The sequence below is a fragment of the Topomyia yanbarensis genome, chromosome 3 (assembly GCF_030247195.1).
Source record: "Topomyia yanbarensis strain Yona2022 chromosome 3, ASM3024719v1, whole genome shotgun sequence".
NCBI lineage: Eukaryota > Metazoa > Arthropoda > Insecta > Diptera > Culicidae > Topomyia > Topomyia yanbarensis.
This window is the reverse complement of record NC_080672.1, coordinates 74,692,710-74,764,798: the sequence shown is the minus strand read 5'-3', so window position 1 is coordinate 74,764,798 and position 72,089 is coordinate 74,692,710. Positions and strand designations below refer to the sequence as shown.

Genomic DNA, 72,089 nt, shown 5'->3' with positions numbered 1-72,089 from the left:
CGAGAGGATAATTTAAATTCTCTTTCTTTCTTTCCACACATCGTATTTCTTATATTGCTTTTGAAAATTATTTGTTATACACCATAAAATGTAAATTTCAGTTTAACTCTTATTAGAACACAATTAATTGGTCCTGTAAAGAACCGTTTATTGTTTTATTGCGGGAGCATAATTCAGACGCACTCCCCGCGGACACGGTGAGCTAGAAAGCACTATTTTGCATTCTCGAACAAACCGACCAAGTAGGCATCGTTGGCTTCTCGGGGCATCATTACGACTGAGCTTTGTAAGCGTAGCTCGACTTTGCAGTCCTGCACAATCTCACGACCCAGACGCTGGAACGATAGCCTACTCTGTTGCCCTTTAGTTGGGGCGAAATTCTTGCAGGGCGACAGTTCCGATGAGTCACCAGTAGCTGGGGCACTTTTTCCGTCCGTCGCTATTGCCAACTGCTTTCCTTCGGTGGACTGGCTGCTTGCTAGTGCTTGAACGAATACGAATGATGAGAAAAACCGAACGACCAATATTCATATACGAGAAAGCACTACTATTTCTCTCTCGCTCGTTTTCGTGCCATTCCTGCGCCTTTCCTTTCCATTCGGCTACCAATACTAACATAACCAAAACGAATATTCTGTCTTTCCATCGCCTTCAATCTAGTGGCCAGTGCTAGCAAACTTGCATGTTCAGTTTTTCAATAACAACATTCAAACAATATTTTCAAAGAATGTTGCAGATTTGAAAAGAAGGAAGGAAAAGATTTTCACAAATTTAAATTCTTTCGTGTTATTTGTTAGCGCTGATAAAGGCTATTTAGTTTGCTACTAGCAAGGAGCTGCACAAACAAATCGATTTATGCAGTTAATCAACGGAGGCTGCCAAAAAGTTCGAATAAAAGCATGCGACTAGTGTACTTTGCACGTTCTATATTTTATCAATACTAGAGAGGATCAATAAAATAATTCAAATTGTAATAGCGACATGCAATTGTGGCAACACTGGTCATGAGATGGTGGGGGAACACGCACATTCGTTTTAGTTATGATGGTTGTAGCAACAGAAAGGAATGGAAAAGCAGTGCACGAAAACGAGCGAGAGGATAATTTAAATTCTCTTTCTTTCTTTCCACACATCGTATTTCTTATATTGCTTTCTGAAAATTATTTGTTATACACCATAAAATGTAAATTTCAGTTTAACTCTTATTAGAACACAATTAATTGGTCCTGTAAAGAACCGTTTATTGTTTTATTGCGGGAGCATAATTCAGACGCACTCCCCGCGGACACGGTGAGCTAGAAAGCACTATTTTGCATTCTCGAACAAACCGACCAAGTAGGCATCGTTGGCTTCTCGGGGCATCATTACGACTGAGCTTTGTAAGCGTAGCTCGACTTTGCAGTTCTGCACAATCTCACGACCCAGACGCTGGAACGATAGCCTACTCTGTTGCCCTTTAGTTGGGGCGAAATTCTTGCAGGGCGACAGTTCCTGATCGGGTTGCGATGAGTCACCAGTAGCTGGGGCACTTTTTCCGCCGTCGTCATCGCCGACTGCTTTTCTTCGGTGGACTGGCTGCTTGCTAGTGCTTGAACGAATACGAATGATGAGAAAAACCGACCGACAGATATTTATATAATCGCGCTAATATGCACTACTATCGCTTTCTCCCTCGTTCTCGTGCCGTGCATGAGCCTTTCCTTTCCGTCCGGCTTCTAATGGCCTAACCAAAGGAATATGCCGTCTTTCCCCCACCAAGTGCTCTCGTCAAGCAACCCAATGCGAATAACCATACGAACAAACATATAGTGGACCTATATATAAACTTTTCATTATTTTATTGTTCGGTTGGTCTACCATAACGACGGCTCTGTGCGGGATGGGCTGAAAATTTTCACTTTTCCGAGTCGTTTTCGAAAGATTTTTCAAAACACATTTTTTTTGTTATTAGTACATGTTATACATACTTCAAATTTTAATACAGCATAGAGGAACATATTTGCAACAAATTGCCCTAAAAATCAAATCATTCTGTTAAGTATGATAAAAGTTATTAACGTTCAAAATCTGACGCGGCGCCGCGGCCGATATTTTGAAACGGGACCCCTATATTGAAACCTTAAATGTATTCTACATTAAAAATATAAATTTGATTTTGAAAATTTTTCATTTCAGTTTATATGGGAATTTGCTGTGTGATTGCACTCTTCAACTCGTAACTCCGGAACAGAAATCAATAAAAAAAATTCAATAGCAGCCGATGGGAAGGTTGTACCTTTCATTTGAGACTAACTTTGTGCAAATCGGTCTAGCCATCTCTGAGAAACAGAGGTCACATTCTTTCCACATACACACATACCCACACACAGACATTTTCCGATCTCGACGAACTGAGTCGATTGGCATATGACACTTGGCCCTCCCGGTCGGGATTAGATTGACGAATTTTAGGGTGAATGAAAAAGGCAAAGACATTTTTAGCAAATGTTGAAAGTTATGCATTTTTTTGATGAGCAGTTCTATGTTTCATAGACATTAAATCAATTTTAACTTAGCTTTCTATTAAATGAAGACCCTTATTACGGTACATCTCTACAAAAGCGAGCTCAATTTGAAAAGAAATCTGAGGATTATGATTGATTACAGAACTCTGGAATTTTCTATTGGAATGTTTTCAGGCAGGAATTGATATTGATGCAATTAGACAACTGTGAAATCAAAACCAATACATCAGTTACATATCAGGACCCCGACAATTTATCAAAAGTCCTCATGATGTTTACAACAACAAGTTATCAATCTACGGATCAGATAATTGTTATTATAATATTGAATTAAATCAGTCTGCATCAATAAATTTTCAACTTCAATCCAATATTTGTTTTTGGGTGGGGGGGGGGGGGGGTGTGTTGTATGGTGTTAAACCCCAAAACCTTCCCTAGGCTACGCCGTTGCTTGGAGTTATTTATTTCGCTTTTCATTTTCTGATATGTTTCAGATCGATCCGATGGTTATAAGTTAGAAAAATTGCAGTCAGAAGGTTCGTACAAATGAACATTTTTGTACTGATAAGTTATCAAGTTCCTTCCAGACAACTTGGAAGTGTTCGGTGATTATTTCTAGCGGTTGTAGATAGTAAAATGAAATACAAAATTCGTTTTATCGAAATAATGTTTAGCTCATTTCAATGGATTTTTACTATATTGAACAATAAATAGGCGACAAAGAGTAATTCACAAACAATAAGCCATAACTTTTAAAGTATTCAAAATAGATATTTAAAGTCTTTAGTAAAGTTATTCGCAAAAGTAAGAGCTACAAATTTGCTGAAGACATCATTTCGATATAATCACTTCCAAGAAAATTTGTGAAAATATCTCACTCATAGGGGGATTAATCAGCAAAAGCACAATACCAAAAGAAAGGGCATATTACCTTCATTAAATTCTCCGAAGATACTATTGACCTAAAATAAGCCGTTTTGGCGTTAATAATAGATTACATGTTTTTGGTCATATTTCTGGTAATGGGAAATGATAAAAATCTTTCGTCCGCATTTAATGTTAAATATCTCTTTTGATAATAGTCCGATTTCAACAATCTATAGCTTGTTCGAAAGGTATTCGTTGAAGCTGTTTAAAAACATATAAATTGTTAATCTATATTGTCGATTTCGGCAGATATTTTAAAAAAAACTGCGAAGAACGCCATTTTTACGCATTCAACCATTCATATCTTGGAAACTAAACACCAGAATCAAAAACAAATTAATAGCGTTCATACTGTTTTTTAGTTCTTTCATTTAAAATTGGTTGGGATAAGATCGGTTCAGCCATTGCTGAGAAACACGAATGAGAATTTGTCCGTTACATACACACACACAGACACACACAGACATTGTCCCAAATCGTCGAGCTGAGTCGATTGGTATATAAGACTCGGCCCTCCGGGCCTCAGAAAAAATCTTGAAAGTTTGAGCGAATTCTATACATTTCTTTTATAAGAAATGTAAAACTACGCAGATTATAATCATCTAGTATGATAACTCGTAGAACGGCGTCGCATCGAAGATATTTAGAGAAAACCGAGCTGTAGAGTGTTTCAGCTTACAGCTAAACTGTTCGTTGGAAACCGAGTTTCCCACATAATACGGGGCTAGATTTGGTGAAGAAATAATTTTTTTCCGGGACAAAGAGTGCTTCCAGGAAGCCATCAGTGCGCGAAAACTATCGGCGTCGGTACAGTACTCACGTTAGGTACGTTTGGTTCGAGTTGCTAGACAGCACACGGCTGCGATAGTGTACGTGTATTTTTTCGAGTTAAGTTTTTTTCGTTCTCGTGTGCTTCCTGTGTAATAGAAGAGCAAAAATTAGTGAGAAATTTCTTTTTACTCGCCTGAACAACCAGAACTTTCCTGTGTGGAGAACAGGTATGAAAATGTGTCTGAAGCGCGAAAAACTGTGGAAAGTGCTACTGGGTGTGACGCCCGATCCAGACGAGCTGGAGAAGCTAGATGAGAAAGTGCTGGCTACTATTGTTTTGTGCGTGGATGACAGTCAGGGCAGGAAAATTTCGAAAAATGAATTGATTGCTGTTCGAAGCTTCACGAAGCACCTTCTCAAGCATACCACATGCAATCGATGAGTTTGACACAATCGCTGCGAACATTTAGGGGTAAAACTTATCTCTGCTCGGACGAAGCGAGCTTCGCATCTAGTTCGCTCTTTACAATGTTCGAAAAAGTTCACATTAACCTTAGAAGCACACATCGTCGAACACGAGGTAAGCTCTTGGCTCGTGGTTTTTGCGTTTTCGGAACATTTCCACAGAGTTTCGAAGCGATATTCGGTGAACACATATAAAGCGAATGCCTCGTTTATTTGAGAATCGCGAACATCGAAGTTTTATATCGCTTCAAGCATCAGCATCATGAGGCCACCGCGAACATGTTCGCTACGTGACTATTTGTATTAACATCATAAACTGTAAATCTTATTTTGAGTATAAATAAAATGGATTATTTTAAGATTATAATTTAGGATTTAGGGATTAGGTGCGTCGCATACCTTACCAATTTATGAGCCACGAGTTTGAATGAGCGTAGTGGTAGTGAAATTCAAATTCTTTTTTTCGGAATACAATTATGTTTACTAGCTACTTTGATTGCAAACTCGTTTTTTCTTCTTCAATCGGAGTATATTTTCCCTGCCAAGGAGTTTAGGTGAAGATGTATAAAGTATGTTTAAGGGGGTAAGGGTTTCAGCGTGAAAAAATGTTTTTTGGATGAAATGATAACCATTACCCCTCTCTTAATAATCTCCCTATCTAAAACAAATTCTTCCTAAAAGGAACAATTTTCGGATGGAATCTCACTGCTGACGTCCGAGTTCAGTTAGACGGCGAACTTCAGTTATTTGCATCCACTGAGGGGTAGTTAGGCGTAGTCCGTTGGCCTTTGTTTTCAACTTGTTGCGGTTTCTAACGTTCTTGCGCAACATTCCTAAATCGGCTAGTCATATTCACTCAATAATATGCGATGATTTGTGTGTTAACGGTTATTTTTAATTTTACCAAATGAATTTATTAACAAATACCTACATACTTGAATCCATTATTATTGTCATTAATTGAATTATAATTTCTTGGCATCTGTACCAAACCAAGAGGAAAGCTTCCAAATGATTTTTATAATATTGTTTTATAAGTTTATTGGTTGATTACCTAATCACAAGAGACAAAATATTTATTTTCAAACATCTGTTCACTTAATAAATGAAGTGTCAAACTAATTACATGTTCCACTTTTATGAAATTTATTTCCTGACCCCTGTACATGTGTTTTGTGATAAATAATTAGAAGGATATTCCAACTTGTTTGTATTGTATTTGTTAACTAATTACTGATGGAGAAACGCAAAGAACTTACAAACAATGTTCTAGTGATTTTTTTTTGTTGGAAATCCAAAAACAATTCTGAAAAGGACAAAATTTGGTTTATCTTCTCCATGATGTAATCTTCCCTTATTTGACTTTTACTAATAAAAAATAAAAGAAATAAATCTTTTTTTTTTCTGTATTTTTTTTTTTAATCAGTTATAGCCGAAATGCTTTATGTAAGGGAAATCTCGGAAAATGAGAAGCGAAATAAATAACTCCAAGTAGAATGAAAGTCGTTCTAAACTCGAACTTTTTCGAATACTGTCTTTCCATTATTATTCGCTTTTTGTCCCATTCCATATTTTGATACATTATTTTGAAGACCCATATTTAAGATCAATACAATAGTAATTCTTCAAAAGGGCTTATGAGACTTTTGTAAACAAACTTATTTCGCTCATTTTTCCGCTACAGAGTTGAATTTTATGAAAAATACACATGAATCAACCCTTGGTAGAATCGATTTCAAATGTTTTCTGTGTTGAAATGATAACAAATTAAGAGAAATCAGCAAAACAAAAGTTTTATTAGCCCTATTCAAATGTTGATATGGAATAATAAAATCAATCAAGATCAATTTCGATTTTTTTTTAATTTTGCGGTGGTGTAATCCCTTAAGTGGTTGATTTAACGGCTTCTTTCAAAATTTATCGAACCTACTCCCAATCGTTCATTCGTTAGAGTAGTTTATGTTAAAGAGAGTGTACTAAATTAATAGGAACACTTAAATTTAGGAAGTTATGACCCTCGCTCCACAATGCAGTTTGCGACAGAATTGCTCAACTGAAAATTATTAAATGAAATGAATGAAAACAAACATTAGACTATATCATTTTGTACGCTGCACTTCAGAGGTCCAAGGGTTACAATTTCTGTTCTAGTTCTCGGATCGCCAACACATTTTTTTCGATTTTTTGGCCCAGTTCTCAAGGGAAATCCAGTTTTTAGCTTTTTGCATACATATTGCATTGAATGAAGAACTTAGATAATGTATTAGTAATAATTCGATTGTCCGTTCATTTTAAAAGGCTATTTTCTATAACTTTACAACTGATTTAATTTCACTTTCAAAATTTCTCGAAATATCATGTTCAAAAAGTTCTCAACCGATATAATATTCGAAAACAGTTATAAAAATGTCTCATCACACTGGTAGATGGATTCAAAGCGTTTTTTTAAATAAGTGCACGAAAAAACATGCGCCCTTCTAAAACATACTTCTGAATCAAAATGGTTTTACTGTTAGTCGAAAACAAGATTTACAAAACGACCAGAACTACCAAATATGAATGGTCGAGTTTATTGACATTCCCTATTTATTTCTAGGATTCATCATACACATCATGACGTTATTTATTTAACTGATAATCGATTTTTTCCTTTGAATGGATATCGATATCTTTATCCTCAAGAAACTGACATAACTGGATCCTCAAGAAACTGACATAGGAACATGACTAAGATAAGCGAGCCACTCAATACGTTGTGTACATTGTGTTTAACTTCATTTTCTAGCCCTAATTTATTTCATTTGAAAATTTATCTCCGCCCTGTCACGAAATCTTGATTTTATCCCTACTGGTAATATATCAGTAGGGTAACTTAAATAAACTTGTTACGTCACTTTTCAGTTAACCCCAGCATCCATAAGCTACACATTGTCACAATTATTTTTCACCTATTCCACCCTTAATACAAGGCCTCTGTCTAGAATATACTTTTTTTTGCATAACTAGTAGGTAGGTATTTGAATAAAGAAAACTAATATCGTCCGGCGAACATGTTAGCGATGGCCCTCGCGATGCTAAATTGATATAATCCTTCGGTGTTCGCGATTCTGAAATACTTCGAGGTAATCTTTTTTCTGTGTTCGCGAACATCGCTTCGAAGCTCCGTGTAACTGTTTCAAAAATATCGATCACACGAACCAAGAGCTTAGCTCGTGTTCGTCGAAAACTACGCAAAAGCTTTAACATATCTTTCCGAACATCAATGAAATGAACAAGAAGCTTCATTTGTCCTCGCCGAAGAGCATGCAAGAGTATCGCCCAAATGTCCGCAATTACGATGGTAAGCGATTGTGATGCGAAGCTTGTGAATACGAACCAGTAACGCAAAGCTTCGCGCTTTGAAAGTATTCGAACATAGGTTCGGTTCGAATATTTCCTGCCCTGATGACAGTCAGCTTAATCTCGTGCGCGATGCTGAGTCAGCGTTAGCGTAGTATTTGCAGTCTGAATATGACCGAAGGTGACGATATTGAGAAGCATTTGTTCGAGCTTGATGAAATCGTGATGATTTATTAGAGCTTGCCTGTCTTTTTTCACCAGTTTGGCCACCGGGATCCAGCGGCATTGGATGAGCTCTGAAAGAACGAGCTAACCGACGACTTCAAGATTCAAAACTGCGGGATCCGACAGGTTCAACCTTGCCATTAAAGTAAATCAGCTAGAATTCCATTTCCTAAAAGAGCGAGCAATCGAACCCAACGTGTTCTAGATGTTATCCACACTGATGTGTGCGGGCCGATGTCAAATGTAATACCCGGTATTTCATAACAATCATTCACGATTATATTAGATACACTGTCGTGTGTCTGCTGAAACGGAAAAGCGATAGAGCAGATTGCATTAAAAGATGTGTCGCGCATGTCAAGAAAATGTTTGGTCGGGTTGTTGTAAGATCAGATGGTGGAGGTGAGTACCCCGGTCATGACCTGAAGGTTTTATGAACAAGAAGGCATACATGCGCAGTATACTTCGGCCAGGTCCCCTCAGCAAAACGGACTGGCCACCGAAAGAATCGCTTCCTCCAAGAGATGGCCAGTTGTATGTTGCTGGATGCAAGGCGTGATAAAAAGTGGAGGTGGTGACTGTTGTGACTCTTTGTAGCCATATTAGATGGTTGACCACCAACTCACAAACACGTCCAGTCGTGCTAACTTTCGCCAATAGAATAACGCTCGAGATCCATCTCAGCGGCTGCAACCCTCCGCTCTAGCTCAGTTACGCTCTCATCGATTCGTATGATCTATACCCCGAAGCTCAATAACCGCTGCGACAGCAACTTTCTTCGTCTCTCGTACACTGGAACCGATCGTACGTTCATTCTCGCTATCTCTCTCAACCGCCGCGCGTCCCAAATACACACACACTGACGTAACCTCGGTCGCTGCAGTCACTCATTTGCACGATATACGGGAACTCAACAACAGCTTTCCTGACTCTCCTTGGCGTTCGTGTAAGGTGAACTCACATCCATCACCAGTTCGGGCAATTTCTATCAGGCTCACTACAGTTATTTCCTATCATCTCTCTACCGTCTCTATAGAAACGTTTATTGCATATCGCACGCCGTCTCTTGCTCTCACCAATACAGTCGAGCCGCTTCCGGCTAGGTAGTTTTTTCTATGTTTGTTAATACACTGCGAAATCGATTTACAAATTCTATGTTACTTAATTACCCAAACTGTCATCTACTACAGTGACCACAACTGCGTACTTACAGAATAGATTACCATCTCGTACCGTAGATAGAACACCATACGAAACCAACACTAGCTCATTTAAAGGTATTTGATTGTACAGCATTCATTCACATGACCGATGTCAAGCTGTCTAAGTTAGACAGTAAGGCGAAGAAACTGTTGTTCATGGGTTACTGCAATGATAGAAAGGTCTATAGATTCTTTGACACGAATACACATGAAATTACAATTAGTAGCGATGCTCGATTTGCGGAGTTTCAGGAGTCACCAGAGTCGGGTGAACTACCCCTAGCGGAAGAACCTGTTGAAGTTGTAATCACGACCGATGTAACAAAAAATCGAAGCAAGGCGACTGGTTCTGTGCAGCCAACAGACCAGGATGATTCGGAGAAAGCAGATTTCTTAGGGTGAGATGACGAACAGCAATCGGACGCGACAGTGCAAGATCAAAAGCGAAGCATCAGAGGCATTCTGTCAAGGCAGTAGGAAGACTACGTTGTCAGTGCCGCTATGCTAGCACATGAGGAGCCAGCAACTTAAGAAGAAGACTTTATTGGTGCCGAACAAGGACTATGGAAGGAAGCTGTGGCAGAGGAATACCAGTCACTTAGGGTTAACAAAACGTGGAAGCTCGTTTAACTGCCGGGAGACCACACACCATTTAGAAGCAAGTGGGTGTAAAAGCATGACAGTGTTGGCAATGTGTGCCGTTTGAAATCCCGCCTTGTAGCGAAAGGGTTCTTGCAGAAATTCGGGGCGACTCAGACGACGTTACGGATTCTCCTAAGCTGAAGGCAGAAGTGTAGCAACCTAAAGGTTTTGTTATACCTGGAAATGAGAAGTTCGTATATCGGCTCGAGCGTAGCCTTTATTGTATGAAGCAAACCGCGCGAGTGTGGAACGAGACTATCAGCACTATGTTGAAGCACCGACGTGCCACGTGGAACAAAAAATGCGTCAGATGTTGTCCTAATTGTTTAAATTAAAATATATTGTTACACTAACGGCATCTGTATAATGGTTCGCGTGGTAGTCTTCGTCAATTACACAACAGTACGCAAAAACCAAGGTGTCTCGACGTTGTACCAGGTATGCTGAAACGAACAAACTTTCTTTTAGCATGTTGAAGATCGTTTTTACAGCTTTTTATTATCCTCTATATGTACTATTTAATAAAACTGTCCGTTACAAGCAAAAAATTAATGGAATACATGCATTTTCAATGAGTTATGAATACTATTTTGATGCATATTACCACTACATACGCAGCTGAGGGAATCGCACACCTTCTGTAATATCAATATACTTATCGAGAAGCCTGTCCAGATTCATACATGGTGGAGCGATCTGTCGTAGTTTGACAGTAGTGATCGCTTCATTTCAAAACAATCGTTATTTTGTATGGAACACTTTTCGAATGCCTCTGTCATGTTGATTCGTCGCTGGTTGACGACCTTGGATTAACACAGTCAATATCAAATTCGTGTCTGTATGTGAAAAGACTGCCCGATGGTGAATTTGTCTACCTCTTAATCTATGTCGATGACATGATCGTGGCAAGCATAACTCAGTAGATCAGGCTGATAAAAGAATCACTGGAAAAGAGAATTTCGATGACGTCATTGGGAGAAGCTAGTAAGTTTCTCGGTTTAAGAGTAACCAAGGATGAGGAAGTATATTTAAGCCTGGATAAGAACGTGTTTATTAATGTACTCAGACTCACACAACGATTTGGTCTAGTAAATGCAAAGGTTCAAATACTCCTCTCGATCCTGGATACTACCGTAGTCGAGTGAACAGTCCGTTGATGAATATGAACGAGCCATAGTATAGTGGGTGCGCTGCTGTATATCGCAGTGGTATTGGATATTGCAACGAGTGTGTCGATTCTAAGCAGACAGGTCAGTAAGCCAACGCAAACCGACTGGGTTGAACTAAAATGTGTGGTGCGATACTTGCTTAACACTCGTAACTACAAGTTGAAGCTGATGGCTAAGAAGAGCTACGGTTTAGTGCTTACTGGGTACTGCGACGCTGACTGGAGTGGCAATCCGTCGGACTGCAAGTCAATCTGCAGGTATCTGTTCCAACTAGGAAAGGCTACAATTTGCTGGGCCGGCCACAAACAAACCAGTGTTTCTTTGTCCAAATCCGTCAGCGTCCAGTAAAGTGTATAGCGTTGCCGTAGCGTAAAGTCTTGTCGTCACACATCTCTAAACATTCGTTAGGGCCAGCAAATGCTGAAATACAAGAACCGGGTTTAAGCAACATAAATTAGCGAATGAATTTGCGCTGACTTTAGTATGTTTAGTCCCGTGCTAACGGACAGTGCTCGAGAGTGCAGAGAAGACATCCAAACAGAAGCGAAGATGAGATCGATACTGCGCTGTGATCATGATACATGTGAAGAAAGCATTTAACAGCACTAGCTGGGAATCCATCGCTCCACAGAATGAGGGTTTCCGACTATCTATACCAGATCCTGAAGAGCTACTTCAAGAGCAGAGAGCTGCTGTACGAGACCAGCGAAAGGCAGAAGTCAATGTGAGTCACAGCAAGCCTGCCTTAGGCCTCCATTCTCAGGTGCACGGTGGGGTCTTGACACTGTGGCTGCCCAGGAACGTGAAAATCGTAAGCTTCGCAAACGACGTGCCACTAACGGTTATGGGTGAGACACTTGAAGAAATGGTGGTGTCGGTGACGGAGACAATAGACGCGATCGAGAGCTGGATGAACGGGATCCAGCTGCAAAAAGCTCACCACAAGACGGAGGTATTGTTGAGCAGCAACTGCAAAGCGTTTCAGTGGACGTAGATTGACCGTGGATGCATTATCGCCGGGATGATCCCCATCTGCATCACCAAGAAACACCAGAAACGTGAGGAAGATGGTGAGAATCAATTCGATGGCGAGGTGGCAACGGGAATGAAACAGTAGGGGAGCCCGGGGCTAGTTGGCGGTTGGGGTAAGTTGGCGGAACCCCCTTTTCTTCGTTTCTATTAGACATAAAGCGCTGTCTCTCGTTGTGTACCTCAAGTAATGTGAAACGCATTATCGAATGTGTTTTTGTTGTGAAACATTATGTTTTGTAGAAGCTTTGGGCGATATTATGTTTTTGAGCAAACTCTGTAAATTTTCTTAATTTTAAACATTTTGTGTTGTTTAAGGTGGTTTTCAATCTATTCCCCGAACGATTATACTTTTCGATAGTGCGTGAAAAGAGCTTTCAGCATCCGTATAGATGTTATACCTATTCATAACCAAAAGTAATTTTTTAAATCCTTTTTAATAAAATATGCGGTTGGGGTAAGTTGGCGGTAACGCACACGGGGCAAGTTGGCGGTACTATTTATAGTGCAAAAATAGTCATCATATATTTTTATTTCTGGAATTAACTCCAAAGTAAGAGAAACTTTTTCTTGTGTCTCTCGTCAACGCAGAGGACAATTATTTCAGCCAATCGCCTGAAGAATTTCGAAAATTTGCTTTTGAATATGGTGTACGCGTCGAAGTCAAAATGGCGGGGTATTGAGACTGAAATTTTTCTTAAGAGATTTTTCTAACCCGAAGGGGCGAATGACCTTACGGGTAAAGTCTTTATAATCGAAATAAAAAAAACCACAACAGAAATCATCGAATAACTACCCGTGCGAAGTGGTTTATTGGGTACTTTAACCTCAACCGGACATTCGCCCTTCCTTGCGAAGTTCTACCCCAAAGACAATTCTTTTCGATTCTATAAAAAAACCTACGGCATAGTGTCATTGACGGATTTTTTTATGCAGTCAAATTACTTACATCTGCTGTATGTCATAACTATTAGGAGCCGGCATCATTGCTGCCGAATTGGGAATGTGCGAAATAGCTTGGCTAGTCACCGAGGCAGAGGGCAGTTCCGGTGACATCGGCTGAATTTCCGACATCGGAGATGGCTGTTCTAGTGATTTTTGATTCTCCGAAGCCAGCGGGTGCATATCTAGGTGCCGTTTCAGGGCAGTCTTCTGGCCGAAGGTGCGGTTACACATCTCGCACCGGTACGGTTTTATTCCTAACCAAGTGAGGGGGTATTACTGAAAGCGTTTGAACGTAAAACTAAATATTCTACCTGTGTGCGTGCTTTCGTGTTCAATTTGATATCGTCTACGGATGAATGACTTGTCGCAGTATGAACATTTGTAGGGTTTTATACCTAGAAATAAAGTTAATATTCATAGTGATAATAATTACAGTACCTTTTCTATTGATTTGTATCCACCTGTATGAGAAATCTCATGCCTTGCACGATTTGCATGGTCCGCGAACGATTTGTCACAATATCGACAGGGCCACGGCTTGTGACCCGTGTGTATCCGCATGTGATACTGAAGGTGGTATTTTCCCTGAAACAATTGATAAATTATTACATACAAGTATTATTGATTACATAAAAAATGACATGTGGTAAAATAGCAAAACAATGTAATATTTAAATAAATGGTTCATTAGGCAATACAATCCCGTTAAAGTACCTTGAAAGTTTTTTGACATATATTGCACTGAAAGGGCGTATCCGCGCTGTGTTTCGACGCATGCTTCGTTAGATTGCACTTCCGCCGAAACCTCCAACCACAGACCTCACACGAAAATGGCTTACTATCGGAATGGATCAGCATGTGGACCCGCACAGCTTCCTTCGAGTTAAACCGCTTCGCGCAGATCTCACAAGAGTACGGCTTGATGTTGTCGTGATTCCGCTCATGCACTAACATTTCGTAACGATTCTTGAACTCCTTCCCACAGATGGCACACTGGTGCGTTGTCCGGTACATTCGATGACGATGGCGAGTTAGAGCTTCCCTCTTTTCAAACCTCTTGTAGCACACTGGGCACTCATATCGTCGTAGTGGATCATCCGTATCCACTTTATGGCCAATGTGGGTTTCCTTGCCGTGTACAAGTAACAACTCTTCGGTAACGTAGGATGCAGAACAGTCTTTGGCACAACAAAGCTGCTCTCGCTGGGATTTGTCCAAATCCGTTTCCGGTTCTCGATATCTCAGGTGTGTACGTGCATGCTGCCTGCGGTTTTGTTTAGTGACACGTGTTAAACAGCGAATACATTCGTACACGAGATCGAGTCCGACGAAGCTTTGTTTGTGAACTTCCAAGGGTCCCGGTTTTGAGTAGCGACGGAAACAGACATCGCAAATGTGCGTTTTCGATTCATTTATGTACTTTTTCTTGGTGTGAGCTATATGGCCGTGCTCTACGAGCTCCTTCCGATTGCTGTAAAGTTTGAGACAGGCACAACATACGTGAGCCGTACCTTCAACTGGAACAGTTTGATATAATGATAGAAGTTTCGCTTCAGAAAAGTTTTCATCGTCCGAATCGTCAATATCAACATGATTCATCCGCTTTTTTGTACATTTTTTTCTTACTTTTCTTTTAGGTGGATCTTGATCGGAGTCTGATTCAGTAGGTTGACATTCACCAATTGCTCGTTGTTTCTGTTTGCTTCTTGTTAACTTCCTACTGATTGTGCTTGGAAATTTTTCAACTATTTTCATAAGATGTTCCCGCTCCCCATCTGACTTGTATTCTCTCGATTCATTCCAACTTATGGAATCATGATCGCTTCCGCACGCAACCTCTTGCGAGGTTGCCTCATCCTTCAATTTGTCCCCATCAACTTCTTCCTCTTTTACTTCGGTCAGATGAATCTGGATCATTTGCCATGATAGATCATCATCATCCATTGAATTGTGGTTGGCACTTTCATCGTTCGTTATCCTATTCCCAGCTGAGCATTTCAAAGATTTTCTCAATTTCTGATCAGAAAAGCGTACTGTTCGTACGAACGTGTTGGACTGTTTAAGATCTGCTAAACAGGTGAGGCAAATTTGGGCCGGTAGCCCATCGTCTTCCACGATCTATTGGGAAACAGGTATTTGAATGTTTTTGGTTTTACTCGAATGAATTATCTGGAGTTTTGTGTTGAATTTGGAAGCTTTTTGAAAAGTTTTAAGATGGTTCTAAGAACTGATATTTTCACCCTAACTGAACGTTCGAACTAGGTTTAACGCACCGTTAAACATAAGCTACGAGTGAAGAAATTGACCCAGTCTTCAATATTTTCGTTACGAAAACCAATAATCACATAAAAGATAAACTTTGATTCAGAGAACATTTAAAAAATCTACGCTATATCGTTATTTTGTTAAACAGCAAGTACAGCAAATTTTAAAAATATATGTCAATTAGATTCTGTCACGTTCGCCCGAATGACATTCGCCCGAAAGCCATTTACCCGAAGGACATTTGCCTGAATGTCACATAAACCCGAATGTCATTCACCCGAATGCCACGAACACCCGAAAGACATTCGCCCGAATGCAACATAAACCCGAATGCCATCCGCCCGAATTCCATATACCCGAAAAACATCGAAATGTCAATCGAAAAACTTTAATTTATTAAAATGAAATACAAATTTTATTACATTTGATGCTATGAAGAAATTAACACTAAAGCTATACCAGTCAAATAGTTAATCCAATCACCTGGTTTGTATGATTTAACTAGGGTTTCCAGTTTTAGGTCCTTTCGTGAGTTCTTTTTAGACTTTTTAGCTGTTGGTACCGCTTGTAGTGTACGCAAAACATACGTACTAGGGTTTTTCTCTTCAAGCTGCAACTGCTTCAACACACCGTAGAATTTCCACGGCTTAACAAACCGTTCCATTTATTGTGCTAGTCTTCCACATAATTGGTGATTCTAGGAATCTTCGTCGATACATTTTCGAAAACTGACCACGAAGGGGGGGGGGGGGGCAAAGAAGGGTTATCGAGAAACTTTTTGATTAGTTTCCTTCCTACCAAAAATACAGCCTTTGGACAACTTTTCCTCAATTCTTCGAATGCCATTGGAATACCTTGATGGGGCAAGAAAGCCAAGGCAACAACTTGTTTGTAAATTAGTTGTATTAGTAGAATCATCCGTGAATTAGGCGGAAGAATCATTCTGTCTCGAAATCCAATATTACGTAGAGAGCTATTTGGTATATAGATTCAAGAAATTGCTCTTGTTTTGAAAGAAGGAATCAACCCTTATGTTTGAGTATACCGGGCAGAAGAGTGGATCAACTGTTTCTTTGCAAACTTATTTGGCATGCAGATCCAAGGATTTGTCATGTGTGAAAGAAGCAATCAACCCCTAATTGTGGGAAAAGAACTGCTCATTAAAAGAAGGAATCAATCCCTAAGTGTGAGTAAACCCTGCAAACGAGTGGATCACCGGTTTGATTTCGAGGGCTATTTGGTATACAAACTCAAAGAACTGCTCATGTTTAAAAGAATGAATCAACCTCTATATTACAGTAAACCAAGCATACCAATGAATCACAGGTTTGCCGAGTAGGGGCCTCCGCTTCGGTTCCTCGATCTCAGTAATTGTGGCAAAGCATCACACTAGCTTCGCCACATAACATTTATGAGCTACTATTTACTAACGGTGTTGTGCCAGATGGACTTCCACCATGCAAGATATAATTACTAATTTAATTGATTCAATTCGTTAACGGAACATCTTAATATATATTTGCCTCGATCGATGGTGTTTCCGAAAGATTTCTTATTATTTTGTCCGGTTTATCACAAAATTCACCGCTCGAGCTGACAACTGCGTCCTATATGCATCAGTTTGCACCTGAAGAGCATTTGTGGCGTTGGCAACAGAACCTCAGTGACGTCGGATAGTACACCTAAAAGCGATGTCGCATAGCCACATTGGTCAGTGTACGGTTGATTAATGTGGCTACGCCACATCGCTTTCTGGTACACTGTCCGACTTCGCTGCCGCTCAGTCGGCTTTAAACTAGCTATGGCCCCTATGTTAGAGTAAACCGGGCAAACAAGAGGATCACAGGTTTGCTTTGCGCCACTTCGGATCCTTGGCCTCGGAAATGCGGCCAAGCCGTATCACACTAGCTCCGCTGTATAAGCTCACTTGTTATTGTTCAGTTTATCAAACTTTGGTTAAAGATTTCACATTTCCCGCTCGGATTTGGTTTATTTAGGTTAAAATACATACTTTTGGCATAAAAACCGCATTAAAATCGGACTTCTATCACTAAAGTCACTAAACGAGACAATTACCGATTTTATATTATGCTTGAGTGAATGTGGTATTCGGGGTAATGACATTCGGGCGAGTGGTCTATTCGGGTTGATGGCATTCGGGTAAATGGTCCATTCGGGTTAATGACATTCGGGTAAATGGTCCATTCTGATAAATGGTTTTCGGGCGAACGTCATTCGGGTAAATGACTTTCGGGCGAATGTGATAGAACCGTCAATTACCAGTGAGAAATTTGTAATTATATTGAAAATTGTAATCTGCTACTATAGAATTTGAATCAGGCCAAACAAGTTACTTAGATGAGAAATAATTATTAATTTTCCTACAAGTTTCGCTCCTAATGTTGTTAAACTCTAACCAAACTACTTTTCCTTGAGCTGATGTACAGTGTAAACAGATTTTCGTACTCAATAAAAGTACAAATTACAAGTTTCTAGTATGTAGTTCAATTCTGTCATGTTTGTGATACCATTATACATTGAAAAATAATACCAATCCTAGCTCCAACGTTTTACGTCTTCGTAACCTTCGGAATCGGTCGTGAAGTTCATCTGGACCTATTCAATTCGTCTTAATTGCAACAAACCAAATTCAACAGCAAAACTTGGTTTATGTTTTCGAACGTCACCTCCACACCAGCGCATTCAATGATGAGACTTGCGACAAATTCATTACCGATCTTGGAGAAAATTGGCACTACTTGCTCCCCACATGAAGTGTTGTGCATACAAATGCGACAAATCAGCATCGTAACGTTAGTTTAACAATCACTGATGAATTCTATAACATTTTGGCAGTTTTTACGACACAAGTAACTTTCAGATCACTTTTTTCGTCTTACAATCAGGAAAAAAATACTAAATTCCCTGCACAACCTTTGTTTTGTTTTGAAGAAGTCTGACAAACTGAAACCAGGGTTGCCACATTTCAGGATGTTCGTAACTTTGACTTTACCTAAAAGATCAAAATTAAATACCCTTTAACAGAATATATCTCGACAAACGGAATTTCCATTCAAAGTGAATTTTGACAGTTGGCTTTTAGGCCGTAATCACATGTTTGTCGAGATATTATTCTGAAAAATTTTAAGTTTTTTCAGTATTCCAATATTAGAATAATTTAAGTTTCTCTACTGTTGATGTACACCAGTTGCCTTCTTCAATCGAGGTATAAGAAACGCCGATATTTCTGAGCCTCACACTATTCGTCTCTCTTTGTATTCTCTCTGGCAATGAAAAGAGTCGGTGTACGCGAAGCTGAACTTTGTGGGCAAACGTCAAAGAAAAACCGGCTTTCACAGCTAACAGTAGGTTTGTTCCAGTATATGGAAGTTACTCCCTGTTGCTCCGGAGCAAAAAATTCTTGCTCCTTTTCACTCCGGTTTGCCACCAGAAGAAGAAAAAAGAGAAGATGATAGTACAGGAACGATTTTCTCCCTGTTTACTCCGGAGTACTTCCAGTTTCTCCTGGTACTGGAACAAACCTAGTTTTTCCAAAAGTGCGAAGAGGCCCACTGAGACGTCCAAAAAATTGTTTCAAAATCGTTCAACACGAGTCCAACGATGGACGTTTGTTGAACGGTTATTTGGACGTTGCCCAAATTGGTCCAACGAACGTCCTTCATTGGACGATTTTGAAACCAACCGTTCTTAGAGGGGGGTTTACACACACATGACAATGTCGTTTTTGCTTGAAACAGAAACTACCTCAGTTTCGAACCTATTTGCTTTCAAACCGTTTATTTGAAGCCAATTTCGAACCTATATTATTCGCCACTGAGCTGAAAACAGAGATGGTTTCTAACCTAAAATATATTTCGGATTCGCTCGCACCACCGCTGTTTGTCGAGAACCCAACTCAGTTTCATTGAAAACGTTTGTTTGATGCAACCTAACCTGGGTTAGTTTCTAAAAAACGACATTAAAAATATTACCGTATTAGCTTTCAAAGGGATAATACGATTTGTAAACCTTTTTTGCAGATTTTCTTGTAAATTACTTCTACGAAGGGTAAAAATGTGGATTAAGGTATTATATATGTTAAGATCGATTCAATAATAAAAATATTAGGAAGATCCAAGCAATTTTCCATCTTGCTCCCTTACGACAGCCTAGGTATATACTTGAAACCTTAGACGCGAATATCTCGAAATCATGTTTTATCCAAAAACGTCTGCAGTGACTACGATTACCGAAATAGTTTTCAACCGGTTTAAAAAATTTTTTTGGATTGTTCGTAATTTATCTGTCATGTCCTTGAACAATTCCATTATTTCGTAAAAAATTTCATATCAATTTTGTGAATTTTTAATATTTTTGACCAAGTGAAAATAGTGAATTTTTGTAGAATCGTCCTCGTTCGCATAAATAAACAAAAATATTCACAATGCATCGTTCAAGGACACAACACATGCCCCTGTATTAATGATTGTTTTTGTTTTTATGATGATTACGGTTTAAAATCCAACTGTAAAAATTCTCTTTGAAAGAAAATTCCGGGCAAACCGTTTCTGGTCAAACACAGTTCACAGCAGTTGATAAAAAAGACAACAGTAAGGTTCCGTTTTTGGGACGTTCCGTTTTTGGGATGCTCCATTTTTGGCAACAAAAAAGTTCAATTTTGGCAACAAATGGGTTCCGTTTTTTGGCGACATTGTTTTAGTTCATAGTAAATCTTCCAAAAAATGCTCAATACACATTTTGTTATAATAATGGATACCACTTTTGACTTTATTTCCAAACATAGGAGTCATATTTACTAGATTTTATGGAGGGCGGGCATAGCAAATAAAATTAAATTTGCTGATTTTTTCCACCATTTGATTCCATTTCACACATTCTTATATAATTCATGGTTTTGTAACATTTGTGATGTCACAAACTGAAAATAAAAGCTGTTAAGGTAAGGTTCCATTTTTGGCATGGTTCCAGTTTTGGCAACTGAAAAAATATTGTTGCCAAAAACGGAATCATACTTACCAGCATTGGCGAGTAACGGTTTGTCCAGAATTTCCACTCGAGGTGAATTTTGACAGTTGGCTTTTAAGCCGTAATCATATATTTGTCGAGATTTGTTATAATTTCAACACATTAATTAATTCTACCAAGGGTAAAGATGTTGATTAATGTGTATCTTTCATGAAATTCAACTCGGCAGCGGAATAATGAGCGAAATAAGTTTATTTACAAAAACCTCATTAGCTCTTTTGCAGAATTAATATTGAGTTTTGGAAAACAACAGATTTCAAGAAAATTTAATATGACCTGGCATCTCTGACTAATACATTTGTAGTTGGCTTTTGCTGTGCAAAAAAATGTGTTACAAGTATCGAAATCAATTTTTACTGTCAAAATTTGAAATAAAAAGCAAGAAAGGTTGTATTTTCAAATAAACGAAAAGGCTAATTGAAAACAAAACAATATTACTGTAGAAGATCAGTGAATAACGGTGAAAATCGGATATACAGCGAAAGCACACTGCTGCGCTGAGGGAGCCATTTTGTGCTAGGAGGAGAAAGAAAAAAGCGTGCTGAAGAGAGGTTAGGTGGAAAATGATGGAACCGCCAGGTTCCGAAGAAGGAGCCGTTGGGGACTCGATAATGGACGATGAAAGTGGAAATAGTAGGCATACATTGACCGACGATGAAGCTATGAAAAGAAAGAACGCACAAAAACACTCAATAGAAAATTGTAAAATACTATCTACACATTCACTGATGAGGCTCCATACCGAGTCTAATCAACAAATATTTTGTCGGAGCTGTGCTTCGGGAGATCGAAGGAATCCACGGACATATCATCAATATGATATACGTGGGACGGTTTGAAGTGATGATTATTATCAACAACTTTCATAATGCTAACTTGCTGATGGAAAAGCTCTACACACAAAGTGATGCATACAAAGCTTATGTGCCAAGACACTTGGTATCTCTGACCGGCGTAGTTCCCGGAGTACGAACCGATTTGACAAAAGACAAACACATAGCAACGAAGAGTTCGTGTGCGGAAAGAAAGAGGCAACAAAAATCAATGAACTAAGAGCGAAGAAGAACCACACATACATTGAAGCTAGTGAGCAAGTACCTGTGCTGAATCAAAATCCATTTGAACTTCTGTCGAACCTTCAAGAATACCCGAACCTAGCACAAACGGTAGAAACGAATACCAAAAACCTGCGGACACAGTGGGACCAAACCAACATACTTCGGTAAGCAATACAACCGGCAGTAAGGTTCGGGAAATCAAAGATTTAGTAATAAAAACAGAAAGGAACTAAACGACCCAAGTCGAATAATGACTCAGCTAAGGGGGAATTTGAAAAAAAATCCGAAAAAACGGAGTTTGTTTGAATAACCCTTATAAAACCACAGACAAGAATATGGCAAAAATAATCAAGGAAATCACCGACAAGACCACTGAACTGGTGCGCCTTCGTTTTCAAGAGCAGATGATGAAAATCTATACGATGTGCGTTGAGCGAGAACTACCTACAGAAATTAAAGAACTGTTGTCTGAAACATGGAGACAAAAACACCTAGTAACATCAACAAAATACCGCATCGCAGGATATCACCAAATACTAAATTCTCGTTGTGCCAGGTACGAAGTAGCAGCCATATTGATTAAAAATTGTTTCAATCATTACCCAGTGAAACTACCTACTTCGTCCGACTTCACGTAAGTCGTAGCAATAGGGATAGCTTTTATCGACATTTCCGAAGTATCAATATACGTTAGTCCATCGATTCCAAATGCAACGTTCGAGGATGACGTCTTTAAAATATTCCACTCTCTTCCATCCTTCCGGAAGATCGTCATTAGAGGCGACATGAACGCACATCATTACATCTGGGGCAATGAAACAACGACGAGATCAGTGTGAGTAGCGAGAAGCCTTTTGTTAGCTTGATATCTATCGTTTCAACAGGTAAGACGTTCTCGAACTGAAGCGTTTCATAGTCCAGTGATTCGTCCAACAGAATATCTACTCACCCGTAGCCCTGATTCTGCCAGGCGAACACCAATCTAAAGTGTCAATCTGAACGGTTCTTCCTTCTTCAGCGAAATTTCTTGCAGCAGTGCCACGGTTACTGAATTATCCATGAGGACGTGATTGAGCTCTTTGCGTATTTCGAGGGGACGAAAACTGCATAATTTTCGCCACTGTAGCGGCCTGTGTTGGTTCTCGTGGATTCTTCTTCAGGATGCGGTTGGCCTTCAATTATCGATCTTTACCTATCTCGGCCAGCAGATGATCTCTACCCAATTCAGACTCTACCTGTTGTATTCTTTGTGATATCTAAGTAGGTTTCTAAGGTCGCTTACTCAGCGTTTAGATTTTGATTCTGTGAGGGATTCTTCTGGCAGCCATGCTATTCACATCTCGTTCGTGCAAGCTGTGCTGGGTACCACGTGGTTACGTCGGTGTTCAGCTTCGCTGAGTATGGGTGTTTCCAGTCTTTCGCGTCTTGTCTCCCTGTGCCTTGAGTTCGCCTGCTGTGTTGGGATCCGTATCCTCTGGAGGGCTATATACGGGTGTTTGCTCCGAGCCTTGGGAATTATCTTCTTCTCCCAAATCCTCCAGGAAATTGTTCCATTTTGCAACTTCTGGAATGAGTTTCCGCCAGAACGAACGGTCGTATTTGTCTCTTCCTCATTCTTTTCGGTGTTTGGATGTGTCTTTGTCTTTTCGGGTACTTAGGGTCACTTGCTTCGTGTTGAAGTTTGCAGTTCGGGCATTTAGCATTCGTGTTGCAATCCGCGGTTGGGTGATTACTTCCACAGACAGCACAAATTGCTCAGGCTGTGCAGAGCTGCACTCCATGACTGGATCAGCAGCAGTTTTTGCATTGGTATATTGGGAAGATGTACAGGCCTGTACTGTAGCCGAAACTCTTAACGTATTTTGGCAAGTGTGCTCCTTCAACTGTTCACGGTCTCCTAGAGTTCGTCATAACATCTCTCGATTCACTGAATCTTCATTACCCGTTGTTCCGCTTCTGTGTTCTTTATAATTTTCTCCTCCTCGAAGCTTGCGGGGAACCCTCTAATGAACATAATGGTGTTGTTTTTGTTTTTGGGGTCACACGGTTGGCTTCTGTCAGATTTAAGCGTCTTAGGGTGCTTACAGAATGGCCGCGAGAAGCTGAGCAGGCGCTTGTACTGACAGTATGATGCGAGATGCGAGAAACCTGCTCGCAGCATATCAAATGGAGCATGTCAGAGTAAACGCAGGCAGTCGGCGCCGATCCGCTCCGCTTTCACTCTGACATCCTTCCTTTGGTTTGCAGTAAGCAGGTTTCTCGCATCTCGCACTCTAATGTCAGTTCCAGCCCCAGCTCAGCTTCTCGCCGCCACTCTGTAAGCACCCTTAGTTCGGTTTTGAAGTTGGTATCGACTTTGAATCGGAACCTCCCCAGTGTGGTGATTCCCGAGAATTTGGCAAAGCTTTTGTCTCTAAAAAACTTTCCAAGAAGTATTTGCTATGTAGTCTCTCCAGTTGTCGTCATTTCTGTTTCTATTTGGATTTCGTAGATACAGAGCATGCGTAAGGTTCCTTACTGATATCGCTTGTTCCATTTCAGATGTAATCCAGGGTGTTCATCTTTCACTTCGATCATCCGTTCTGGAACATGTCGCCGCATGGGATTTTGCAGCTGCGTTTTTGTATCGATATCAACGGTATTCATAGCCTGACGATGCACTTGGAAACCTGCTTGAAGGCTAATTATTTTAGCATTCCGGAAATCTTTGAGTCTGGTATGCTAGGATGCTGCTCTTTGGATTCGAACATCTGATTTTAGGTAGATGGTTTCGTGGTCTGAGATGCTGATGGTACTAGTTTTGGCAGCGGGGATGGAAACTTAGCTGTCGGTAATTAGGTATGATTGTAGAGCTTCTTTCAGCTATTCTTGTTGGTGTTGTTAGTAGAATGGAGAGGTTGAATGCATCATGTATCCGCCACAGCCACGAAATTTTCGGCTGTGTTGCGTCGATTTTACGTTTATATTGAAATCTCCTAAAACAAACAGTCTGTCAAAACAAGTTCCTGGATATCGAAGATAACTTTCGTATTCTTGTGGGAAGTTTCGGTTGGGCACTATAGGATTGTACATGATACCAAGGCCGGTGTTGAGCTCGTTTATTTTAACCTGGATCGCCAAGTACTCGAACCGTTGCGACATGTGGACATCTGCATTGAGCGCAGGTTGGAGAACTTTCTTTCAGTCCTTTGTGCATTTAGGCTCCAATTCTGGCACATAATTGCTACCGCGACCTCTTCTAGACGGTAGAGAGTTTCTGATGAAGTTGTACCCTGGAACACGGATGGGTTCCATTGGAGCTGACGATTTCAGCTTTGTTTCGGAAACATCAAAGAGATGATATTTAGTCTTATGTAGAAGCAGCGTTACTTCCTCCCCGTGGGCCTCTAGTCCACGAACGTTGAGGTATCCGATTCTGAGATTGGTAAAGTAGTTGTTCAACATGGTTTTTGTTTATAGTTTCAGCAAACACAGCATCAAAAAATACGGATGATTCATCATGGAGTGTATCCGCGCAACTGTTGACGAGTCGGAGCGGTGAGCCAGAATCCTCAACAGGTACATAACTCTTTTGACCGGGAAGCTTAACGGAGACATGAGCATTGCGCACGAATACAAGCTGGGCAGCTCGTCGCTGTTTTAGCCTCAAAGTTAGATTACGGACGTGAAAAGTTTGTAATGACATCATTTCGTTAACTGTAAAGCGGTATTCGAGTAGTGCTGCTGATTTCAGATTGCACAGTTTCGCTTCCGTATGCTTCTCGAAGTAGCGTCTGAGTACTGTTGTTTTCAGATCTCCGCTGTCGAAAGCTACCAGGATAGTAGGGATTGTGATTGTGAATGCCAAGGAAATCTATCTGCAGTCGATTTCGTTGTTTCTTCACGTCGCGTTGAAGCAATGCTAGTTCTGCTTCCAGATTAGCGCCAACACTCGCAAGCTCGTCTATTCGCTTTTGGGCCTCCTCGTTTCGGTTTTGCTCAACAACTGCGTTAGTTTTAGAGAGCAAACTGCCAACGATGCCGCATTTTTCGCAAAAATAGAAGTAGTTCTCCACGTTTGACATACCTCGCCAATCCGTGCACATACAGTGTGAGACTATAAGCCACATCCGTCGCAGCAAACCCATCCTATGCCAGAAAATTTCTTCTTCGCGAATTTCTTCTTTTTTTCTGTTGGCCGCAGATATTATGCTGGTAGTCTTCCTTCATTATGGTGGTTGTGATAGCAACACGACGCCAACAACATTAATATGTCTACTGCTGCATTGCAGTGATGTGACACAAATACAGACAAGCGCGAGAGACGCGGAAGACCGACACGACTGAATTCACCGAAACCTGCTGCTGAAAAACGGTAATTTCCTCAACTTGGACAAAACAGAAACCGAAATCCGCTCGCCACACACGTCCCGTCACCTGGAGAGAAAACGGACGTCCGAAACACGTAAAATAAACCTAAAAACGAGAAGCAATCGCGGAGCGGAAACTTGCAACTTGTCTCGAAGCGTCAATTTTTGCTTGAAGCTGTCAAAATGTATGAACTGACAGTAGTTGGGGTCCGTTGACTCCGTTGCAATGTCAACCAAAAACGCCATAAGAATACCTCCTAATTGGGACTCGCACATACGTTGACTGAATCATGAGACTAATGCCATAGTCGCCGACTATGCTAACGACCACTGTCTCATTTGCTAGTATACCGAAAATTGTTTCGAAAGTATTTCAAATGTTTCCGGTAATCTTTCAATACATTTTCATACGCAAAAGCTCACTTACCTTAAACGATTTCTGGCACACCGTACACTTGAATGGAAGCGTGTCCGAGTGCGTCAGCATGTGAATCTTGAGGTTACATTCCCGCTTAAAGCTCCAACCGCAAATATTACAACCAAACGGTTTGTCCTCCTTGTGTACCAATTGGTGCCACTTTAGAGCCTGCATCGTAGGGAATCGTTTGGCGCACATTTCACACGAATACGGCCGCTCATCGCGGTGCTTTCGCTCATGAATGACGAGCGAATTACGGGATTTTAATTGCTTTCCGCACATGGTGCACTGATGCAGATCCGAGGTGAGTATTCTATTTCGATGCCTAGCCAGTGATTTCTTGGTTTCAAAGCATTTGAAGCAGATTGGGCATTCGTGGGGTAAAGCTGGGTCAACAACTGAACGTTTTTTAGAACCGTGCACTTTCATGCCATGTTTGTAAAGTTCATCAACTGATTCACATTCCCGGTAGCAATTCGGACCACAACATATTGGTGGGCGTTTGTTTTTTGTATCCGAGTGTTCTTCGACCAAGGTAGATTTTGGATGATTATGGGCATGATTTCGTCTTCGTTTAGCGGAATGGAACCGAACCGGGCAGAGTTTACACTGGTAGAATTTTTTCGAAGCCAGTCCTGCTGCTACTATATGATGATCCTGCAGCGCATCCTCCGAACAGTATCGCTTGTAACACACCTGACAAAAAAATGGTTTGTTGATTTTACTTATTCGTTTCTTTTTCTCGTGTGCTGCTTTTCCGTGTGCTTCTAGTTCATCGCGAGTATCAAAGTCGTAAGAACAAAGACAGCAAATATGCCTAGCCGGGTCTATAACCACCAGCTCGAACATTTCCTGCTCTTTTTCATCCAGAATATCATCTTCTGGGAAATTTTCATCATCATCGTCATCATCATCTTCGTCAGAATCAATCTTGACTGGTCGTTTCTTCTTGGTGGGCCTAACCTGTTTTACCTCATTGTCCTGTTCCGATTTCGCAGATTTTACACTCTTTCGTTTGGCTTTGATAATGCTTTTCGCCAAAGGTAAATCATCATCTGAATCCATTTCATCATTATTTACCCAATCACTATCATTCCCATCATCGAAATCTTCAAATTCAGACTCATTTCCCACTTCCTGGCTAGAGCCGTAAGCATGTTCCGACGCTGCTGTTTCTTCAGTTTTGATCGGTGTTACCAGCACATCGAACCAGTCGGATTCGCGCCGCTCACCTGCCTCATTTGGTTCCTGCTTCTCAAAATCGGTCAACGATACCTCCGACTTGAACAGCTGCCGTAATTTCTGGTCTGATTCACGTGCTTTCTTTGCAAAAACGAGAATTTGTTTAATGTTTAACAAACATTCTGTGCACACGAACGCCGGCAAGCCGTCGTCTTCGATGATCTGTAAGTGGACGGTATTGAAACAAAAATACAAGCAATATTTCAGAACACAGATCTCGATCATCAGATGACATCTAAAAGCTGTTCTTAATATTAAGTGACCTAAAATAAAAGTCGGAAGAACAAGAGGCTTCGAGAAACCCGATTTAGGTAAGGGGTGATCCGTACAAGAACGTCCCATATCAAAAGAACTCAAAAAGTGAATTTGCTGCTTTTTATTGTGCGTTTTGATGCGCCGAAGATTTTCAGAGACTTGTAATAAAAAAAAATCCAAATTTAAGCAGTTTATTTCGAATACAATAAATAACAAGTTTATTTCAAAAACGATAACTCGAATAAATATTTTTTAATGTATTGTTTCCCCGCCATAAGACTGTTTTTTATTTATGTCTATTGAAAGATGGATAGGATCGCGGTCCATGTACCCTAATAAACATCGTACGATTTAAGAGCCTAACGACCTGTTCAGGGTATCATCCAAGCAATATGTGGAATCGTGGGACTATATGGGTTGAAGTTCGTGTATATTTTTTTTTATTAGGGTAGCCAATTTCTAATATTTCAGAACCATACGGGTAATAACATCTTACCGTGACGGAACTGCAATCCACGATAACGTTTGCAATAAATTCACCTTCCAACTTGGAGAAAATTGGCACCAGTTCAGCTTTGGTGTTAGCCATACACGTCCGACAAATATTCATTTCTTCAACAAAATCTTCTAATCAAACCAAGAACGTAGGTACTACTCCACTAAATAACACAATATTCTTACTGTAACTTTCGCTAACTAAATAACTTTGATAATAATTTCACACAAAATGTTTGTAAACAAACTTGCCGGATCTTTTTCGTCTACGCGAGAGTCAATCGGCAACGTTCAGCACGGTGAACATTTTTTGTTATTTGAAGAACTGAATCTGTCAATTGACGCTATGACAAAAAATGCTGAAAATTGAGAAAAATTAAAGAAAAACGAAAGAGAGATGACTTCTGACCAAAAACAGTGTTGCCATATCTACGAATATATTAGTAGTACGGTTCGTTATACGCTGTTTGATCACTTTTTAACTGGACCACTTTTTTCGTTTGCTGGAAGTCCAACTAAAAAGTTTCTGAATGCCAAATTCTCATGTTAATATTGCTGTGATAATAAATCTACTGCTAACGTCTTTTTTTGGCATTTGCCAGTCGGTTCAACTAGGGAATCAAATTCGTTATATGGACAAAATATGCGGCCCAACGGGCGAATCACGACTGCATGACGCTAGGTCGGGACTCATGAATACGTAAATATTTACAGCCATTTTCTTCATTGGATGAAACTCGGTTTCCGTTGAAACCCGCAGTTCTCAAATGGCTGGTTAACAGTTGGCCGAAAATCGTTTTCATTGAAGTTGAGAAATTGGACGTTAATGTTAAATGCCACCAATCAGTTTAAAATATATGAGACAGAATGCGAATCTATGTAATACGAAAGATAAAATGAACAGAAAACATCTTTCCACAAATCCCGTTCTAGGTGTTACGGTATTTTTAGTTTACCTGCCGATTTACCAACAACAAAGACAAAACAAAACTACCAATCTTTTCCTATTCCTACCAACAAAACCCGCCGATATTTATACGCCATTTTAAATATGTTCGATTCGTTTCCTCTGTATTTTGTAATCTTTATTTTAGATTTTTTTTAAAACAGGATCCATATACGGCTGACAACCTAAAATACTGAAGCAAAATCATAACGATATCAAGCGATACAATCTGGTCGCCCTGCTCTCCATTTCATTCATGAAAATTGTGGTGTATTTACATCTGCCTCGTAAACCACAGTGAAAAATATTTCAGTGATAGCAATAAGTTGAACTTTTGATCAAATTAACACTTTCCGGCTGAAAACACGAACAAAAACGGCACCGGGAAACGATGGATTTGTGTCGCACCTGTATGGCTGACGATCCTACGCAGCTGGTTCCAGTTTACTCCAAGCTGGATGATGCATTCATAGCAAACATCATAATGGAGTGTACTTCCCTACAGGTAAGAAATTCAGTCTATTAATTTTCTAGTATAATACTATAGTTATTTGCTATTTGTGAATAAGCCAGCACAATTAGTAAATAACTATCAACGTAAATTATACGCAATTAAAACAAAGTTTTTTTCATGTTTTTTGATCTGATTATAATGAGTTTTTGATAAGTGTCAGAGAAAGGAAAGATCTGAAAAACAAAGGGGGTAAACCACAACCGACACAAGACGCACAATAAAAAGTTATTTTTTAAATGGACAAGCGAGTTCGACATTTCCAGTTTTAAAGGCGAAAACTGAGCTTGATGTAAAAGGTGTGGAGGAAAACGTGTGCTGATAACAAACGAATTCTTGACAAACATATGATTACGGCGTAAAAGCCAACTGTCAAAATTCTGTTTGAAAGGAAACTCCGGAAAAACCGCTACAAACCTAACACAGCTCAATGCAGTTTATGAAAGAGAAAACTTTTCTCTTTTGTTTACTACCAACATCTGTGATTGGTGAGTAACGGTTTGTCCAGAATTTCCACTCAAAGTGAATTATGGCAGTTGGCTTTTAAGCCGTAATCATATGTTTGTCGAGAATTGGTTAAATAAATTCCATACGATAAACAAAGATCACTTAGTAGTGGTTTATAAAATAAACTACAGTCGTGATTCGCTGGTTGGGCCACACCTCTGTCCAACTAACGAATTTGATTCGTTAGTTGGACCGACTGACAGATGTCAAAAACTCCAAAGGAGACGTTAGTAGTGTAATTGCATCTATTCACATCTCTAATAATTGTCAGATTGATTGTCAAAGTAAATTTGACGTAAGATTTTGACATTCAGATGCTTTTTAGTTGGACAATGGTCCAACTAGCGGAGGTCCAACTAAAATGCGGTCCAGTTAAAAAATGTCCAACCAGCGAATTACGACTGTATATTAAATCTACTGAATCCAACTAAAAAGCATCTAAATGTCAAAATGTTATGTCAAATTTACTTTGACAATCGATCTGACAATTATTAGAGATGTGAATAGATGCAACTACACTACTAACGTCTCCTTTGGAGAGTTTTTGACTTCTGTCAGTCGGTCCAACTAACGAATCAAATTCGTTAGTTGGACAGTGGTGTGGCCCAACCAGCGAATCACGACTGTACATTTTTTTGCCATTTATACAGGCGCATAAAGCCCTCCCCTAGGTGGATGGGTTTAACGGTGTTGTAAACATCATCAAGCATCTTTCGTGCATCACCCGGATAGAATTTTACAATAGCATTTACCCTACAAACAATCATAAAACAATAAATATTAGGACATGTTCAGGAGCGTTTTATTTTGTATAGGAGTTTCAAAGTAGAACTGGAACTAAAACAGTCACATCCCCAGCAGAGCGTTTTGTTTTATAATTTCGAGCAGTTTTGTTTTAAAATTTAAAACTGTTATACGACGCCGTTCTATTTGTTGTTGATTTTAAAGCACGTTTAGAACTGTGTTTTTAATACTTGCAGAGTTTTCAACACAGACACTTAGACCCGATAGACTGCACTGAGCGGAATCGCTACATCCATATTATATGATATTCATATAACTCAGCACTATTGGAATTTCCAATGATTGCTACATTAGACTTTCAAAAGTATATCAAACTTATATGGATATCATGTTGAATGTAGCATTCCTCACAAATTCAATTCTATCAGGTTTCCATATAACATTTAAATTCCAGTGTCAGACCCAAATCTATCAGCGCACCATATAACTATCTGATAATTATCATATTAACATTGGGTGGTCCAATGAAATGTATAGGACACTTTGATAAATGTATAAGAAATATTTAACGGATTAAAGCATATGATGGTTTATTAAATCTATAAGAAATGTTAGTTATTTAGATAGAGAGCTTTTTCTACGTAATACTTATATGAAGCTGGACTGATTGTTTTCGGATGTGCTTCGAAATTATGGTATTCATAGTATACCGATCGTCTTATTATTCTTAATTAAAATAATGCAGTCATTCTTAGACTGTAGTGAAACAACTATAATCTAAATAAAAGATTAAACATTTAATAGTTTTTAATTCAGAACATATTTGTATACCATTGATACCAGTGCACAGTGGTCCAGATCGCTAATTTAGGAGGAATTTTTACTTTCTGACAAACCTGTATAATTTAGACGTATCATGTCTTAGGATGAATTTGTGTACATCAGAAGATGCTTCTTTTTGTTGGAATATTTATTAGGGTGGTTCTAATTTATCTAAAATACGAAAATAAACTTTTTACTGATGAAAGATAGAGCTCCACAGTCTTCCACAAAGTTGTAAAGAAACTTATTTTGAATAAATTTGTTGAAAATTAAAGCTCTATCTATTTTAGTTTTTGTTATACAAGAAATTAAAAAAAAAGATAAGGGTGTTCCTGAAAAAAACGTTTTTTAGTATAACTTTCGTATCTTTTATTTTTTGTTAACACAACCTTTGAACAGCTTATTGAAAACTTCAAGCCGAGTATTTTTCTCCAAGACACCGAAAGGCTAACTTTTTTTAAAAAAAAGTTATGGACACTTTTCGTTAAAAAATAGCCTATTTCAAGGCTCAATATCGCTGGGCACCTAAAATTGAATACTGTTTCAACCACATGAAAGACCATACTTTTTAGTATATTTGAGCAGTTATTTTTTTAAAATTTGCAATTTAGATTTAAAGTTTGTAGTTTTGCAGGTTCAACGCATTAACGCATTTACACACATATCGTTGTATTATGAAAAAAGCTACTTTCAAATGTCATTCTCTCATCGCAGCAAGCTTTGCGTAAGTGAAATGACTGTCAAAAAAAGGTTTCTGATTTTATTCGTTTTAAATAAAACTAGTAAATATGGATATTAGTCGAAGAGAGTTGGCGAATTTGCTTAACACTGGTAAAAAGACAGATGAACTGCTTAAGTTCATTACAAGTAGTAATCCAAATGTAAAATTGAGACTTGTTAATGTTCGAAAGAAATTTTTTATTATAGTGCACTGTGCAGTGGTGAAATGGAACTTTTGATTGAAGGAATTTTTTTCAATTTTTTTGAGGCTTTAAAGCTTTTGCAGACTACTCGTCTTCAAAATTCAAAAAGTAGATACAGAACACTAAATTAGGATTATCGCCAGTAGTACCCTTTTATCATTTTCTAGCATAAGTGAACTGTGGAATCTATATCTGGTGCACTTTTGCTCAATAATCCCTCTCAGAGCTGGCATAAAAACAAAATTCAGTTTGTTTCTAAAACCGAACATGCCCGAACCTGAATGCGCTGTGTCGGGAGAATGAATTACAAGGGTAACAAACCATACATTTAATTCATCGTGGCGGGCATCAATTGAATTTTGTTTTCTTTTAAGTTCACGCAGGGGTGTCAATTTTTTCAAGCTCTCGTTCTCAGTACATTACAATACATTATAGTAGATGTGGCAACATTTCTCAATTAGGAAGGAAAATCTTCAATTTATTACACGGTGCTACAGCAATTTTGAACTTTTCAAGAGACCTAGTACAGGTTGTAAAGCACTTCAAATGCATTTTAAAAAATTGTTGTAAAGATGGGGTATAGAAAATCTTGAATTATAGCAAAATTAAACCATTTTTTGGGACTTTCTGCAATAAATTAATTGCGCTGTCAGTTTTCAGCCGATTTGCGATTTATCAACATTTCTAGTTAGAAGAAAAGTATACCTTTCCAAAGGTAGCCATGTGATGCTGTTTTGTAAGAAATAATGCGCCATTTTTGAACAACAATATTAAAATTGCCAAATTTTTGAGTTTTTTTTTCTTGAAAAACATGCAAATGGTTCAACATTTTCCCAGAGCCACGGTCTAGTTCTAATGATACTTCGAAAGAACATTTAATTCCGTGTCCAACGACATTTTGATCATTAAAATCGATTGGGAAATGGCAAAGGTATTCAATTGTTTCCAAATTGGAAATTGTCGTGCATGAGCCCTTAAGGTGGAAAATTCTCTTTCGAAATAACCGCTGTGGTGCGATGCTGATCATAGTAGCAGTGCCACATAAACCCCTTAAGAGTCGTGGGAGCAATTCCTAATTTAGGCAAAGTCGAATTACTCCGTTATTTCTCCACCGATAGTCATGATCAAAATGTCGTTGGAAATTAAATGTCTTTAAAATTATCATTAGAACTAGGACGTGCTTCTGAACAAATGTTGAACCATTTGCATGTTTTGTCATGAAAAAATAGAGAGTTACAGTCTTCAGGTAAAATGTTTGCAACTAGTTTCTCTACAACTTTGCTGAAGTATTTGTCTATCTGAATTATTGAATAAAATAAATTTCGTAACTCACTATTAGGGGGATTAATCATAAACCCGATAAAACAAAAAGAAGGGGAGTTCTACTCCAAGAAACTTTCTCAAAGACATTGGTAAAGTTAACAGTTTTGACGCAATCCAAAAAACCCCTTTTTTGCTCTTTGGGATCAATGTGCAGCGTGTTACCTTTTCAGCAGAAGGAAATTACATTTGTATTTAAAAATTTGTGTTCAACTGACAATAAGTCTTAATTAACTAAACTAAAAATAATTAATTTAACAGCAAACGGTGACGGAATTGTGATGAATTGGTATCGAAGTCGAAGTGCCCGACAAACTCGTTGAAGCGACGAACCATCACTATAATCGGACTATTGGAAGCGTAGCTAATGTTACGCATTTCGATGTGTCCTTTACGTGATCAACGCGTTGTAGCTGAATATACTTGTGTTCAATTTTTTTTTAATCTATATACGGCTCAAAACTATAATAAAACTGTTAATAAAGACAAATAAATTCAACAGTCTTAATTACGCAAAGTCGTCACATTAAATATTGTTTATAAAATGTCAATCTAGTAGCGTTACTGCAACGGGTTAAGTTTAAAAGAAATTGTAAAAGGAAGCAAAAAAACGTTTTTATAAGAGGCAACAAAAACTAGAATCATTTCTCCATTTATGGCATTTTCTATTTTAGCACATTGCCATATTAAATTAGTAAATCAGTTTCTTTTACTTCATATTTAAGTTATACTCCCGGTCATCGGTTATCCGTGATTGAAGTTGCATTTTTAACTATCTCAGAATTTCAGAATTGATTTGAAATTCTTGGCAGCCAGCTGCCCAGAGTAAAAAACACGCGCTAATTCTTCTCCGAGTTACATAGATCGTATCGATTATCAAGGTGGATTCAGATTTGTAACTATTTACCCCACCTCACTAGCTCCTTCCCGTAGTAAACGTAGAGATGCAGAGATATACAGAATCTCCATAACCACGTTTGTTATAATAACATTAATTTCCTTACCAGAATATAGATAGAACTTTCGAAACCTGCACATAGAGGATGGATAGCTACTCCCAGGTTCCATCCGTTGATTCTCGTTCATTCGCTTGTTCTGGTCAATCACGAAGGCTACTTCTACGAATTTTACGATCGTCATGCTCATGCTCAGTTGGAAAAGAAAGCAAATACACGATAGGTTTCATATATATTGAGTATGACTGCTCCAATGGATTTGAATACCATTAACAAATTAAACCGGGATAAATTTGACCTTTAGCAAATCTAAAACGATTGTGATGCGCTGGAACTTGGCGCAAATTTCTGTTGAACACAATTTTCATAATATATTGAAGCATTTGTATGAGAAGAAAATGGCAACTTCAGGCAAAGAAATGACAATTTTATCTTTGCTTCAGGTCAGTTTTCGAAACAATTGTTTGTGACTGCGTTTTAAATTCTACTTGTTTTCCTTTTTCTATTTTTGGTTGTCGGTTTTTAAATAAGTCACGGTTTTCCCAACCCTACGCCATACCAGCCTATCCTAACTCGGTGCATAACTATGTTGGCCGTTTTTAATTTCTATATGACCAGCCTTTAAATTCAGTAACACTCACCTACTTAACGAAATTGCGACAGTTTCGCATTTGGTGGGGATAGTTCAATTACCTTTGAATATGTATCTTTATTTTTTACACAAATTAAAAGCTTGAAATTGATGTCTGTTTTCTGTGGTTAGTTGTTGAAGAGAATATCATCTTGTGTAATTCGAAACCATTACCTGGTGGAAATAAAAAAAAAAATCCATTAGAACGTATCTTTACCAGTTTAATTTTGTTAAAAAACCCTTACCAAACAAAAACAAGCTTTCGGTCCGCCATTTCGTTTTTCTTGTCAGGCTTCGTTTTACAACCCACTACTTACACCCACGAGATGGTTGAGCTCATTAGCTATTCATATAACTTGAATATGCTTTTCTAATCATATTCATATTGACCGCGCTGGATTCAAATTTATTGGATATCACTGAGGTTTAACATGAACTTTGTGTAACATTCATATGTATTCATATAAATTCTACACAAAGAATTGTGGTCTGATTCATTTGACAAATCTAATAAATACAAAAGATATTTTCATTTCAGTGTGGGGAAAAATAAATTTGAATGCAGTAACGTTGAAGGCATGGCGAGACATGAATTTTAAATTAAATAGAACACCCGCTAAAACTGCTGCTGGGGACAGCAAGCTCCAGTTTTAAAATTTTAAGTTTTATTTTATAGAACTGTCAAAATTATGAATCTAGAACTGAAACACTCCTGAACATGCCCTTATAGTTATTACTGTTTCAACATTGTTCGATGCCAAGTTTTCACAGTAGATTTACAATAAAATTTTATGTAACAATAATTTTCACTGTTCAGCAAAAAACTGGTACAGTGCATTCACAATAAATTTTACTGTTTTCTAGAGAAAAATGTATGACGAAAAATTGATTTTTTTAGTGTTAAGATACATAACCACCCCCCCCCCCCCTTTTCACTGTAAAAGTCTATTTTACATGGAAATTTACTGTTAAAACGGTTAAAATAATTGTTTTTGTATTGTAGCATAACACTAAAACTTACTGTAAATTATTGTAAAATTACTGTACTGTCACAGTAAAAATCGTGGTTTTGTTACTGTACATTTCTATTCGGGCAGTATTAAAGAAATTCGGACAAACAATTGCCTTAATATGGTTATTTATTACGCCTCGATAGTGGTTCATCGAGGAGACAGAGTGGGCTTATGGGCCTTTATTATGTTTTTTCATACTTTCTACCAGCCCAAACTAACGATCAACCAAAACTTTACGGTTACCACAATGAAAATGAATTGGACCAATCTTGACCACTGGAACACTGTTGCGGACAAACCTTAGAAAACGTATATATTTTTCCATCATTCCAGCTTTTTGGATTCATAATTTTATAAGAAATGCGAAGCTCTTCAAATCGTATGCTCTTACAGCTCCTTCAACCTCGGTAAGACCACTCCGGCACCAGTGCCGGATGCAATCAAATAAGGACATTTGATGCAATTTTGAAAACCATATGGCGGTTTCCGGTAACCACAAAACAGTGTAAAGCATCATCAATTTGGATGTCGTTAGAAAGGAGGTTGGTCAGCGAAAGCCGAAAAATGATGATTGGCGTCATTTTGAAAACCAAGACGTTGGTTTACCATAAAACAATGAAAACCATCACCAATTTGGGTCACTTAAAAGGGGGTTTTCAGTTAAAAACAGCAATTGATTTTTGACGTCTTTTTGAAAAACAATGTGATGGCTTCCTGTAACCACAAAACAGTGAAAACCATCATCAATAATAGCGTCATGGTAAAGCGGATTGTCAACTGAAGAGGGAAATTTGTGATTGGCGTCATTTTTAAACCAATATGGCGACATCTAGTAACTACAAAACTGAAAAGCAGTGAAATCCATCACAAATATAGGCATCATTTGAAAGGGGTGAACAGCAAAAAACAGCAACCGATTAATGAAGCCATTTTGAAAACCAAGATGGCAACTTCTGGTTACAAAAAAAACAGAGAAAACCATCATCAATATGGATGTCATTTGCAATCGAGTAGTGAGTAGAAGATCGATATTGATTTTTAATGAAATTTAGATGATCAGGATAGCGGGTGTGTCAGGGAAAGACGGAAATTGACGATTGTTCGATGTCAATATGTGTGTCATTTGAAAGGGGAGTAGAAGACAGAAACGGACCATTGGTACCATTTTGAAAACCAAAATAGCGGCCTCCGGTTGGGCATGTGCGCCACCGCGCCCGCACCGGTAATTTTTAACATACGCCGACGTCGAACGATAGGCCGGTGTTTTCCCAATTTTTCCTCCTTAGGGAGGAATATAGTATAGCGCTTTCGCATTGATCTGCTAAGCCAAAACACGTTTCGGCTTCGCTGTGTGTTATCAGCTTAACAGAAGTTCTGGTCTATCGGGACATCACGGGCAACCAGTTGTTTGATTGGAAACATAAATAGTGTTTCCGTTTTAGTATTTAGCGTCAAGCCGGAGCTAAACTCTGCAATAAGTTAGTGTCGGTTTTTGATGAGCCGTAGTCGAAACGTACCCATGACTTTATTACGGGTCAACGGATTCGAACGCTAATAGGAATACTGGAACTGTACTAAAATTCAGATCTTTTTTACCGGTTTTATCCAAATTAGTCAAAATTTACGAAACGAGAGCAAAATTAAAATAAAATTTTCAGAAAAATCATAACTTGACACTGTAAAGGATGTACCTCATAACTTGGCACTACAAAGGACTTTCCTGATGTCTGTGTATGTGTTCGTCGGAGTGTTTGTGACTCTGGGGCAGGAAATGGATACAGAACTGGCGTATATGATAGAATAGTAAGTAATTTATTATCTCGCGGGCATTTTTTTCTTGTTCTTATACAAGTTTCCCACATACAGCTACATCCTACGAACACGATGTTAAATATGAAAACGTGAAGACCATGATTCCCGTGACCTTGATCTAACGGAAATTTGCTAACATGATTTGGTACCTCGTACTAGCATGGATTATATTGAAATAATTATGTCGAAGTATGAAGAATCCGTTTTTTACGATACTTTAGAGAAACTGTTTCCCTTGCATTCTTAACGGTGTTCGGATGGTGCGAATGCGGTTGATCTAACCTATACCATCTTACTTCACTTTCGTAGGTAGACCATCTCAAGGTCTTAACTACACACAAAGAACCCTATGCGCATACCCTGGGTCAGTTCTGTTACCAGATGACACACTACGGTAAGACATGCGCCAACACAACTGCAGAAAATTAATCTACTACAACCAACTCCATCAAACAGTCTTCTACATCTGCTGATACGATTCTATCACATTTACCCGAATGACATTCGCCCGAAAGCCACCTCAGGATTTCTATGAAGGACTACCGCGTCTACATGACCGTCCATATAGTTGAGATCGACGGTGTGGTCACCGATTCGAGTTGATCATGCGTGGGGCGAAGGAGTTTGTTGGGTATTCCAATGAGTGAAGATTTCTAGTAACAATCGCACAGGATGTGACATGTTTTACACTAAATAGAATTAACATAATAGGAAGAAGGCCCGATGTGGTAAGTGCACAGAAAGATCCCGCTCATAGAACTCGTTTGCGCAGAAATATGAAAGAGAGCAATGGTACTCACCACGACAAGAGGTGCTTGAGAGGCCGCCCAAAGCTCCTCTTGTTGAGGAAAGACTGACAGAAAATAGAAACAAACAACCCCTAATTTTAGAATTTTAGATTCAAACAAAAAACTTCCAGCGGGTACCGGTGGCCTAATATTTCAACCAGAGATTCAACTTAATAGAGGGTTAGTTAGGCAGCGACAACTTTGTGATATGGCGGATCTCCTCCCGACATCGAGGCGATTTCGATTGTCACGGTAAGGTATGGAGTTGACAGCTTTAAGAAGGTGGTTTGCTCTATTGCCCACGACTACATTTCTGTTCGATTTGAGTGTCTGTGAAACAACTTCAGCAACTCGCGAAAAAAAACACACTCCATATGGACGTCTGTTCTGTGTTGCAATGCACACTTTCTCAATATTTCTTATAATTTGAAATGTGCAACAAAAATGATTTCAGATCCAAAAATCTGTACTTTTCCACAAATATCTGTAATTTTTACCGTGCAGAATTTGTAGCGACAAATTTCGAAAAATCTGTACTTGTACGCTGATAAAAATCCAAACTTATATTTTATGTACTTCGCACGCATGATATCCGTGAGTACAAAAATGTGCCAAAAATATACGGGACCATTCCTAAATTACGTAACGCTTTTAGGGGAGGAGGGGTACGGCAAAATGTGTCATATGGGGGGAAGGAGAGAAAATAGAACGTTACGAAACATGTTTTCATTTCGTTTGCACACATACCAAGCATGGGTAAAATAACGACAACAGTGTAAAAATTTTAATCCGCTGCGGCGCAAGTATAATTTTTCTAAATATGATTTGATGTACGGCAAAATGAATATATCTCCGAAATGGTCCCTCTTATCTATGTGGTGTAAGCAGTAGGGATGTTCCCTATAAAATTCTCAACAAATGTATGTAAATAACGATTAGTACATTAATATGAAATATAAAAGAAATTAGAAAATCAAATCTTTGACGAAACACCATTCCAACAAAATACCAAATTTCTTAATTCTTAAAAAAAAATTAAAGGGTTGTTTACAGGACACGACCACAGTGACATTAAAAATGTAGCTTTTTTCAAGAGCGTGCAAATGAATTTTATCTATCACACATATCGACTCACGTTCTTGCTCACTCGCCTATTTCTATATGTAACAATTTGCTGTAAACCCTCCCCATTAAAACATAATTTATTGAAGGTCATTTAACGGTAATCTATTATTACAATTAATAAAGTATCTCACTAGGTGATTGGCATTATTTGGCTGATCCATCTAGTAAAAAACGCTTTTAATCCACCTAACAGTGTGATGGGACATTTCTTATAACTCTTATCACTCTCTTCGGATATTATATCGTTTGAGAACATTTAGATGCTTCGCGATGTTTTTGATAACACATACTACATGGGATAGTGGCAGGACTCAGAGAATCGCTCAAATCAGCATAGGACAACATCAGTGCTAGAAATCTCAAACCAAATCAATGGGAAAGCGAAAAAATGGCCCATAAAATAGACATTCCAACGAATTATTGTTAATGCTCTGTTAATAAAATATCTAAATTGTGGTGGGAAAACTGAATTTTCCTAAAAAGGTTATTTATTAATCATTCACATGTATGAAAAAAGCCTTATGTTTACATTTGGGAGTATCGCCCTTTTCACAAAAAAGCGTTGAAATGAAATCGCAGCTCCTGATATCACGCTATCTCTGAAGTGCATGCGTGCATAGTTCCAAATTTTACTTCGACATCGACTTTTTCTAAAGGTGACTTGCCAGTAGTATCCTTGATTTGAATTATTATCGCTAATCCTAATGCCAAAGAACAAATAAAAACCCCTCGAAAACGAACCGTTTGGGAAAATCATCATCATTACTGAAATTAAACTTTTCGATAACCTTCCGTCACTTGCGTTAATGCACTGGGTGCACAGTGCTCTGAAAATCTAGCAAAATCGTCTTAGGGCACCAGCGGGTCTAATTCAGAGCTATCTGCGCGGCGAGTTAAATCTGTAAAGAACACTAAAAATTAATTTCTATTCCATAATTTTCAGTTCAGCAATTCGAGAGATCGTGCTCACCGCAAGCCATGAAAAATAGACTACGTTGTTAAGCGATGGTCACTATTTATTAAAAAATCACGGTTAAATAAAAAATTAAACTATTAAAATATTTCAAATAGTTTATAATTTTCACAAACATATTAGGAAAAATTGTTTAATAAGCTTTCGTAATATTGTGTAGGAAAAAAGCTGAAAACTTCAGTATTTTTCTATCTGCAACAAAAAAACCCTTAAGTATACTAATTAATTGGTATACGAATTGGAATAGGTTCGCCAAATTTTGGAAGAAGTCTATAAAATAACCCCTTGACAGCTACCTAAAAATTGTTGTAGTTCGATGCAATAAAAAAATCATATTTGGCAATTCATATTTGGCTGATAAAATTGGGGTGTCAATGTATTATAATAGATATTCAGCATTCGAAGAAGTTTCTTTCGAGTGTAGAACGACTTTGTTTCTACTTACTTGAAGTCAGCGGCGTAGCCAGAAATTCGGTTTGGTGGGGGTTTGGTGAAAATCGATCTTACTGTCCAAACGGCATAATTCCGAAACCATAAATTTTGAAGTTTTGAAATTAAGCAGAATTATTTTTCAGAAAATAGTAACAGAGTTCGTGTCTTTAGCGAATTTGTTGAGTCTTTATTGTAGTCATGAATGTTAACCTGAGAAAATTCACCATAAATACTTCTTGGACGATATACCGTCAAAATTATTTTATCAAATGATGCGCTGTTTTAAGTTTATAAAACTCATTGAAGATACTAAACCTCCGAAATTGGCGGTTTCAAAATGATGCTATCTTGACCTTAAATTACTGTTTTTAAACATTTGACCTATACATATAATTGGTCATACAACAAAAATCAAAAGCTCATCAAAATCGATCAGAACATGCTAGAATCGAATGGCAATCGTCATTTTTCATAAATTTCTCTCTACATTCGGAAAGTGTTATCCTCGTTATTAATCATATTACGTTTTCGTCTCAACTCGACGCATTCCCAAAATAAAAACCTGTGTTAATCCACCTAGCGGTGCCAGTGTGCTTTTCTCATTTGTCTAGACTACGATTCCATGGCTGGTTATGTTCAATACAATGGTGGAAATGAATATTACATGTTCAGTACGATTTGCACATACATACAATCGATCGACAGCCACGATCTTGAGATACTATGTGATATTGAAACATCGCTTGAAACCAGCGGCGGATCATGGAGAAAGATCCGGGAGGTCCAGGTCTTGCCGAAAATTTTCAACTTGTTAAGAAATTTGAAACTAGTTTTAATTTTAAAGTAGCAACCCCTCACTGCATACCCCCCCTCGGGCCGGTATAATTGAAGATTTTTAGAGTGATTGCATAACCTTTCTATATGAGAAAGGCAAAAATGTACCAAAGTCTAAAAAAGTCAATTTTTGTCAAACATCTCAATGTTTCATGCATTTTAAATTCATTTGGCATCAAAAATACAAATTTGATTTTGAAATTTTTTCATTTCAATTTATATGGGAATTTGCTGCGTGATTGCACTCTTCAACTCGTAACCCCGGAACCGGAAGAATTGCAGCCGATGGGAAGGTTGTACCTTTCATTTGAGACTAACTTTGTGCAAATCGGTCCAGCCATCTCTGAGAAACAGAGGTCACATTTTTTTCCACATACACACATAGACACACATACACACACACAGACATTTTCCGATCTCGACGAACTTTAGAGTGAATGAGAAAGGCAAAAACATTTTTAGCAAATATTGAAAGTTATGCATTTTTTTTGGTGGGCAGTTCTATGTTTCATTAAATCAATTTTAACTTCGCTTCCTATTAAATAAAGACCCTTATTACATTACATCTCTACAAAAACGAGCTCAATTTGAAAATAAATCTGAGGATTATGATTGATTACAGAACTCTGGAATTTTCTATTGGAATGTTTTCAGGCAGGAATTTGATATTGATGCAATTGGACAACTGTGAAATCAAAACCAATAGATCAGTTACATATCAGGACCCCATTCCGACAATTTATCAAACGTCCTCATGATGTCTACAACAACAGGTTATCAATCTACGGATCAGATAATTGTTATTGTAATATTGAATTAAATCAGTCAGAATCAATAGATTTTCAACTTCAATCCAATTTTTTTTGTTGGGTGTGGTGGAGGGGGGGGGGTGTTGTATGGTGGTAAACCCCAAAACCTTCTCGTGGCTACGCCGTTGCTTGTAGTTATTTATTTCGCTTTTCATTTTCCGATATTTTTCAGATCGATCCGATGGTTATAACTTAGAAAAATTGCAGTCAGAAGGTTCGTACAAATGAACATTTTTGCACTGATAAGTTATCAAGTTCCTTCCAGACAACTTGGAAGTGTTCGGTGATTATTTCTAGCGGTTGTAGATAGAAAAATGAAATACAAAATTCGTTTTATTGAAATAATGTTTGGCTTATTTCAATGGATTATTACAATATTGAACAATAAATAGGCGACAAAGAGTAATCCACAAACAACAAGCCATAACTTTTAAAGTATTCAAAATAGATATTTGAAGTATTCAGTAAAGTTATTCGTAAAAGTAAGAGCTACACATTTGCTGAAGGCATCATTTCGATATACTCACTCCCAAGAAAATTTGTGAAAATATCTCACTCATAGGGGGATTAATCAGCAAAAGCACAATACCAAAAGAAAGGGCATATTGCCTCCATTTTTATTTCTCCGAAGATACAATTGACCTAGAATAAGCCGTTTTGGCGTTAATAATAGATTACATGTTTTTGGTCATATTTCTGGCAATGGGAAATGATAAAAATCTTTCGTCCGCATTTAATGTTAAATATCTCTATTGATAATAGTCCGATTTCAACAATCTATAGCTTGTTCGAAAGGTATTCGTTAAAGCTGTCTAAAAATATATAAATTGTTAATCTATATTGTCAATTTCGGCAGATAATTCAAAAAAACTGCAAAAAACTCCATTTTTACACATTCAAACATTCATATCTTGGAAACTAAACATCAGAATCAAAAACAAATTAATAGCGTTCATACTGTTTTTTAGTTCTTTCATTTAAAATTGGTTTGGATAAGATCGGTTCAGCCATTGCTGAGAAACACGAATGAGAATTTGTCCGTTACATACACACACACACACAGACACACACACACACACAGACATTGTCCCAAATCGTCGAGCTGAGTCGATTGGTATATAAGACTCGGCCCTCCGGGCCTCGGAAAAAATCTTGAAAGTTTGAGCGAATTCTATACATTTCTTTTATAAGAAATGTAAATAGGCTGGTCTGTCCAGAAAATATATTCAAAAGAAAAGTTCCATTTTGAGAGCTGTGATGAGGAAGCCCACGCCCGCCAACGGAAATATACAGATTCTCCATGAAATATGAAATTTCATTTTCCATATAAATTTTCAATAATGTACTAATGGACTTAAGTAAACAATCTTATGTTTAAGTATTTCTTGATCGATTAGTGGTGGAAAAAATTAAATTATTTGATAAATTACATTGTTATGCAACGTTCGCACTACCAGTTAAAACGGGTTTTTATGCTATCTTGGTGACATTTTTCTTGTTGCTAATTATTAAAATATGTTGTAACTCTGTAGTGTAAACATTGTATTATTAAACCAATTCTGCATCATGCATAATAATATCTGCAGTACAGCGGTTTGTTCCATAATTTAAAACAGATTTATTTTAAAATTTAAATTAGTATACCCAACCGTTCTATTTGTTGTATACTTTAAAACGCAATTAGAACTGTGTTTTAAGTACATAGGGTAGGACAGATATTCTGACTGGATAAACTGGGAAAACAATTTTAAGTCCAGTAACGCTTAAGACATGGCTTGAATTTGAATCGAAAAAGAACACCCGCTTCAACTGCTGCTGGGACGGTAAGTTCTGTTTTAAAATTTTCCGTTGTGTGCAGTACGAAACAAAAGTGTTTGAAATTAGAAAACAAAAAGTTCTGCTGGGAATGTGATTGTTTCCGATGCAATTACACTCAGATTTTTCACGCAGGGGATACAGGCCGTGTAAATGAAAACCGCGTAAATTTCAAAATCCGCGTAAAAAAACCTGAGTGTACTCTCCTATATAAAATACTACGCTGCTGAACAGTGCAATAACTACAGAAGCACGTTTTCAGATGCCTTACTGATAAAAACATATAACCGAAATATGAAACATGAAAACCAATAGGCTCTTTACCCTACGCAGCTACAAAGCGCCGTAAACATGGATTAACAAGTTACAACGCACACGCATGCATAAAAATAAATATATTTGTTTCAAACGCAACACTCTTAAGCAGCACACACCGTATTGAATTAAATCCAAATCACCCCGCCCACCCACTTTGCAAATCATTCTGTGACACCGTGCTGGTACCCGAAAAATCCGCACACGGCCACCGCTGCCGAAAATGCATAGCGTCTACCGCTTATTGTAGTGCCCAGACGCTGCAACCATGATCGTTCGACATAAGAACAAAAACTGATTCAAACGGGTACGCGTCACCTCTATTTATAAACTAACCGTATATGCTTTAGTCACTTAGGTGCGAGCAGCGTTGCCAACATTTTTTTCAAAAAAACTGGAACCTTTCTAGAAAAAAAACTGGAAAAAACTGGATGCTCGAAAAAACCTACTATACTCTTGTTATGTTTAAGTCAACGATTCAATGAACGTAATTTTAAGTAAACACGTATGTTTCAAACCTTTTATTGAAAATTTGAGTCAGTTTTTGATATTGTTGTCCAAATTTTAAAAAATATTAGAACATCTGACTTTGAATGTAATTCTAATAGTTACAGTCGAATTTTACTGTTTTGAAGATTTTCAATCTACACAAAATCCACAAAATCGTAAATTTAAGACCCTTTACTAAACTTGAGAATGCGCTTAATCCTTTCTTACGATACTATAGCAACTAGCTGCGAATACAACAAATGTTCATGTAAATATTTGACACAATGTACTGTCACCTTTATGTTTGAGTAAAATTCATTTGAAATCGTATCAAAATGTACATTCTTGTACCGTTTTACTCACAAGTAGTATAAAAAGAGTTCAGGTCACGGTGGATTTAAATCTTATTCTGCGGCACTCTGCATCATCCCATCGCTTGCTTGAAAATTCTGTGAATCGAGTTACAATTTGTGAGAAAGAAAACTAAATAAATGAATTTTAAAAAAAAACTGGATAAAACTGGCTAAAATTTCAAAAAACTGGAAGATTTTTCCGATTGTCTGTTTGACTGGATGTTGTAAAAAAAAACTGGAAGAATCCAGTTTAAACTGGAAGGTTGGCATCGCTGGGTGCGAGTGTGTGCAAATGCCAACGTTACCGAAAATCGATAGCGCTTATTGCATCGCCCGGAGACGATGTTGCTCGTATGGGATAAGAGCAACAACTGATTTAAACGGACATGCGTTGCTTCTATTTATGACTTTTCGTGTTTCATTGAGCAACTAAGCTGCCCTCTCTTGACGGCTGTGTCTGAGAAATCTGCCTCACGAATGGTAATTTTCCCGTTTTTCGTGAACTTTTTAATTTTACCAATTTCCAAAAGTCTACTTTTATTGGGGAGATATTAAATTATTACCAATATTTAAGTTAAGTGTTTCTGAATCGGTTGGTGTATGAATGATTAAAATCCATCTAGTAATATCGGAGTTATAAGCGTGCAAACCTTACATAGTTTCGTTACATGGGAGGTAGTTTAGATTTTAGAATGACACCTAGCCCCAGATAGTAGAGTAAGACATTTTTAATGTCAAAATACTTAGCTTAGACGATGCTCAAGTTTTGCATGTTTTCAAAAAATCGGCAAAGCCTCGCGAGCAATTCTATTAAGTTTCCCCTTAATGTAATCGAACAATTCAACTACAAAAACAAACTAACCCTCATTTTACAGATCCGCGAAAACGACGGTCTTCCAGCGCACATCTGCTGCCGCTGTATGGAAACGTTGAAGCTACTGACAGCTTTTATCAGAACGGCACGAGACTGCGATCGACAGCTGCGTAAACTGTTCGAACCGGAAACCACGCCTTCGCTGGAAGTCGATACAATTGTAACCTTGGATGAGAATATAAATTCGGTTAAATGCGACGCTGATGCGTTCCAGTTTGCCGAGGTAAAGATCGAACCAACCGAGGAGTTGCTTGCCGAGTATCTGGATTCGGAACCGGGTGAGGCAAATTCCTCTGGGAGTGAAAATGCCACTGATGACGATGATGATGATGATGATAGTGATAGCGGTGAATCTAGCAACGGTAGTAAAAGTAACAACGAAAGTGACAGCGAATGGAACGGCAGTGACGAAGAGTTCAAAATGCAGGAGCCCAAGACAGCGAAAAGACGAGGTCGGAAACCAAAACCGAAACCGTTGAATACGGATGATAAACCTTTACTTAATAAGCGACGTTCGAAGAGAAACGAAGATCTCACCATGAATGAGTATGAACGGGAATTGTATTCGGTTATCAAGGTAGAAAAGAATAAACATACATGCTGCGGTTGTCTGTTGATTTTCGAAACAGCTCAAGGCCTGGAGTCGCATCGTAAGAAGTCTCACACTCGAAAGAGGGATTCAGCGACAACCAATCCTTCCGATAAGGTACTCTGTGATGGATGCATGCGAAAGTACAAATCTAAGCGACGAGTTAACTATCACAAGGAACGTGTTCGGCAACTGGAAACGATCTGGGAGTGCAACAAATGCAAAAATAGATTTTCAGAAGCGACGCGCCGACGATCACACTCTAAGAAGCATCCAAGGAGGATATCTTCGGTAGCTGTTGTGGCCCCAATCAAGGAGATGATCCAACGGGAGCTTGGATGGATTTGTTGCGCACAGGCGTGCGGGCGCTCGTTTCCTCTGGAAACAGAGCTAATAGCTCACGCACACAAGGCTCACCAGATCAACAAACAGGAAGCAGAATTGGAAGAGAATCAGGACAAACCGGTCCAATGTCAAGTTTGCTATAGGCGGTTTCACGACAAAAATGGACTGATCAACCACCAACAGCGGCTGTACCGATTGCACAAATACCAATGCGCCCTCTGTGGACTACAGTTCAACAGCGGAGGGCGGTTAACGGAACACGAGCTTACGCATAAAAGCGAGAAACCCTTCAAGTGTCAACTGTGCGACAAAGCATTCACCCAGAAGGGCAATCTTAAAACGCACATGACCGTGCACACTAACGAAAAACCGTATCAGGTGAGTTTTATATTAAATTTTGACACGCATTTTCAACAGTTAACCGGTACTTTTATTTTCAAGTGTTCTGTTTGTGGAATGGCATTCCGTCAGAAGGGTGGCCTGAAAACACACATGTCCAACCATATCGAAAAGCCACAATTCAAATGTGAAGTAAGTTCGTTTGTTACTGTTATTGCTAGACATATATTTTATATTTTAACACATTTAATTTAGGTATGCTCGAAGATGTTCAAAGCCAAGCTGCATTTAAGATACCACATGCGCATTCATAACGGCGAGAGACCGTTCCCTTGTCGCTACTGCGAAAAAGCTTTCACGGATTTCACAAACCGAATGAGACACGAAATGAGCCATACCGGTAAGTTTACAGTATTTTTTGTGACAAACATAATAAGCTGCAATCAGCTCCTGGAATCGAATAAGATCGATTAATGCACCCGTTTACATTTTATCTGAAAACGCCGAATCTTTGTATTTCTTTAATCTTCATCTCGACATCTTTGTTTATCATTTATCTGTCGGTGTCATTCCAATCGAACACGAAAATGGTCAACCCCTAGTAGCAATTGAGGTTTCATGGTAGCTTTATAGCCACTCATAAAACAGACTGCACTTGTAGCATGCTATAAAACTTCAATTGTTACATAGGATGTCTGGGAAGTACAGTAATGTTATACCGACTAAACCAACGTTGAAAATAATAGTGAAGAGTAATCGGTATTCCGCGGATGTCATCATTGACTTATTGCAAAGTCGGGCTGAGGGCATTCCTATTCAAATTATGAATGTTATTGCTGATTTCGAAAATCCACACTTCAAATATAACAAACACAATGGACACCTATGGCGGTCTACCCCTACGATGAACTCCGCTAGCGAATGACGAATCTCAATAGTAGCATGTTCGTAATAACCTGGTAAAGGAGGATGATTGTGATGATTTAGGCTGCGGTCATCACGTAAAGCAACAAAGGTCATAACCCCAAGTCCAAGACGTGAAGCGACCCGTGCCGAGGGATGAGTGGTCGAGGAGGTGAAAAAGATGCTCGATCGTTAACGGAGCCTGTGGGGCACCTGGGCAACCCCCACAGTAAGCGTCCCTTACCACGTTACTGCGGAGCTCTGGTGTGGCGGACCTTTCTTTCTCGCGCAACTCGTGGGAATGAGTGATATGAGTGAAGTGAACAAAAATAAAAACCAAAAAACGGAGGTGCCGAACCCATTTGCCAAAGGTGGTTTGGCGAGGTCTCCTCCCAGTGGGGGGGGGGGGTAGTGGAGCGGCGGGGGCTGCATCCGACAGCACCAGTGACTCCCCAGCAGTGGTAGGAAATAGCCCTACCAAGGATCTGAAACAGAACCTGCTGGTGCTCCGCAAAGCTGTTCGAATCTCAAGACAAGAACAGGAAGCATACGTCAAGAGGGGCGAGGGAAGAGAGAAGGCCGACAGAGGAACCCAGACAGTGGCCTTCAAGAGGGTGGAGGGAAGAGAGAAGGCCGACATAGGAACCCATACAGGGGCCTTCCCCCTCTATGGAGCAGCCAAGTCGCTCCAAGCGGCGGCTCATTTCCCCTCGACGGTCAGGGGCAAGACGGCGCCGAACTTGAAGCGACCTATCTGTCCTGGAGGCCTCTAAAGTGATGCACAGCTTCGACTGCAGATAAAGCAACATATTCGAGATGAAATAAAAGGCAGAAAACATCTGAATGCTCTTCAACTGATTTTTAATGCGTAAATTGTGTAAAACAGAATAATGAACCGAAATTGAATTTGGACTTAACCAATCCGGTTTTAGTAAGCAGTGTATACCCGAGAGCATTCCGGGTTATAATGGTGCTTTTTATCTATCCCCTTCCAACAAATACTGCCGTGGTCGAGTTTCTATTTATTCCAATCGATTGAATCCAACATCAGCTTAAACAACTTTGCCATGCATCTGTAACCTGGAATTCGTATACATACATACAGAATTTAGCCCATCTAAACAGCAAATAACTAATCAACCTCATCATTCCAGGAATCAAACCATACAAATGCTCATATTGCGATAAATCATTCATTAGAAAACGATTCCTGATGGAGCACGAAAGTACTCACACCGGTAAGTTCTCATTCTCCTATTTGTGTTAAATGTTTGAAACTTTTGTTTGTTTTTTTTTTCTCCGATCCATCCCTCAAACAGGTTTGAAAATGTATAACTGCGATGTGTGCCATCAAAGCTTCGGCCAGAAAAACTCCCTAAAAAAGCATCTGTCGACAGTTCATCCCAGCTTCAGCGGAACACAAAATGATACCGCAGTTGCAGTTGCATCTCTTTCGCCCACAAGCTCCCATTCGATGCCACCACAACAGACACACCCAATTCATCGGAAAACCCAACTGATGGCTAGCTTTCATCATTCACTTTAATTCCAACAGCCATAGTTTCGAGAAATGTCTTGTGTAGGTAAAGGTAAACTTTTCCAGATGGAGTCTGTAATGTATCACGTATAATAAACGTCAACGTAAACGTTACGTTCGTCTATTTCCCTCTACAAAATTGAGAAATTTATCAAGCAACATTATTCTCTCGATCATAGTCATAAACTACCTTCGCTACAGTTGGGACCACCTGAAGCATAAAAAATTATGATCCTTCGACCAAATAAATTTAACATGATGCGGATTGGTCATAAAGGGTGTCTCGTTTGGTCTATCTAAAATGTATTACCCATCAACCCGCCCCCTAGAGAGGAGGATGGGTCCGAGCTTGAGAAGAAATTGCAATATTCTCAACACATTGAACCACGAACGTAATGAAGACGACCACCCAGCAGGACCATTCTGGATCGTCCCACACCCCCATAGCGCACAAGCGTCATAACAATTTTCTTGATGACGTCAATTACATCAGGCTGATTTTCCACAGCAGCAGCATAGTGCACAGAGGCAATTCAGCGAACAGAAAATTCTACAACCACTTGCGTAACAACTAGTCCGAGTGCAATGAACTTTTGCTTTCTCGATGGCGGTCAACTGAGTAAACGAAAGAGTATCGGCTCTTCTCGGGAAATTTTTGGTCATCTCCGCATAGTTTGGCATGTATTGGTGCATCAAACGGATTTTCCGATTTATCGTAGCTTGAAAGTGCATCGTAGTAAAGGGGGCCTGAAATCGTTTATAGCTCAGTGCTGCCAAGTTAAGATGATTTATTGATTTATTTCGCTGGGAACTTAAATGATATCGTGCTCTCCAAATTTCTTTACCCGAAAAAGATTTAGGGAAACCAGGGGTAAGTCCAACACCTTAAGCGTAATATTTTTTCTAAAGTACTACAAATCTACAGAAATTACAAATCTTGCACATAATCCTTGTTCAGATGGGTCTTATCAAGAAATATTTTCAGAGTCTCAAATAGACAATTTTATTAAAAAATATTGGGTGCCAAATAGTGGTGCAAAATGATATTTTCCAAACGCAGCGTTGTACGCATAATTACGTTTTTGATTATCGTTACAGTATCGTCTTTACGCATGGGCACACTGGGCCAGGGGCCCCGCACTGTGGATGGAAATAAGTTCATACTAATGCCTGTGTTCGAAAAAAGTTACACTCGAATATTTGTAACTCTTCAGTTCGTTGCTAACAATGGCAGAAACGATATCTTGAACCTGATGGTGATTGAAAATTTCGAAAGGCTTGATGAGCTCAATTCTCTGACCAGTTTCATATCGCTGTTCTTTGACAACATGGCGCAGAATATTAATCTTTTTCTTACAATCCCAACCGAGTGCACTTCATAAATACTTCTGAATCTACTATTTTCTTCAACACATTCATGAAAGACGAGATTTGTGGAATTCCGGACCACATACGCCACGCAAGTTGGCCAAACATTTTTTTATAATGAATTCCGAGATGTCGACTATCTAAGAAGTTTTATACTGACGGATCATACTTCGAAGGGTCCATTGGCTTCGGTATTTTCAATCAAAAGTTCACCGCCTCCTACAAACTCAGTGACCCCGCTTCAGTTTACGTCGCAGAACTAGCTGCAATTCAGTATATCCTTGGAGTCATTGAAACATTACCCGTAGACCATTACTTCATCGTCTCGGATAGCGGATGAGTTCTATTGGCGCTATTCGCTCGATGAAACATGGAAAGCACTCCTCGTATTTTTTGGGGAAAATACAGGAGCTACTGAGTGCTTTATCTCACAATTCTTTCCAGATTACCTTGGTATGGGTTCCTTCTCATTGCTCCATTCCGGGCAATGAGAAGGCGGATTCCTTAGCGAAGGTGGGTACCGAAGAAGGTGACGTTTATGAAAGACCAATTAGCTTCCACAAATTTTTCAGTATTACTCATCAGAGAACCCTTAAAAGTTGGCAAACTTCGTGGAGCAATGGTAAACTAGGAAGGTGGCTACATTCGATAGTCCCTAAGGTATCGACGAATCCTTGGTTCAAGGGGATGGATGTGGGTCGTGACTTCATTCGTGTTATGTCCCGACTCATGGCAAACCATTACACGCTGGATGCACATCTCCAGCGTATTGGGCTCGTGGGTAGTGGCATCTGCGCTTGTGGCGACGGCTATCACGATATCGAGCACATTGTCTGGGCGTGCACCGAGTACAGTTCCGCCAGGTCTCGGCTTGTGGACACCCTCCGGGCCCGAGGAAGACCACCCAATGTCCCGGTTCGAGATGTTTTTGCAAGCCGCGATCTCCTCTATGTGTCCCTCGTATACACTTTCCTAAAAACCATCAATATACAAATTTAACTGCCCCTTTTTATCATTCTCAGTAGTGCCCTCTTCCGCCAGTATCATACAGGTTTGATGCGACTCCAAGGCGACACCAAACAACTCTGTCGAATGAGCCAACAAACACGGGACCTACGCACAAACCACACGCGCAACTCGTCTCCGATCCGCATCTGAGCCGTACTACGAAATCGTCTGGAGAAACCCCTGCAGACTCGAGGAGGAACACCGGGCGTCCCAGTACATAATTCTTCCTGATGAAGGCCACCAGAGTCTGTAACCTATGCCGTTGATCTTCCGATGCCTGAAACTGAAAGTTAATAACTTTCTCCCCTGCCATCTTTGTCCACCCTCCCTCCCCTGACTCTTATACCCAGAAGTATCAAAGTTCACTTTATTTAACATTGAAATTTATTGTTCGTGTTTTTGGATTAAACATCTGTATCGCGATCACTGGCTGTCAGACGCTGATCAGAAGAATTCGAAACGTTGAACCGAACTTATCATGCACGGTCAAATTGTGTACTTGATGACTACTACTTGGCAAATGCATTTCCAATTTCAATTTGCTCAGCTCAAAACAAAACACATCATTTCTTATAGATTGGACATTCTTTGTGAAATACTTTACTTATTCCTCCAAAGTACCATCGTTTGCTCATCTATTAACGACGTTTGGCAACTATAGTCTCAATTATTTATGGAATCAGCGTTTCGATTTCGTCTCATCACAATCCGACACTAACTTAGTGCCAGAAACAAGCCAGCGCCGGATTGACGCGTTCCAAAAATAAAAGCACTATTTGTGTTTCTGAGCAAACCCCTAGTCCTGCGTGATGTCCAGCAAGGAACGCAAATTTTATAACTAATTTAGTTATAGGTCTTGCGCCCTTCGCGTGCAAATGTGGTATTGAATATTTTTCTACTTAATGTAGAAAAAAAGTTTTTACCAATATTTTTCTCGACAAGGGAGAATTATAACAAAGTGTACTCCCCTTGAAATGTCCTGTTATCTTTCCAATAGCCATTACAATATGTCTCGTTTTGGGAATTTTAGATTGAAACACGAATCTTCTCTGTGATATGCTGCTTTATCATTTTATTCGCTAATAACTCTACCTTAGGGTGTCCGAGATTTCCTTTTTATTTTATACACTAAAATACACTAAAAGTCCCAGATCGCCATAGCAGGATACTCTACTGATCACTCCCTTCTAGAACTAAACCGTGCACTCAAATACACAGTTCGCGCGAACATTCAAAAATTCACGCAAATATGCAAGCGGTTACACAGTTATACAAACTGATTTATACACGCAACGCTCGAGTTCGGTGCGATATTACAACCCAGGTTGCAAACGTGACCATGCAATTGCGATCATCCACGCAAACTTGTGCTCGCGATCTCGCAAACACAAAAACGCCCCTGTGAATGTTTTAAGACCTACGAATTCATAAATCTCAAATGCGGTTATACAAACCCGATCATTCGCAGACCCTCAGGCTGATTTTATCTTGAGATAATGTGCCCAGAGCACGAAATACATCAATGGTACACGATTTTTCCCCCAAAATCGCGAATAAAGTGCCATGAATCCTGGAACAATCACGTTTCTATGTTACGAAAAAGTACCAGAAATAAAAATCATGTGTTTTATAATTATGTTTAATTTCAATTCAATGATGCCTGAATAACGCTTTTATTTGTGGAGATATTGTTTTTGTTTTATGAACTTCAGTCACGGTTTCCGCCACTTCACTACCAAAACGTTCTTCTGCATGTGAACTAGTCCAAACTTATTCATAAAACCAACACAAAATCATGAAATATTATTCATGTATACGTGACCTGATTCATGTTTGCTAGCGAATTAGTCACGACTTTGCATTCGCGCTTGTGAAGTAGTTCACAAAATCATAAAATATTGTTCATGTGTTTGTGAACTGGTTTATGATTCCTGTTTATTCGTCACAACTCACCATTCATGTCCGTGAATTAATTCACAAAACCATGAAATATTTTTCATGTGTTCATGAACTAGTTGATGATTCCCAGTACAGTAGCCACGACTGACCATTCGTTCTTGTGAAATAGTTCACAAAATCGGAAAATGTTATGCATGTATACGTGAACTGATTCATAATTCGTAGCGAGTTAGTAACGACTTATCATTCGTACTCGCGAAATTGTTCGCGACATCATAAAATATTATTCATGTAAACGTGAACTGGTGCATTTTTCCTAGTATAATAGTTACGCCTGACCATGTGTACCCGTGGAATAGTTGACAAAATTAAAAACTATTGTTCGTGTATTCATGAATTGGTTCATGATCCCTAGTATAAAACACGACTAACCATTCATGCTCGTGAAATAGTTCACAAAATCATAAAATATTATTCGTGAATTGGTCCATGATTCCTAGTGCATAGTTCACAAACTATCTTGAGTGGTTGTGATATTTAGAACATATCTAGAGAAAATTTAGAATAGGACGTAAGTAACAATGAGAGATTCTCTTTGTGGTCTTTCTCTTCTGTTTATTACTCGACCATTTCAACATTTACTACTATACTTCTTGCATAATATTCTAGTAAAAACCGTCGGCTTTCGATATATACTGGAAAATTAGTGCAAAGAGTTGTAATGACGTCGTAATAAACGAAAGAGAAAGTAAACAAAGAGAGGCTCTCAATGTTACTTACGTCCTATTGAAAATTTTCTCTAGATATTCCCAATCATTTTCAAATTCATCCAACTCTGTACACGGTCATGAAATTCACAAAATTTGGATTTTTTATCAAATATTATACAGTTATGTTCAGCTGCAAGCGACTAGTAATATATGCGAGCAGTAAATACAAGAAAATTGGTACACCCAAAACGGCACTCTCAGATTTTATGTTTTTGGCCTCACAATCTCATTCCCAAAAACAATCCTTTTTTAGCATTGAGCTGTTCGCGCACAGTTCGAGATTCACTAAAAACTCCTCTTTACTACCCGTACAAGGACGACATACACTCGTTAAGTAGTAAAATTGTATAAATAGGCTTCACACTAATAATGAGTGAGATAATGTCGTTTGGCTCCCCGCCACCGGTATTGCAGTATCGTCATTGACACATTTTGCTTTGTACCATTTTTTCCGCTTTTTAATAACATTCCGTTTGTATGCATGTATTGAGAACTAAGCCATACTAGGAAAAAAATGTTAAGAGATAGCATCAGGACTGGAACCGACAAACATCAACTCGCTAAAAAGCCTATTTACACCGTAGGCCATAACAACACATAATGAGTAGTCATTCGAATGAGCTATATAAACTTCTCATTATTGCAGCAGCGATCACAAATGGGACAGCATGGGAACGTTGGTATGTATTATTCAAGTCATCTCTTCATCGTGTAGCCAACACCGTGTAGCTATGGGGATCGATATTGTATTGCACAAGTTGAACACTAACGCATCATTTGGAAACTTTCCGCTCACGGTTCGTGAACGAACAAAACAGATGCATTTCCGCTCGCAAAGATTCGTTTTGGGTGTAGGATGTCCAACATCGTTATTTTATCGTTATCATCGTTAGTAATTAAAAAATAGCATGTCCCGACAAGGCAAAGATAAATTACGAATATCATGATAAAATGCTGATATCAAATTTTTTTTTGAGGACTTGTGTTATTTTATTTTATTTTAGTCCTTTTTATTAATTTTATTCATTAAATTAAATTGATTATTTGAAGTCGACGGACGAAGCATTTAATCCGGTGACTTTGTGAAATCATTTGACGCTAGGTATTCGAGAGCGACGCACGGAAGATTACTCCGCAAGACTGAGCGTGTAGACGATTTTATTGAACCGATGATTTATTAGAGAATTCAACCCGCATCTATCATACAACAATACGAAGAATTTATTTGAATATTTATTCCTTCACCAACCGTTATATGTATTTTCGATGCTATCTTCAACTGTATGTTCACGAAATCATTTGATGCTAGATGTTTGAAGATGACGGAGAGAGCATCTATTCACTTGTGACAAAAAACACCAAAGAAATCTTGGAATATTCAAAAATCGTTTTCGTTCATGGCATATGTTGGAGTTGAGTTGAGACTTGGTTTTCGTTGTTTGTTGATGCAAAATATCTTAGAAATGCATGAAACTTTGAATCTTGAATCATGTGCCGACATCTTCTGCTGCTCATTAAAACTATAGGCAGATGACATTGCTTGTCAAGTCGAGGCTGCTCTGACATAAAATCGAAGCAAACAGCTTCTGGTCTTGGGGATTTTTAAATCAAACAAGTAGTTTCCAGCGCTTCAAGGGACACCAAAAATCGCATGTGACGTTTAGATCGGGTATTTAACTTAGTGCAGAACTGATTGGGCCTATAGTTTATATATCCATAGTTCAACTCTTCAACTTTTCACTTTGAGCTATTCTAAAGAGCTGACACAGAAATATTCAGTCGCGACGGATATCACAAAAGGGCGTCTGAATATGCTAAGCGTTGCGCTATGTTATCTAAAGAATACAAATGATATTACCGACGACAAGTATTTTATAAAGGGCTACCGTGTCTACATTCCCGCCTATAAAGCAGAGATCGACGGCGTGACCACCGAGTTTTAAAATGCTATTTAAAAGTCGCCTTTGACAAAATTTACTGCATTGCCATTAAAATTCTTTATTTGCTGCTTTATCCCGAAAATAAGTACCAAAGAAAAATAAAATTCATCTATTTGTGATTTAAATATTCCCTGACCGGTGATAAACTGTCCGACGAACAACACTCAAAGATATTGATGTTTTCCAACGTATTAACCCTTTGCGACGCAACTTTTTTTTCAATGCTACTGTTATTTTTAGCCTTATATAAGCTGATTCTGATTCTGATGTCGAAAATGTAAAATTCAAGATGGCGGATCCAATATGGCGACTGTGCTATATTTTATGTTTTTTTATATTGGCCTAAAACGTCTTACAAGGGTGTTTTCGGAGTCACTGATTCTGATTCTGACGTCGAAAATATAAAATTCAAAATGGCGGATATATGGCGACTGTGCTTTGCTAAATTTCATGTTTTTTATATTGCCCCAAAACGTCATAAAAGGGGTTTTCGGTGTCGCTGATTTTGATTCTTAGAATTTTAAAATTAAAAATGGTGGATCCAAAATAGCGACTGGGATTGGCTCAATTTCAAGATAAAAGCGCTGATGTAAGAAGGGTGACCAAGAGAAGCAATAAGTTTAATTATACTTTTTATAAACGTTCAATTTTGTGATCAATGAAGGTAACAAGAGTGCGCAGAACGACTTCTTGTATAGAAACCGGCGAAGCAGATCTGAGTCTCGTCGAATTTTGTAATTATAATTAGAGGTGTGAGCCGCCGCGCCGCTAATTTCAGGTAAATATAGTCGCCGCGCTTTTTTACGCTTTTTTTGCCTGAAATCGGAGGCGTGGCACGGCGGCGCACACCTCTAATGAATCGAGTTTTATACTGACTGTGACAAAATTTGCCAATTTCGCAAAAAATGGTTGAAATTTTGGAGGCGCCATTTTGAGTTTTCCAATTCTGACGTCAGAGTCGTAATCAGCTACTCCAAAAACTCTCATAAATCGAGTTTTATGCTCATTGTAACAAAATTCGCAAATGTCGTAAAAAATGGCTGCCATTGTGTAGCCGCCATTTTCAAATTCTCTTATCAAAATCGTAATCAGCGACCTCAAAAACCACACAATCTATTTTTATGCTAGTTGAGAAGTTATCCCTATCTCTCAGAATCATTTATAGACCAATATAATAATATACTCCATTTTTGCATATTTTGATAATTTTTTTTCGGAAACTGACCTACGAAAAATTCTGGAAAAAATCTATCATTTAGTTCAAGATTGTAGTTTATTGTAAAAAAATGAGATTCTCGAGTTTTAATTGTTTGTAACTAATTAGTAGTAATTAACAAAATCGCATAATTTTTTGAGCTGGTTATACTCCTTACATCCCTAAGTGTTAATTAATAGAAAAAAAAATCGTATTTATATGTCAAGGCTAAAAAATCAAATGAAAACTTAGGAGAAGTAAAAGGGACTGCTTCGCAAAGGGTTGACGTACTTGAAGCTGCATTCGTTTATATTCCGATTCTAAACATACAAATGTAAGGAATTGTGAACAAATGTAAAGATTTTTTTATTTCAAAATTCTTATTCTAACATTTTGCTAACACTGGACGACAAACTAGCACAGTTACAACATTACCCAGCACTCTCTTCTATTTCTATCGCACTTGGAAAGTAGGTTACCAGTAGCTAGTTCAACAACAAGCACTTACAGCTCCCTGCTCTGTTTTCTCACCATGAATTCACTGTCCACCACAGTTTCACACTTTCCATCACACCAATACAGACAGACTCACAATTTTCTCAACCCCTCAAATCTCAAAGCGACCGGAAAATGAGTAGCTCCTAACACCGGAAACCAAGAGACTCTCTCTCTCTCTCACACTCTCTTTTCCATCCCACTATAATGCTCACTCTCATTTCCTCCGCTGCTGGAGTGACATCAAAACATACATTACGCCAGACAATGCGATATCCGCGGACAAAGCGAACGATGTTAGGAATTCTGCCAGTGGTGATGTGAGGATGGGGTATCGGCGAAACCCATTTCCCAACGCCCTCCAACAAGTCGTCTGCTGTAGGAATTGCACGTTCAGGATTAGGTCCCGTTTGCTGCTGGCTGGGTGCATGGAAGCTCAACCTGGACCAGACAAACAGTGATAATATTGAGTAAGCTTAAAATTAAAGTGCTTTCTATTTTTCTGCACCATCAGACACAGCCAACAAACCGCTCGCTGAATACTGCCGGGCACACCGGGTTTGGGGTGTGTTTGCTGAACCATGGCGGCTGGTCATGTCTGCTTTTGGCAAGCTTGTGTTTGCGCGAGGTTTCAGGAGATTTGCTCTTTATTTGAAAGTTTCGAATCGATATATTCAGCATACTTTTTTGTGGGTTGAATTTGCATTTTGTGTTTTGAATTCAAACAGTTTTCAATTATTACGAAAATCTAACATCATTTTACCGGACAGAAACCACTAATCTTCCCGGTATAACAAAGGATTACATTGTAGAATACTCCAAACCAATTGCAATTGGCTGAAACTTTTCAGTTATTTTCAGTTGAAGTTATATTGTTACATTTATTCGGCTGTTTTTTATTACAGTTAGCATGTCACACCGGGCCCAGGCTTTTAATTAATATTTTAGGACTTTGAACTAATTTATATTAGACGGTACGAAAATCAATCATCAAGAAACTTAGCTACAGTAATACAATATCCGTTCCAATTTCATAACATTCCGTGCCGTCTAAACCCGCTAGTCAAAGCCAAAGATACAGCCAGCAAACCACCCACACAACCCCTAACGAACAGCAAAATCTACCTTTAAATTAGACCGCCTCAGCAAGCATCCTCACGAAAACAGTGTGCAACGCATCGATCCCATCTCTAAGTATGTACTACACCAATCAAAAGGAGATTCTGTAGAGAGTGTCGAGTAGGTGAATTCAAAGAATGTGCAAATACATAAATATACATACATGCACCGTAACTAGTTAAGGCTGTAACAGGGCTGGAAAATTATACATAGCAAGTTGATGTAAGGGTTACCCGAGTTCAAAGTTCCAGATTTGGAATGTGCCCTTGTCATTTTGTTTATGCAAGATTCCTCCGAGCGGTCGTACTAGAAGGTGGAAACTTTCGGATGGAGCGATAAGTACGTGCTCATCGGAAGAAGTATTCGAAAAGCGATACTCTCAAAATTCAATAACTAGTCAAGTACTCGATAGATATAGCAGCAAAATGGATGGAATTTTACCGCCTGCGGATTTACAAAAACTGCTTTTATTTTCTTTTTCGCTTCAGAAGAGCGATGCACAGAATCAAGTTGGGAAACTTGTATTGCAATCATGAGATCAAAGGTAGAGGCAGATTGGAATACTTATTCGATATAGTTGAATAAGAATCAACTGAAATTCGGTCGAAGTGCTTGTGTAGGGCCAACATAGAATCAATATTATAAGTTTTATTGACGTCATTAATTTGGTGAACCACTAAAAATAATAAGGGTGTGTTCAAAAGATAGGTAGGTAATACCTGAGACATAGTCGGAGTGGCGTGACAACACTTAGAGTTAGTAATTGAAATCTGAAAGCGGGCCTTACACGATCTACAGTCAGAGAGTAATGACAGTGTAGTGCAAAAACCAATTAACAAATCATCCGACCGAGTATACACACTAAGTTTTTATTACTTTCTTAGTGTAGTGCTCATAACAGATGTAGTAATAGTGTGCTTTGACAGGTGTAGTAATGCGCATACCTATATTAATGTTGTCTAGATCACAGCTTCGGTGACGGTTTGGGCATGAATTACGACTATCGGAAAAATTCCGTTAAAATAACTCGAAAAAAAGTGTAGAAACCAGTCAGTTTACCAGAATGATTTGATGTATATATGGCCATCAAACTCTCCTGATTCAAACCCGATGGACTAGTCCACCTGATTAATTATTGAGTAAAGAGTTTGTACTAACCCACACACTGGCTAAATTATCGAGCTTTGATTGTTACGCCTTTCAAGTAATACTGCCTTCCAGACGTGCGTTACGTCATCCGATCATTAAAGCTTCGACGTGTCATCAAATCTGTTTGATCTTCAAGCATCCAGCGTTACTCCATCAGGAAACGTTAGAAGCAGTATACGTATGAAGCTTTCAATGATACTGCTCGTCTCTTAAATAATGACCATAGTCAGGTATACGGGTTATCAGACGATCATCTTTGGAACGATGTGGAGGAATTTGAGGAATTAATTCTTGGCGCAGACTTGAATGATAAACTGACGATTTATTACCAGAACGTCCGAGGCATACGCACAAAAATCGATTAAGTTTTCCTAGCAGTCTCTTCCCATTACGACATAACTGTTCTCACCGAAAGCTGGTTAGATGATAGGATTCATTCTCGTCAGCTTTTTGGTCATACATATGCTGATTATAGAAACGATCGCAGTTTTGTGAACAGCTGTAAATCACGCGGAGGGGGCTTAGACCGGCAACAATTTTGACTTTTTTTCGGAACACTGTTAAATCAAAAGGTAATTGGCCTCACATACCACTTGTCAAATATGAGCTTTTTCCGATAACTCTAGTTCACTCACAAGAGTTTTCAAGTTTGTATGTGAAAATATATGAAAAATGGGCAATAGAGCCAATAAATTCAGTACAAAATGCCAGAATCAGCTTGTGTATCCCAAAATATGCAGATATATAGCTTAAGGTGTAAGGATCAACATTGCCAAAGACTGCAAATTGATCGGTTGAGCGGTAAAAAGATATCTTCATATAAAGTTATGTGTTGCCTCTCTTTCTCGTACATGTTTGGAATAGGAAATTTCAAAAAAAATCGGTTGGTCTTCAAAGTTAAATAACTCTGTTAGGGAACCTCCAAACAATATGCAATCTTCAACAAAGCTGTTCGTTATAAAATAAGCTACACGACCATCAGTTTTGAGGTATGCAGAGTTACTGTGGAATTTTTTATTGGATTTTAAGTTTTTCTTTTCGAGTTTTCATATATATTACTATAGAAACTTGAAACCTCTTGTGGGTGAACTAGAGCTATCGAGCAAAGCTCATATTTTGCATATGATTTGTGCATCTAATAATCATTTGAATTGGCAGTGTTCCGAAAAAAAGTCAAAATTGTTGCCGGTCTAGTACGCATCCTATCTTCCGCATCGAACAGATTCGTCGATCCAACACCTGTTGACGTTTAGCTTGAACAGCTCTTCGTTAAACTGAATCTACCTGTGACCGTTGTGTCAGCATCAGTGTAATTTATTTACCTCCAGATCGTAAGAGTGGATTAGTGCTGTTCAGGGCAGACGGAACACTTTTTTCCCGAGTGAGTAGTAAGATTCGGAGTGATTTTAACCCCCAGTGACGAAAGTTTAAACATGGCGTGTGTATGTGAAAATGAAAATAAGAATATAATAATATAATAATAATGCGAATAATAGCTGACGGCTATTTGGAAACGCTCTTTGTTAACAGGCTGTATGACCGACGGCTCAGCGAAAATGTGGTTGTTGATTACTGATACTGCAGATGTTCCACAGCTAAGTACCAATTATTCAATTCTTTTAAATTTCTTTGCTTTAATTTTCCGCTCCCTCCGATAAAATCTTCTTTTCTTACTAGTGGTAAGTTATCTCCGACGGCCAACATCCCCTCAAGCTCAATGGACGTCGATTTGTATATGGCCGATGGCCAAATATAATGCCGATAAGTCTTCTTTTTAGGATCAAAGATAAGCCTTTCAATCAGTCTCTACGCATCGCTCGATCGAGATACAATTGTTTTGTTTCCAGTCCGTGCGACAAAGAACAGTGCTAATTCGCGTTCAAGGATATCTTGCGCTTTCTCTGCCTCTTCGAGGTTTTGGACTTTTATCTTCTCTTGTGCATGTGTTAACCGTTAGGCCGCATTCCTCAGCCTTTTGTTCGCAAAGTGAGGATTGAACAATAACCAGCTATATAAGCTGGACTGGTGCGTCGTGGGAAACGAATATACAGATAAGTGAAATCTATCTTTTTTAATACATTTACGGCTTTTTCCGTCTGCGCGGGTGCTGACCCCGTGCGTTGACGGTCTCGATGGCTGCCTCCCCGGATGACCAAATGGAGATGGAGTCGACTCCTAAGGCTCTCCCCTTACCCAAACAATATCCAGAGCTCTCTACTGGTCCTTTTGTGGTCTTCTTTCGGCCCAAAACAAAATCGCTGAATCTATTACAGATTTCAAAAGACCTGACGGAACGATTCTCGGCTATGACCGAAATAAAAAAGGTCCGCTCAGACAGGCTGAGGGTCGTGTTGACTAACTCAAAGCAGGCAAACGATATTGCTTGCTGCGAGCACTTTACGAAGGACTATTATGTGTATATTCCAGCTGTAAAAGTACAGTCTGAAGGCGTTGTCACCGATGAGAGTTTGACATGCGATGATCTGCTGCAGTACGGGGTTGGCCGTTTTAGAGACCGCTTACCTCAGCCAGTGAAAATACTTGGGTGCAAGAGTTTGCACTCAGTAGTAGTTGCGAGGGATGGTTCAAAAACGTACCCCCAATCAAACTCTTATCGGGTGACCTTCGCTGGTACCGCTTTGCCAAAGCTACGCCACCATCCTCAACAAACATTCATGCTCACTTGCCTCCTGACGAGGGCGGGGCTGATGACCCACAAGAGGGAACATCTACTAGGGTGCCTAGAAGTTATAGGAAGAGGAGGAACATTTCCTCTCCTAAAGTTCCTCGTAAAGGCCATAAGGTGTTTCTTGACGGAGCTGTGAAAGTCACATCTATTGGAAGTGTTGCAATCAAACCGAAGCAAGTAACTACGGGTCTCGGAGGATTAAGCTCAGAGGAGTTCCCAGCACTTCCAGGAACATCAAAAATCCCAAGTGTTCCTTTGTTTCAGATCGAGAATAATCACAGCACTGGAGTTATCAAACTCTCGGACATAGTGGACTGGATAATAAAAACTTTCAATATTACTGATCCTATTAAAAGTCTTTGCTCCCTACAGTAAGAACAGTTTTGAAGCAGTTGACTGCTAAATGGCCCCTTCTTTCAGCGATTGTATCCTTCGATGGCTAACTCATCGAACGAGGTCACGGATTTGATCACTGTTCTACAGTGGAATTGCGGAAGTATCATCCCGAAAATCGATTCCTTCAAAATTTTAATAAATAGAGTTGCGATGCATTTGCATTATGTGAAACTTGATTAGCTTCTGATATAGATATCAACTTCCACGATTTTAATATTATTCGCCTGGATCGAGACACCCCTATGGAGGAGTGCTTTTGGGGATCAAAAAGTGCTATTCCTTCTACAGAATTAACCTCCCCTCGATAACAGGTATTGAAGTTGTCGCTTGTCAAGTAACAACCAAAGGCAAAGATCGTTGCATAGCTTCCAATTATGTCCCCCCAACACCGCTATTGGGCATCGCCGGCTACATGACATCATAGAATCCCTGCCTGCTCCGCGACTAGTTTTAGGAGACTTTAACTCTCACGGTACCGAATTGGGTTGCCTTTATGATGATAAACGTTCCTCTTTAATTCACAATATTTGCAACAAATTCAATATGACAATTCTAAACACGAGTGAAATGACACGGATTCCTCCCCCGCCAGCGCGCCCCAGCGCATTAGATTTATCGACGTTAGACAAGCGAATGAAGAGTTTGATGAAAGCCAAAAACTCGGTTATTGGCGCCGGTTCGTTGACGGATTAACGAGAGAAACATCGATGAGCACTCTTTGGGGAACAGCCCGACGTATGCGAAATCGAAACAGTACTAATGAGAGCGTGGAATATTCAAACCGTTGGATATTCGATTTCGCCAAGAAGGTTTGTCCGGATTCCGCCCCGGCACAGAAGATCTACCGCGCCGCGTCCCGTCACGATAACGCGAACGAAACACCTTTCTCGATGGTGAAGTTCTCACTTGCTCTCTTGTCGTGTAACAATAAAGCTCCAGGGCCAGACAGAATCAAATTCAACTTGTTGAAGAATCTGCCAGACTCTGCCAAGAGACGCTTGTTGAACTTATTTAATAAGTTTCTTGAGGCTAACATTGTCCCACACGATTGGAGGCAAGTGAAGGTCATCGCCATCCAAAAACCAGGAAAACCAGCATCCGACCACAATTCGTATCGACCGATCGCAATGCTATCTTGTATCCGGAAGTTGTTCGAGAAAATGATCCTATCCCGCCTCGACAATTGGGTCGAAGCAAATGGCTTACGTTTTGGCATCACTGTTTGCTACACCCCGGTCGTCAACAAAGCTAGTAGTTTTCTTTTTAATTTATACTTGCTGAACAATCGTGATCGTTTTTATTTTTGTACTATTTATTTTTCGTGTTAATCGGTTGTGCAAGAACTTTGAAGTTTCATGAACTTAACCAGCATCATATCTGATAGCTGCAAGTGTTGTTTTTAGTGAAAGTGATAGTTTCGTGTTTTGAAGTAGAATACTTCTAACGTTTCAATATGGGGTCCCGTTTCAAAAATTTCAGTTGAGAAATTTTCCCAGGTTTGAAATGCGAGTATCTTCCGTTCTACTGGACGAAATTGCAATATTTTTGCACTATCTGATCGGAAATTTGTGCACGTATTTCGTATTAAATTTCGTAATTAGTGCGACTACTATAAATAAACCAAAACTAGGATTTTTAAAAAATCCTTCGGAAACAGCGAGGAAAATGCGCAATTTGCCAGCATATCCCACGCAGAGCCGTCAAAAAGGGGCATGTAAGCGTTTCATTACATACGGGAATATTATATATACAGGTCACGCGAGCTTGTTTTGTATCAGTAGGTGCCCGCTTACCACACGAGCAACATGTTCGTCCGGACGGTACAATGAGCGGTATCATGTTTGCGTTCCCGTATCAAGCGTCATCGCAAGGTTCTTCGTGATAAAATCCAGGGAATCACAAAATCCGCCATTCGGCGTCTGGCTTGTCGTGGTGGTGTAAAATGCATCTCCGATTTAATCTACGAATGCTGATGGTGTGCAGGAAAATGTCATCCGAGATGCCGTGACCTACACTGAACACGCCAAGCGCAAAACCGCAATGAATGTCGTCTATACTCTGAAGCGGCAGGGACGCACTTTGTATGGATTTGGAAGTTGAAAAGGTAGAACTCACTTGTATCATTATAAAAAAGGCCCTTTTCAGGGCCACCAAAATCATTTCAAAGAATAAGTTTGCATTTTCTGTTTCATGGACTGTTTCTCCTTGGAGAGCTATTTGGGTTAAACCCTAAATTATGATTTATTTCAGTACGCAAATTGCAAATATGGTCAGAAACAAACTGGAGTGAAGTGGAAAACATTTTTACTAGGCGCATTCAAAAAAGGTTTCAATTCTCAAACATTTTGCCAAGGTGCCGTATTACATTACTCTCTTTACCCTGAGTGTTCGATAATCTCCGTAGTGGAAACACAATTTCAATTTTGTTCTTTATCAAAAATATGTGGTCGACCAACCAAGGGGTGGAGCTACGACGAGCACATATTGAGGACAACACAAAAAGGACGAGCTTACATTGTGCTGTAGTCAGGTATAAAAACTCAGCATGCTGTTGCTCACGCTCAGTTCGTTTCCAGCATCAGCATACAGTAGTTCGTTTGCAGCATCTCCCGCAAAATTCAAACCGCCGTCCGTTTGCTGCTGTCAGAAGAGTTGGCCAAGCATGCCGTCTTCGATGGCACCAAAACTGTTACCATATACACCAGCACCAAGTAAATTTCGAACACTGCCCAATGAAAAGGCCCTTTTCAGGGCCATCAATTTATCGACAAAGAATGAAATTGAAGTTTTGTTATTACAAGCATCAGCTTGTCAAGAGCGTTGGATAGTAAGTGAGCCACTTGTGAATAATACCGTCGCTTTCACGAGAATGGCACAAAATCGAAAGTTATTTGTGATTTACAGACAGTTTAGTGTAATGATTCAATTTACAAAAATCGAACGTTTTCTAAATCTTCTGTTGTTTTGAATGAAAACCTTCGATTTTTGCGCTGATTGGAAATAGTTGACTAATTCTGTAGAATGTACAATTACTGAAATAACGGATTTTGTGAAAGCAGTGGTTGGTCCATACAATTCGATTCCAAGCGAGCCAGACTAGTTTTCGTTGGAAGGTCCACCTCTGACAATAGAAGTAAACTATTTTATTTTGAATTCAACTACAACTTCCTTGAAAACAGCACAGCTCAAAAAACTTTTGGGAAAAACGAGCAAACCTAAATTTTCCACTATAATGGAAACTGCCTGTGCCCAGCCGCACAGCATCATCAAGATTGATAGTAATTCAAGCCGGGAGGAAAGAGGTTGTAAGGCAATGGAAAACGAAAATTTCATTTATATCTTACTGGAATATAATTGGCTGGTCCTGAAAAGAACTTGTTGGTTTGTGGTTTATTTTGGATCACAATTTAGGCCTGCTCGATTGCTGATAGCTGTGAATATCTCGCAGGGCGACAGTTTCTGTTCAGTAGTGATGAGGCTTCCTAACGCCAACCGTGACTGGGGCACTTTTACACGGCCTTCGTTGCTTACTGCTTGCGGGGAGGCTTTCCTCCGGTGGACTTACGAGCGGTATGTTTGGTGCGGGCCATTTATCAACAAAGAATCGAATTGAAATTTTGTTATTACAAGCATCCGAAAGTAGCTTGCCAAGAGCGTTCGATGGCAAGTGAGCTACTTGTGAACAATATCGTAGATTTCACGTAGAATGAAACAAAATTAAAAGTTATCATTTGTGTGTTTGTTTACAGTTTCGTGTTTACTAGGCGCATTCAAAAAAGGTTTCAATTCTCAAACATTTTACCAAGGTGCCGTATTAGATTACTCTTTTTACCCTGAGTGTTCGATAACCTCCGTATTGGAAACACAATTTTAAATTTGTTCTTTATCAAAAATATGTGGTCGACCAACAAAGGGGTGGAGCTACGAAGAACACATATTGAGGACAACACAAAAAAGGACGAGCTTACATTGTGCTGTAGTCAGGTATAAAAACTCAGCATGCTGCTGTTCACGATCAGTTCGTTTGCAGCATCAGCATGCAGCAGTTTGTTTGCAGCATCTCCCGCAAAATTCAAACCGCAGTCCGTTTGCTGCTGTCAGAAGAGTTGGCCAAGCACGCCGTCTTCGATGGCACCAAGTTAATTTCGAACACTGCCCAAAGAAAAGGCCCTTTTCAGGGCCATCAATTTATCGACAAAGAATCGAATTGAAATTTTATTACAAGCATCAGAAAGTGGCTTGCCAAGAGCGTTGGATGGTAAGTGAGCCACTTGTGAACAATATCGTCGCTTTCAAGTCGAATGGCACAAAATAAAAAAGTTATTTGTGTGATTTGTAGACATGTTAGTGTAATGATTCAATTTACAAAAATGTAGAATGTTCAATTACTGAAAATAACAGTTTTTGTGAAAGCAGTGGTTGGTCCATACAATTCGATTCCAAGCGAGCCAGACTAGTTTTCGTTGGAAGGTGCATCTCTGACAATAAAAATAAACTATTTTATTTTGAATTCAACTACAACTTCTTTGAAAACAACACAGCTAAAAACTTTTGGGAAAAACGCGCAAACCTAAATTTTCCACCATAATAAAAACTAGTGCCCCCGCCGTACAGCATCATCAAGATTGATAGTTATTCAAGCCGGGAGGAAAGGGAGAGGGAGGTTGTAAGGCAATGGAAAATTTCATTTATAATAATAATACTTTATAATTGGCTGGTTCTGAAAACAACTTGTTGGTTTGTGGTTTATTTTGGGTCACAATTTAGGCCCGCTCGATTTCTGATAGCTGTGAATTTTTCGCAGGGCGACTGTTTCTGTTCGGTAGCGATGAGGCTCTTAACGCCAACCGTGACTGGGGCACTTTTACACGGCCTTTGTTGCCAACCAGCCCCCTGTCAAGGACGACGTCTCTGTACAGCCAGCATCACTGCCATGAAAGGCAAAACATTGATTTTGAACCGAATGATTAGAAGCTGTATTTAGTTACAAAATGTCGATTAAATTAAATTATTAAATCATCCCACAAGATGCAAAACGTCGTGTGGAATGCTTGAATATCGAGCATAGTGCCGAACATAATTCTTTGTTTGGGGCTTTATAGCTATAACGCCCCATATATGTCGGTCGCTGTCAAACTCCATATGATGGTATAGGGTTGCCAGGGGGTTGTTGCCAACTGCTTGCGGGGAGCCTTTCCTCCGGTGGACTTACGAGCGGTTTGTTTGGTACAGGCCATGTAGCGAAAAATGCTGATCTGCTACTTCTCTGATGCTGGTAGTAGGACGACGGTCAAACGCTCGTTTGCGTGCCTTCATTCATAAAAGTTCAACAATATTTTCAAAGAATGTTGCAAATTGTCAACTTGATAATTCCAAAAATACTCCAAATAAACTATGAATGTGCTAAAGTCGACAAAATCGCATAGAAATTGCTTATTCCAGAGCAGAATTTACCGGTCTAAAGTGTATTCTACTTCACTCCGGTTATGTCTCTGACATTACCCACCCATCTTTTTTTTCTACTTCACGTTATCACTTTGCACAACGTTACGCTCAATTTGTTGACAAAAGCGACATCTTCTGGTGGATAGCTGATAGTTGCATGCAAGTTCGCTTCATTTTTGCTGCGTTTATTGCATACCCGGTAGGCGTTATTTTCTTTGCTCAAAAGCATGGCTTGTACCAACTGCTCGAAAGTCATAAATGATTCTGAGCGAATCACCTGTCGTGGGTATTGCGGAAATTCGTTTCACATGATATGTGTCAAGTTGGATTATGACGTTCGTGATGTTCTGGGAATCCACTCACGGAATATATTCTGGATGTGTAACGGATGTGCTGATTTGTTTTGTAACGATAATTTCCGCAGAATGGCTTCGCGTTGTTGCGACAATGCAATGCCCGACGACAATTCTCTGAAATCATTAAAGGATGACATAGCTGATTTAAAAGATGTCGTTAAAGCTCTCTCGGTTAAAGTCGACACAAAACCGCTATCTCCAACGGTAAATACACCTTGGACAGGGATTGCTGCATATAATCCCGTTCCAAACACTCCTAAGCGCAAGCGTGAAGATGATCCGCTCAAAGCAAAAATCACTAATATTCGTGGAGCAAAAGCTGCGTTTGAAACGATAAAAACGGTATCACCACCTGAGGAGCTGTTATGGGTCTACTTGTCTGCATTTGATCCCAGCACGACGGACGATGAAGTTTCTAGACTTGTGAAAGATTGTCTGGGAAAGGATATGCAACCAAAAATAGTTCGCCTAGTTCCTAAGGATAAGGATCTCTCATCGCTGAGCTTCATCACCTTCAAAGTTGGCGTTAGCAAATCATGCAGGGATAAGGCTCTGTCCAAAGACTCTTGGCCGGAGAACATCTACTTTCGTGAATTTGTGACCAATTCAAAAATTCAACGGCCTATCATCAGGATCGCTGCGAAGAAGAATCCATCTGGTGGTGGACAGTAGCGCCAAGCTATCCCGGATAAACTCGTCTGTCTAATTTCATGTTCCTCGGTGAGCGACATCGAACTACCTGGCGAATCGGCAACTTCTTCTGTGTCAGGTAAAGCCAAGAAGGGTATATGTCCTTCCGAAGCACTTCAAGATGCTGCACACCCTCAATGTAAATTTCACTTACAGTCTGCTGATGAACACTACTCAATCGACTCTACCGCTCCAGCGAACCTTCAATGTCATAATGATAATTTCGATCGCATCGCATCTGTCCGCTCAGGTAAACATTTAAATAATATATGTCCTTCCGAAGCTACACGTGATACTGCGCACCTTCAAGTATGCCTCCCATTGCAGTCAGCCGCTGGACGCAACAGTTATGACGTAGTCATTCCCTCCGTATCGCAGCTTGTTCCCCTTCCTGACAACAGTACATCCTGCTCTCCCCGCGCTATTTGCGGTGATAGTGATCATCGAGCCCACAGTCCTGAAACTTGGAATGCAGCACGACACCTCTCACATGACACTGATGGTTTGCGGGTTTACTAT

The 72,089-nt window shown here is 39.2% G+C and overlaps 2 protein-coding genes across 4 annotated transcripts; one reads left to right on the top strand and one right to left on the bottom strand.

Moving 5' to 3' along the window:
• Positions 1–13,180: 13,180 nt before the first annotated feature.
• Positions 13,181–28,658, bottom strand: LOC131689843 (zinc finger protein 25-like). Of its 3 annotated transcripts, none has more exons than XM_058975167.1 (5): positions 28,348–28,658; positions 26,364–27,758; positions 13,680–13,803; positions 13,530–13,613; positions 13,181–13,472 (listed from the first exon to the last, which is right to left on the bottom strand). In XM_058975167.1, exons 1-5 carry the CDS (start codon positions 28,459–28,461, stop codon positions 13,219–13,221), a joined length of 1,971 nt encoding a protein of 656 aa, XP_058831150.1. In that variant the 5' UTR covers positions 28,462–28,658; the 3' UTR covers positions 13,181–13,218. The 3 variants fall into 3 exon arrangements, with proteins under 3 accessions (XP_058831150.1, XP_058831149.1, XP_058831151.1); XM_058975166.1 differs by lacking the exons at positions 26,364–27,758; positions 28,348–28,658 and adding exons at positions 13,933–15,336; positions 18,171–18,464; XM_058975168.1 differs by lacking the exons at positions 26,364–27,758; positions 28,348–28,658 and adding exons at positions 13,933–15,336; positions 18,218–18,464.
• An 883-nt stretch (positions 28,659–29,541) lies between these two features.
• Positions 29,542–51,165, top strand: LOC131691297 (zinc finger protein 624-like). Its single transcript, XM_058977583.1, has 6 exons — positions 29,542–29,797; positions 47,340–48,650; positions 48,714–48,803; positions 48,867–49,011; positions 50,669–50,752; positions 50,834–51,165. Exons 1-6 carry the CDS (start codon positions 29,684–29,686, stop codon positions 51,058–51,060), a joined length of 1,971 nt encoding a protein of 656 aa, XP_058833566.1. The 5' UTR covers positions 29,542–29,683; the 3' UTR covers positions 51,061–51,165.
• Positions 51,166–72,089: the final 20,924 nt, after the last annotated feature.

What these genes read in the sequence shown, in the direction of transcription:
- LOC131689843 (XM_058975166.1), bottom strand. Translation starts at nt 18,290, where the DNA reads ATGCTGATTTGTCGCATTTGTATGCACAACACTTCATGTGGGGAGCAA. An exon ending in GCATGAGATTTCTCATACAG is followed by an intron (nt 13,614 to 13,679) that starts GTGGATACAAAT and finishes CTTTATTTCTAG; the next exon opens with GTATAAAACCCTACAAATGT. An exon ending in ACACGAAAGCACGCACACAG is followed by an intron (nt 13,473 to 13,529) that starts GTAGAATATTTA and finishes TCACTTGGTTAG; the next exon opens with GAATAAAACCGTACCGGTGC.
- LOC131691297 (XM_058977583.1), top strand. Translation starts at nt 29,684, where the DNA reads ATGGATTTGTGTCGCACCTGTATGGCTGACGATCCTACGCAGCTGGTT. An exon ending in ACACGAAATGAGCCATACCG is followed by an intron (nt 49,012 to 50,668) that starts GTAAGTTTACAG and finishes TCATCATTCCAG; the next exon opens with GAATCAAACCATACAAATGC. An exon ending in GCACGAAAGTACTCACACCG is followed by an intron (nt 50,753 to 50,833) that starts GTAAGTTCTCAT and finishes TCCCTCAAACAG; the next exon opens with GTTTGAAAATGTATAACTGC.